At 38.4% G+C, this 72089-nt stretch overlaps 4 protein-coding genes across 11 annotated transcripts in view; 1 reads left to right on the top strand and 3 right to left on the bottom strand.

The window, feature by feature from the left end:
* Positions 1-7171: 7171 nt before the first annotated feature.
* On the bottom strand, positions 7172-9501 carry LOC128860478 (glycine cleavage system H protein, mitochondrial). Its single transcript, XM_054098039.1, has 3 exons — positions 9021-9501; positions 8562-8837; positions 7172-8502 (listed from the first exon to the last, which is right to left on the bottom strand). Exons 1-3 carry the CDS (start codon positions 9151-9153, stop codon positions 8405-8407), a joined length of 507 nt encoding a protein of 168 aa, XP_053954014.1. The 5' UTR covers positions 9154-9501; the 3' UTR covers positions 7172-8404.
* Positions 9502-12777: 3276 nt separating this feature from the next.
* Positions 12778-44392, bottom strand: LOC128861317 (uncharacterized). Of its 4 annotated transcripts, none has more exons than XM_054099363.1 (6): positions 44315-44392; positions 43749-44038; positions 21535-21817; positions 21131-21462; positions 16630-16709; positions 12778-13500 (listed from the first exon to the last, which is right to left on the bottom strand). In XM_054099363.1, the coding sequence occupies exons 2-6, from the start codon at positions 43842-43844 to the stop codon at positions 13149-13151; spliced, it is 1143 nt and encodes a 380-aa protein (XP_053955338.1). In that variant the 5' UTR covers positions 43845-44038; positions 44315-44392; the 3' UTR covers positions 12778-13148. The 4 variants fall into 4 exon arrangements, with proteins under 4 accessions (XP_053955338.1, XP_053955335.1, XP_053955337.1 ...); XM_054099360.1 differs by having other exon boundaries at positions 44213-44371; XM_054099362.1 differs by having other exon boundaries at positions 44260-44371.
* Positions 44393-57977: 13585 nt separating this feature from the next.
* On the bottom strand, positions 57978-61500 carry LOC128861127 (ribosome biogenesis protein SPATA5L1). 3 transcript variants are annotated; one of them, XM_054099041.1, is made up of 6 exons: positions 60793-61500; positions 59836-60743; positions 59297-59769; positions 59068-59236; positions 58744-58944; positions 57978-58677 (listed from the first exon to the last, which is right to left on the bottom strand). In XM_054099041.1, the coding sequence occupies exons 2-6, from the start codon at positions 60725-60727 to the stop codon at positions 58163-58165; spliced, it is 2250 nt and encodes a 749-aa protein (XP_053955016.1). In that variant the 5' UTR covers positions 60728-60743; positions 60793-61500; the 3' UTR covers positions 57978-58162. The 3 variants fall into 3 exon arrangements, with proteins under 3 accessions (XP_053955016.1, XP_053955017.1, XP_053955015.1); XM_054099042.1 differs by having other exon boundaries at positions 59836-60733; XM_054099040.1 differs by lacking the exon at positions 60793-61500 and having other exon boundaries at positions 59836-60786.
* Positions 61501-65148: 3648 nt separating this feature from the next.
* Positions 65149-72089, top strand: part of LOC128862058 (YTH domain-containing protein 1) — a 13676-nt gene continuing 6735 nt past the window's right edge. The window contains exons 1-4 of one of the 3 annotated variants that reach the window (XR_008454416.1): positions 65149-65328; positions 65423-66384; positions 66626-69477; positions 69751-72089. The exon at positions 69751-72089 is cut by the window's right edge and continues 6735 nt beyond it. Coding sequence is in view for 1 of the 3 variants with exons in the window: in XM_054100460.1 (XP_053956435.1) it covers positions 65472-66384; positions 66626-67944 (2232 nt within the window). In the remaining 2 variants the exon portion in view is untranslated. Of the gene's footprint in view, positions 65329-65422; positions 66385-66625 lie in introns of all 3 variants that reach the window. The other 2 variants (XR_008454417.1, XM_054100460.1) reach the window with 2 other exon arrangements.

Here is a 72089-nt window from a genome sequence, read left to right as displayed (position 1 = left end):
TTTTTATTTGTTACTCAAATGAATGTATGTATAAATTATAAAATAATTATTTCTTAACAAATTTACAATAATCTTGTAAGCTTAGCAAAGCTAGCAATCGTAGTCATCTCCAAGCTAAACACCTGCAACGGTTCACTCATTTGGCGTTCTAAGTCACTCGCATAAAACTCTGCTACTTGATCTACATAACGCTAACTCAACATCTGAACTAAAGAGCATGTTTACGAAGAGAGAGAGTGATCTCACTACACTGCAATAACGATAGATGTTTCATTTATTATTATTGTCCATTGTGTTCATAATTCGAAAAGCAATTGATTTGAGTGGCAAATGAATCGATTGGCAATATGGTCGACTTCAACAAATTACCGTTTGTAAATTAGTTTAAAAATATGTAAACATGTAATTGATTTTACTGTTGAGTACTTAGAATATATGTATACGAACATAAATGTAATTAGGTATGTATTAGAAAGAGGTGGAATTTTATGTACATACATATGTATCTAAAAGTTTTTTATTTCATATAACAAAAGTAAATTTAATTCATGAATAAGTTTAATAAATAACAGAAAATATTAGCGTACACTAATTTAATATATTCATATCCATATTATAATGTAAAAACATTATTTGATGCACAGAAAATGAATTGGAACCGATTGCACTTCGCTTCTCTGATATTAAGTTCCTTGCTTTTGAGAAAAGCCTTTCCGAAGCGGCACTACTGGCTGGAATCGCCAGCAGACTATTGGCTACTTTGAAAAGCAAAGGGAATTGTACTTGGTGTAAGCGTCACCATTGAAGGACGTCGAATTCGTCATAATATATGACGCTAGTTGATTCGTATCTGATAATCTCATTATTTATATTATCTTCTTCATTAGAACTTTCAGCTGGTTGTAAAAATGCTGTGAAAAGCTGCGTTTTCCGAGTGGTGGGCGGGTTTTCAGGTGTAGTTTGATGGTCTTGGATGGTCGTATCGTTAAAGTAGCTACACATTAGAGTCTTGCATTCATCTCTTATGAGAGTCTTATCATTTTCGTTGAAAAATATTAACTTGTTTGTTGGCGGGAACAGAAATACGGCAAGTTTGTGATATACTGTAAGATTTTCAAAAACAATGGTGTCCAACAAATTATTTAACTTTTCTTTAAAGTGATTTATGAAAGCTAAGTCACTTTCACGAACTGAACAAGTACTTTTTAGTCTGTTTATGTGGGGTAGTACCAAATGCAGCGTTGGATACTTTTCGCCTTCTAGTTCCTTTGATGCTTCTTCGAAAATCTCTAATACTTTTAATATTTCCTCTATATAGCTTAAGCTAATACTATTCAACTTAGACAGTTGTTGTTTGGCTTGTAAAATATCAGTAATTTCTGCCCAGTTTTTTTTTACTGAGCTCAGCAAATAAAATATTGAGTTCCACCTGGAGGATGAAAAGCTTTTTAAGGTCGTTTGTAAACCGGAATTCTCTCCAGATTTCTTAAAAAATTTAACAAGCTTGGTAGCTGCATCACATAGCTCATTGAGCTCAGGAATACTTGTTATTGCTTGTTCCAACACGTTATTCATTAAATGGTTTATGCATGAAATTCTTTTAAAAGGCTCAAAAGCCTTCTTCATATTGCTACCTCTATCAGTCACAAAAACGGATTTATCAATAAGTAGGTCATGAAATTTCAAAATGTTCAACACCTTTCGTTGGATATTTTCCCCTAAAGACAAAATCATAACATAACCGACTGACTATTAAAATAAACTTTACCTGTACATCTTTGTCCTTCAAAGGCGGACAATCCTAATAGCCGATTTATAAGTTCACCATCCTTTGTATAATGTATAGTCAGGGAAACATACGATGTTCTAATATAGTTATCTGTCCAAATATCGGATGTTAAGCCAAAACCTATCTTATTTCCAGTTACAAACTGTAAGTCATTTTTAACTTTTGCCAGAGTTTTGTCATATAAAGTAGATACATTTCTTGATATTGTTGTTGGGTGAGGTAGTAAGGCTTCAACATTGACGTGGAGTCCGTATTTTGCGCCGATTGATACAAGAAACTCTGAGAATTTCAGTAAACCCGAATCCTTTACTATTTGAAAGGGACGGCAATTTGCAATTACCCATTCTGTTAAAATATTTATTCCGACATGCTTCAAATCAGCACTAATTTCTATCTTCGATACAGAAACACTGTCTTTAAAATTTTTATAGCACTTATGTCTTACTAAATTAGAAGTGCTATTTTGATTGAACTTATATACGTTCCAACAGGTTCTGCACGCAACTAATATATATTATTTAGTTCGTCACCAGTGCTAGTCTTCACCTTGCCAAAAATCTGCCAAACAGTGCTACGCCCTTTTTTATTGCATATTTCGTACTCTTTATTTAAAATTTTCAATTTTATTTCCGAAAAATTTACTTCTTCACTGTTTTCCACATTGCTTGATAATGTGAGGCTATTAGACGGTAACTATAACACATAATTTTAAATACTTAATACTAATATTTTACCAAAATTTGTTTTTTCATCAATAAAATATATGTATATACTTACATCTTCTTCCATTGTAGCGTCGTTATACTTTTTGTTTGAAAAGCAAACGCCAAAGGCATAACAATAGCAACTGTGCAATCGAATAATTCGCGAAGTTTATGATATTCTCTTCTGTTGCAGATGCTACCTCTGTCGTAACTCGAAAGGCAATGAAATTCAGTATAAGACTAAATGCTCACATTTAAAAGAGAAGAGCGCGCTACATTGCATAGCAACTCTTGCTAACACTTGTTGCTGAGTGAATACAGATCGCTGGCTAAACTAACTCAAACCTCACTTCGGCAATGACAACGAATCACAATGTGTTAAAAAAATACGAATTCGCTTATGCAGGAGTTTACTCCAAGCTGATCCTTTTGAAAAAAACTCCCATCATTCTAATCGGATGAAGGTGAACTTCACACTTAATTGCTCTTTACTGTTAACTGCTCCGTTCGCTCTCACAGCAGTCGACTCCCACTTGCATAGCAACTGCGAGCGATGCGTATGATGTTCGCTGTTAACTGCACTCGCTCTCACGCCCTCGATTCTGACCATCCCGATTAACTGAGGTATGCCCAAATTTTTATTTCTGCAATTTAATTAAGAAAATTGTAACGTGCTGTAAATTTTTTTAAATTGACTATTTTTGTGGTTGGTTACAAATTAAAAACAGCTATTCCCAATGTTCCACTGCTCACTGCACAGAGAAAGTTAACTAACATTAACATTAACGTTCTCTGTACTGCACTCACATCATTGAAGTTTTGAAGCCGCTGTTTAGTGTAAGCACTCGTATGTGTGATGCCGGTGTTTAGAGAGCAGTGATTTTAGTTACTATTAGTGAGTATTACGCACTGACGCAAATGTGTGTTAATAGCATTTTTAAACTAAACGACTTTTTTAAATACAACGGGTGTCGGTGTGAATACCAAAGTATCTTAACTCTAATGTAGATAATAGTTGTGTTCCTTATATACAAAAAATAATCAGAAACAGTCAGAAGTAGACAGGTTTAGTCCCTAATGAGTTCCTTTGCTTGAAAATTAGAAAGACAATGAGAGAGTAACTGTGACTCTCATGTGTTAAAAGTCACAAAATTTAGTTAGAAGTTTTGCTGGCGAAATCTTGAAAAGTGTCAAACTCAACTAACTAATAATAACTAACAAAACTTAAAACTAAATTGAAATAGAAGGGACGACAAAGTTGCTGTCATTTCCGAATGTATTATTATTATGGATTATGGACTATTCTGATAGCGATAGTTATGTTTTATTTGAGGAACTATTCTGAGATAGGGAGAGAGAGGAAAGGGATAGTATTAAGAATTATGATAGATACCAGGCTTGCTCGTTAGGTATGGTGAGAAAAAAAAAATTGTTGAGGGGAACTTTGGAATCTGCGTCATTCGTTTTGTGTTTCACAATATTTAGATTTAGTTTTGTGAAACACGAAACGAATGACGTCGGCATATATGTCAAATTCGCTCAGAGCCAGATAACGGTCCTCTAAAAATCTCTTCACCACCTATGCGGAGGCAGAATTCGCATATCGAAGAAATTGTACTAAATTCTGTCTGCAAATTTTGGCAAGAGCGAAATCTATAAGAGTCGTACGCGAATAGGCACTTACCAAGGAAGACACACGTGGCGATTTTGATGCCATGAGGCATGTACATATGTAGCTTTCGTGACTTACCTGACCACTTCAATACATCACTGACGAGTGTTTCTCGCATTCTTAATAGATCAAAAATGTTCACACACAGATTGAGTCAAGATGTCGTACGATCGCCCACTGGTGTGAAAAACGAGAATCGGCACTTTGGATAGGTAAGTTCCAAAAACCATAATTTATAATAAAATTCCATATTGTTTTGCCAAATATTGACTGCATTGATGTGATGCATATTGCCAGCGGTCCTCCAGCCGATGAAAATATTTTTAATTATTTTTAGATTTCCAGAATTTAGTCACGATAGTAGAGTTCTTCAGAACTGGCTCATATACAAAAAATTTATATCAATTTAAAATAATTAAATTTTTGATTAGCATAAAAGGTTATAGACCCTTTGGATTTTAATCTTACATACTATTACTTATTATGAGACGCTACCCACGCGTGCACTCAATATGTTATGCGAAAAAATTAAATATTAAAATATGTTGTTGTTGTTGTAACAGCATAAACATTTCACATACATATGTATAGGGGGAATGCTGCTGGAGTGACAGTCATTGGCCTGATGTAAATCCGAGTCGTTCCGATTACGTAGAACTGACTGTCGTGGGAACGTCATATTATATTAAACTATAGCCGAATGTGTTGGTGCGTGACTACCATTCGGAATTCGAGAGAACGTAGATTCGAATTTCGATGAAAGACCAAAATGAAGAAAACGTTTTTTTAATAGCGGTCAGTAACACTCTAACTATTCTCAACTGCTTCAAAAAAAGATCACGACAATTCGCAAATAATTATGGATGATGAAGTACCATCAATGGTACCAGTAGTTGACATCAACGGTATGAGTTTTTCTGACTATGTTCAAGTAGATGAAGATGTTGCTGTCTCAGGATCACTAACCGATGGCGAAATTTTATCTGCGAGAGATACGAAAGAAAAGAGCAACGATGAAGATGAAGGCGATACATCAGAACCTTTGGCAGAGGTGTCAGTTAAGTTAACAAGAGCCTCATACGATAACTTGCAAAGCTTTTGTCTACAAAACGAAACTGATGAAAGAGCATATCAGGCACTTTTTTGTTGAAAAGTCTGAGCAGCAGCAATGTGCTTCGAAGCAAACCCGTATAAATGAGTTCTTTGCAAGGATTAATTAATTCACATTATGAATATGAAAAACATTAGCAGTCAAATAAAAACACTTGATAATTTAAAGTTGTATTTATTTTCTCTCAAAAATTTCGAACCATTTAATATTTCAAAAACTCGATAATTCGTAATATTTTAAGGTCGCTCGAATTTCGAATTAACGAGAGTCGACTGTAAAAGCTTTGTGCATACATTTGGAATTCTGAAGTCGCAATTTAGGAATTTTTGTGTACTTTAAAAAAGTGTGTTTTGTTTTGCAGAGTCTGACTAACGAGCACGATTTGGAATTTTGACCAGAAATTTATATTTAAGAACGAATTTCTGTATGTAACATTTAGAGGAAATTCTATGCGGGAATTATTGAATGTAAAAATTGTTACAGAAGCAACAATTAGGAAATATTCCGTAACTAATTTAAAATAAATTTATTTTTTAGAACAAAAACTGCACTGACGAAATATTTTATAAAAATAAGTGAATAAAAAGTGTAAAAAACTAAAAAAATGGCAATAGTTTCCTGTTTATGAAACTTTATCGATACTGTAGCAATACTATCCGTAGATGCATCCACATCAGAACTGCTTTCTGCGTTTCGCGAAGCTCCCACACGTTCTTCGTTGTCCAGCATGAAATCTAGACTTGACCCTTTTTAGTATCCAAACCCTTTTTTCAAAAACATTTCTCTGCAATACATTTAAAATAATAAAAGTTTACCTGAAGAAACAGTTAATTTACAATTGCTTTCCTCTGATAGGGAGACGTCTGCCTATTTCTGTACGTTTGCTTGTTGTACAAATTCGCCTTCTTGAAATGGCGCACCATTTTCCTGATGCTTCAACCCAAGTCTGCTACTCCGTCGAATCGTAGTTTCCTTCTGATGGGAGTGTTTCACGTTTCGCAGTGGGCTTTGCATTTACAGTGCACCTCCTGGGTTTTGAACTTCGCCTACTTGTTGTATTGAGGGGTTATATATGTACAGTTAGAATTTTCAATAAAATCGATTTTTTTATTTTTATTTAAGAATACACACAGAAAATTTAATATCGTTCCGGTGAATATTTTCGAAGTTACACGCAAATTTGAAAAGACGTTTCGGAGTAAAGTAAAGTGCTTGTCAAACTTTAAACGAGTTTTTCTCAAAGTGGTGTTTTCAAATTCGGTGACCAACATTACTCGAAAACGGCTAAACCGATTAGTCTAAAATTTTAACACGAGCTTCTTAAATATATTTTTTAGTAATTAATCGAAGATTTTTTCGCACCGATAAATATTTTTTTTTATAAACAATTAAGGGGTTACATGGGTTTCGTAGGTTCAAACATCGATTTTTTTTTGGGCTTATTCATTTCTACAACATCTCAGGAATGTTATCCTAAATTTTCAAGTCGATTTGGATAATAGTTTCGGAGATACAGCCTTTGGAAGGTGTGCGCTTCAAGCCACTTTTATTGTTGCTCAAAACTTTAAACGCCTTTTTTTCGGAAGCGTGTTTTCAAAGTCGGTTGTCAAATGTTCTCGAAAACTACTCAACCAATCTTGATGAAATTTAACACAGGTGTTCGAGATACAATTTACTAGTGCTTGAACGCTATTTGCTATTTAAAAAAAAAAAAAAAAAAATAACAAGCAAATTTGACCGAAATTTTCATTTTTTTGGAAAAATGTCTGCCAAAATTCCAATTTTTACTTTTTTTACTTTCCTTTTTTTACGCACGAGCTTATGGTCTTAACTAAAACACTTATTTTTGTTTTTTCATTTTTGATGATCCTGTCAGGAGTTATGCTGACAACGCGGACGCACCGTTTTTTCGAGGGGCACCGGAAATGACGTCTCAATGAAGGAGTTTTAATTTTTTTTTTTTTTTAATTTCAGAAATTTTTCTTTAAATATGTACATATCTATCTATAAGACAGAAAAAATTTTGAATTAAATAAATAATTTTTTACATAGATAAAAAAATATTGAAAATAGGACTTTTTTTACCCGACGAAACCTATGTAACCCTTTAAGGCCAAAATTTTGATCAAAACTCAATTTTTTTTTTTAAGAAACCGCCATTGTGGCCAAACGTCTTTTTTGAGAGGAGCTCCCGGAGATCAACTGTAGCTCCTTTCCAAATACATATATTTACTAATAGTAATTCTTAAAATACAGTTACAAAAGATAACATAATATGTGTACGAGTACAAATTTTTAGATCAATAAATTTAAAACTTTTCGCAGAAAAAAATTCTGGAAAATTCGCTTTGTTCGGCCTTCTAACTGTATATAACCTCTTAAAGAGAAGATTATTTCACTGCAACTTTCCTGTTTCTCTAACACTTGGTTTCCATCCGAAAAAAGCGCATGTAAAGTAATAAACTGCATTGCTTTATATAAACTATCTACCACTTTGAATGTGCAAGCAAGTTCCTGGTGAAATTAATTATTTTGCTGCGAATTATGATTATTATTAATTTTTAATGCTAAATTTGATTTATTACTCTTCCACACAAAACAACGTGGTAGTTTTATTTGTCAATTGCTTTGTTGTTGCCATTCCTCGCACTAAATATATAATTTTTTGCAGAATACAACTATTAAGGTTACTATTTTCTTGTACATAGTCACTTTTCCGAAATAAAACTAATATAAGTTTACAAATGGCTGAAACACAAAAGATCTGTTCCAATACATTCAATATAAGTTTCATTTTTTTGTTTTTCATTTATATTTTATTGACTTCCACGCGCCAAAAACACATAAATGCGTTCTCTTCTGGTTTATAACAAAAATGTGTGTTTAGATGCATGGCAACAAATATACGAACTAAGCCTAGAACTATGGTACAAAATGATTACCACATAAAATATATACATTTTGTCAATATTTATAATCTTACATACATAAGTATATAGAATAAACCCCAATTATCTTGTAAAGCAACAACGTAAAGCAAGCGAAAGATTCTTTTTAATATTTAAACATATTTTTGTTTTTGCGATAAGACGATCATACCGATAAATAAAGCAACCATTATTCTCCAATTAATGTTCTGCAGCCTTGAGGAACTCTTTATATTGAGTCTCGCTCATCAACTTTTCAAGTTCAGTTGTATTGCTCACAGTCAACTTAAACAGCCAACCTAATCACAAATTTGTTAAATATCCTGGCAGAAATATAACGTAACGTATTGGGACATACCTTTGTCGTAGCAGCTGCTGTTAACTAAACCGGGCGTCTCCTCAACGGTGTCATTCTTCTCAGTCACTTTACCGCTAAGTGGTGAGTACAGCTCACTAGCCGCTTTCACGCTCTCCAATGCACCACATTCATCGTGCTGTTGTAATGCTGTGCCCGGGTCCGGTAGCTGTGCAAAAACTACATCCCCAAGCGCATCTTGTGCATACTCGGAAATGCCCACCGTTGCTGTTGTGCCTTCCACCGACACCCATTCGTGCTTTTCCGTGTAGCGACGCTCTAAAAGGAAAGTTAAGTTTGAAATTTAAACGAAATTTCAATCTAATTGGCAGCACTAAAATCAATTCGCATTCAAACAGTACAGTTTGAAGTTCACTGGATTATCAGCTGTTCGCTGTATTATCATTACTATGAGCGCTGCAGCTATTGCATAAATCTATAAAAACAAATATTTATTTTCACCTGCCAGCAATAAACTGCTCACATTGAAGGAGCGCCACTGTTGATTAAACGGTGAGGCTGTAGCACGCAAAGACTTTTTAGCCGCATTGCTCAGCTGTAAGCCGAAACGTGCGAATGTTGTAATCGAAGCCATTGGTCTAGCGTTATGCTCAATGATTTTCCACCAAGTTGAATAGCCGATGCCACCGCTTTTGCCGACCGGTACGTTTCACGTTCACTGTTTGAATGGTTTGTGATACCAATGACAAGACGGCTTATCACCGAATTATTGATTCAAATATTTTGCGGCAACCTCGTGGACGTCTCGACAATAGCAAAGGTTATCAATTCACACAGCATTAGTATTATTAACAAAAGAAACAAAGCACCCCAAAACTGAGTATTTGTGTTTATGTGACATATGCCACCAATGGAGAAATTTGATAAAGCTTACACACAGAAAACTGTCAAATCTAAAAATACTCAACTGGGATGGAATCGTGGAGAATACAATCTCTTCTATCTTGCTTTGATCCTTCTATCATTCTTGACATTTTTTTACTTCTATACACCGTGAAAAATACTTATATTAAGATAGAGTTGCCAGTGGTAAATTCCAGTAATTATTTCAATGGGAGCGAGTCATGTGGTTACCATAACTAAAAGCATAGATAATACTAAAAGTACGTTCACATATGCAGTAATTAGCAATAAATCCATAAAATTTGTCTACCCGCTCACATATGGCAGATTACCTCCAAAATTAAAAATACGCTGTTAATACAGCTTTGAAAGGTTTTTCTTCATAGAAATTGGTTTGGTGCAATATTTTGGAGTTTTCGGTTTGTTTCATTATTATTAACGACATGAAGAAAGACAAGGAGAAGGAATAGCTAATTTAATTGCGCAATTGACTACTAGTGATAAGCAGTTGAAGGAAAATTGTATTAGAATTATGTCTATAAACCTGCCAGCATCCATTTTATTTAGTTTCTACTTTGACGTTTTTCTTTACATACGCCAAAATATTGATCTATTACACGGAAACACAGGGTTGTATGTCAAAAAGTATGGTTATTATCTAGGAATATTTTATAATCTCAGATTTGCGGAGAGAAATTTTGTATGGGTAATCTCGCTTTTTAATTACGGATTGCAAGCTAAGCACGAAATAGTAAATAATCTAATTATATGTGAACGTATTATAAAACGAAATTTTGTTGAGAACTTTTAAGAAAGGGTAAAAAGATAAAGAAGTCGTACAATAAATTCGCTGGCGAATAACAATAAAAATGCAAAATAATACACTAATAAAATTAAAAAAAAATTCCAATTATTACGTCCGCAAAGCAGCTGATTCTGTCCAATTTATTGAGAAAACGGGATGACGGTTTGCGAATGTCGCCACTTTCTGTATTCTCTCCATGGTGTAGAGTACCACAATAAAAGCGTTGCCATATTCAAATAATACAGCAATTCTGCATTGCCGGTTAGTCTTGAAGTTATTTCTGTAGCGTTAATCTGTAAATAAAATATAAGTAAAGTGCGGAAATAAAAGAAGTAATTTTAGTTGTGGCGAATCTGCTGGAAGCCAGAGAGGCTATCAGGGCATATTATTCCACGTCTTTTCTGGACCAGTTTTTTGCTGTGTGGAATGCTACTCTTGACAAATAAACAGATGTGAATTTCCATATTCAAAATTATTTTGATTTAATTTGTTTAAACTTATTTCAAGGCGAATCTATTAGAGATGGAGTTGGTAAATCAGCTGGTTTGATTTTTTTCTTTCGCTGTGTCCATGTGGCTGTCATCACAGAATGAAACAAGGCGATTTCATTCTTTGTTTTCTGCTTTGCCGATACTTTGCTTTGACAATCAAACGTACAAAACATTGTTGTTGGTCTAGTGGCACCACATTTAATGAATGCGCCTTGGTTTAAATCCATTAAAAAGGCACAAATATAATTTGCATAGAAAATCAAAACAAAAAAAAACGGGAAGTAAAAAATAGATGAAACAAATGACATTTTCGCTGGTATAGAAGTACGAAAAAGTTCAGATTTGTACAACCTTGATCCATTGGGCCAACATATGTACATACATACATCTATGTATGTACATACATGTGTATATGCGCTTCTCAGGCAAACACACTCAGTTTGTCAGTCCATTACTTTTGCCGGAACGGATTCAACGTATTTATTCTGACGAGACTATAAGTGATTTTAGAATGGTCCAAAAAAAAAATATAAGATTATAAATGTGACTATCTCAGCTCAGCAGGGGGCCAGCATCTTATCAGCTGCTCTATTTACGTGCATACATATGTATGTTTATGAAAAATCAGCGCTTGATTACATGAGTGTGCTGAAATGCATTTTATCTGCATTCGCAAAGTATTGTTAATTAAAATATTTAAAATTTGTATTCTGAATACCATATCGAATGTGGGGGATTCACTTGGTCTTACTTTTATTGAATTATGTATTGCATTGGAATTTTTGTTTGAGGATTCAGGGATGACTGTGACCTTACCGCGAAAAGGAGCGCTTGCTCGGCAGATTTCCAGTAAAACTACTGACTGCCAAGCTCGTCTTGCCGAGCAGGCGGCCGTACGAACAAGATGAATGTACCAAAAACAAAAAAAAAAACATTAAGAGTAACAAGAAGGACAGCAGTAAGAAGCTGAGAAGGACCGAAGACAATTTCGGCAAACACCTCCAGCCGGGAAGTACATCAAGAACCGGCAATTAACGCTGACAAGTCCAGTCAAGGCCAAACCGTCAGGCTAGCAACCGATCGATGGTCAGGGCACGTATAAAGATCGCGATTACTATCGCTACCAGGCAGAAGATACACATTGCCGAGGAGCACAATATTTGATACACGTCGAGCTAGTCAACAATCGGACAGATTCAGCTCTTTGCAGGCTGATAGAAATGCTGAAGGGATTCTCGTACTGATAGAGACTGACTGATTTGAGTTAACAGATACCATAACGGCTTCCCCACTTATTACTTAACGACGAGGTTGCGGGAGGAGCAACCGTTCCGACTGGAGGGGGTTTTAGTTCGGGTTAAAGTCCCACATTGGTGGTCACAAAGGCTAACCCTGGTAAAGTGATAACTCCGTTATCTCGAATTGGGAAAAACACCTGAAGCAATTCGCTTGCTTGCGGGACAACGGCGACTGTGCGAGTTTACAACCGGTACAGGTCTCTCATTAAAATTCGCTCCACCCACTGAGCGAGAAAGTGGGAACCAAAGCCTGAAACCACGCCTGCCGCAAACTAGAGAGGCGGGCGAATTACTCCGTAGGCTCCCAGCCCCAACAGGCAACGAGAACAACCATCGCGTTCTACAGCATGACCCAAGGATCAATAGAGTATCCCCGCCCTGACGGCACTACAGGGCAAGAGTGTACAGCGTCCTAGCTACTCGGATACCCTCAAAGGCATTCATTTCGCGTTGCTATGCATAATTATGCCGCAGAGGGTATAGGACCGCAAGTGCTCATTACAATCCAGGAAGCTTTTATGAATTAGATTTTCAAAAGTTGGACGTACCCGCTAGCCTTCTGCACAGTCTAGTTTAGGCTAAGTCTTCAGCTACGAGCTTCAAAACTTGCAGGGTGAATATATCCGCAGCTGAGCACCAAGAGAAGGGAGATAATACCGCCGACCGGATTTTTCAAGCTTAAAACTTATATTCATATTCATTCACACACACATCCATGCCTGCATACATACAAATGCACGACTGTTTAAATATTTTTTCATACGATTTTTTTACAATGGCGCATATTTATTATTTACAATTGAATAAATAAAAATATACAATTAACTACATTCTAAAAATAGGCTCATTTTTGTATACATATGTACGTATTAATGAATTGCTGAAGAAAACACCGAATGTAGAACAGAAGTATTTGTAGAAGTTGCTGCGGGTTGATGAAAGAGGCAAAGACTGTTTTAGAGAGCGAGATGCAATGGCGGCGTTCAACTGTAATTGAACGATCGGCAGCACGCGAGCTTGATATGTAAGTGTGTGTATGTACTTTTGTATAATATTGATGGCACTTAAATTATGTAAATTTAGTTGGTAAAATTAAAATGAAGTCGCACGGCATGAATAGTCACCCACACATTTACTGGTAACGTGAATTGCGCACCGCAACGTTATTTGAACGCGACATCGGTGGGGTGTAGTCAGGTGCTGGGAACGGTGATATCACACCAGGAGAATGTAATGTAATGCCATTCTCCTTTATCGACACTTGCTTGGTGAAGTTATTATTATTTGAAGCGTTGTTGTTGTTATTATATCGCGGCGGTGGGTACTGCTGGAAGGCGTCCACATTGCGGAAGCGACTTCCCATCTCAGATATATCGGAAGACATGCGAGCCGCTCGAGCCAGAGCATCTTGGTTCAATTCAACGGTTACTACAGAACGATTGTCAGGCACAAAGGCGTCATTGGTGTACACTTTTGTTGTGATGCTGCAAGAGAGTTTTTAAAGAAAATAGGAAAATTTAAGGAAAATCAAATAAAGTTTTTTACAAACTAAAAGTATAACGATTGTGCTCCAAATGAAAATGGAGCGCATACATAAGTAAAACATAAGAAAATTATATGCCTTGGTAGCAATAACCATTTAAGTAGAATAACAGTTTTATTATTATTTTTTACCAGTATTAAGTAAATAATAAAGTGATAACGTCTTATAATTCGATGTAGCCGGCTGCACGCACCAAAAAATGCGTCGTTATCTTGCTCATGCGGCGTTACCTTGCTAGAACTGCATGTTATGTTATGTTATGTTACGCTCTGTTATGTTATGTTATGTTATGTTACGCTATGTTATGTTATGTTATGTTATGTTATGTTATGTTATGCTATGCTATGTTATGTTATGTTTATTTATTTAAATAGTACATAGTAAGACTAAGGTCTTTTTGTTATTGTAAATTTTCCAATCAAAGGCATCATTTTGCTTTTTTTTCTATTATTTTTAATGTTACCATACAAATTCTAATTTGGCATAGCAACCTCACCAAGCAAAAAGACCAAGCACTCACACTATCACACACTTGGATGCATGTCTAACTTAACCAAGGGTTCCTATTCAAAAATAGGAAGAAGAAGAGTGTTTGTACCTTTATTTTTGTACAATGGAAGTTGCTCACACAATTACAACAAGCTTATCCTTGCATTACGACAGAGACCTGCATGGCTCACTGTTTTCTTGATTTGTTCATACGCTAAATTTCTTGCTCACATTCAGTCAATTGGTCAAGTGCAGTCAGCTCATGCAGGCGAACGCGTAGTTCAGCTCAGTCAACACGTATGATCTAATGTCTTCGGCTCAAATCTAATCATTGAACAAAAAGCAGCATTGAATGAAATTAGCATCGGCCTTTGCGTTCAAACGATCAAACTTGTTCAAAGAAGTAATTGTCATTATTGTAAATAGCACATGTTCGAGCAAACGAGCGTTGGCGTACAATGTACGCTGTAAATTTCGTTTCGTATTTGAAAGGATTAGTTGGTTTCAGCAATGTTTCCTTATTTACATTATTTTCTTTCGTGTTTTATTATAAGTTTTAAGAAAAAAAAAAATGAAAATATAGTGTTTTTGCTTTAAAATTTTGCTTTTACTTTGCTATCGTTACATGCAAAAACTCATGCGGGATCATACGTGTTCAAACCGGCTCATTTGGCTCTATAGCCCTTTTATTCTTGCTCAAAAAAATGAATGTATAGCCGAACGAGCAAATACCCGAAACGGCTGCTATGAAGACGATTGGTGATAACATCGGAGAGCTAAAACGCAGCACATAATTTGATTGAGCTGAAATAAACAATGACAATAACTTATTTGAACAAGTTCGATCGTTTGAACGCAAAGGCCTGTTTTTTTGTTCAAGCGAAGCGTATGAATGTTTTACACTGAGCCGGTGCAGTTCTCTGCATTACGAACATATTTTTCTCTCACTCAGTTCGCATAATTATCGCATGAGACATTCTGGTGTTATACATATGTGTTATGGTGCATGAAACAGAAAACTTTGAGCACGGAGCTGATAGATAATTTCAAGGCATTTATTTTTCATTTCTGGAATATGACATCCGCCGCGGCTACGAGTTACATTGGTCCATTCGGAAAGTCCAATTTTGGACTACTTTTTGTAATAAATCTAATTGAGCCCAATCAGCAAAAAAAAAGCGGTGTAAAAGATGCCCATTTGGCAAAAGATGGCCCATGTCGATAGTTCTAATGCAGCTTAAAAATGCTCGTTATATAGGTGTCTTACAAGTAAAGTTTGGATTGAGGTTTAAAGAGTTGTGAAGATAGCCTCGGCTAGTTGAGCTTATATCTCGCCAAGTCCTGTCACCTGAACAGCAATTTTCGGATAATGTTTTATGCTGTTATAACAGCAGTAAGATCTTGGCTTCAAGCGACCACAACTTCATTCGAGGTGTGGTTATTAATTAGCCAGACTGATTCCTCTACGAGTATAATGAAAGTACGCATGTGCCAAACAACAGAGAACGCTTATTTAGTGTAAAGTCATCCTTTTAATGCGCAGTGCCTCTCACTTGGAAGAGGCAATGGAAGATTAATAGTAGGGTTTGATGTGAGTTGTATATTAAGGGTGATAATAAATAAATATATATAAAATCCAAATAAAATGTTTTCACACATCATTAACGGTGCTAAATAACGGTAAACTTTTGCACGCGGTTGGGAATAGTCCAGAAAGCAGGTAACTGGGTGCCACATCAATTCAAGGAGATGGATATCGAGAGACGTTTGGTGACGTGTGAGATGCTTCTTGAACGGCAGAAAAGAAAAGGTTTTCTGCAACGCATCGTCACTGGCGATGAAAAATGAATCTGTTATGATAACCCTAGGCGTCGAAAATGTTGGAGCCTGCCAGGTGAACCAGGTCCATCGACAGCGAAAAAAATATTATTGCTTCCAAGGTTATTTTGTGCATCTGGTGGGATCAGAAGGGTGTCGTCTATTATGAATACCTTAAACCATCTGAAACCATCACTGGCGATCGTTACCGACTGCAGTTAATGCGTTTGAATCGAGCTCTCCAAGAAAAACGGCCGGAATGGGACGGTAGACATGACAAACTGATTTTGCTAAATAACATCGCCAGGCCACACGTTGTTAAATCGGGCCAAAAGTATTTAGAGGAACTGAATTGGTAAATCTTGCCCCATGCACCGTATTCCCCAGACATTGCTCCTTCGGATTACCATCTGCTCCGATCAATACAGCCAGCCAGCCCCCTATTGAAGAGCAATTCACTTCTTACGAGAATATCGCAAGCTGGCTCAATGAATGTATCAAGTCAAAAGAGCTCGAATTTGTCGTCAGAGTAATCCGTCTGCTGCCTGAGAGGTGGAGTAAAGTTGTAGCTTCCAATGGCTCATACTTCACATAATATCAGGCATTATTTAATTGTTTAAATAATTCGTAACGTTGGCTAAGAAAGGACGGACATTTATTCCCATACCCCATATAAGCATGTACATACATAGGTATATATAAGCAGATATTAGATGTGCAGCTGTTGTTTTCAATACTTATACAATAACAACAAAAAACTTACGTTTGTTCTTCATATGCATTGATGGGTGGACGATCGATTGGAGTGTCATCTGAATCCTTGCGTGGCATGAATAATGTGTCCTAAAGTGTAAAATTAAAAAAAAAAATTAAAATTAATAATTAATTAAAAAACGCATATATACATATAATTTTCTTACTGAATTGAAGTGCATGGGTTACAAATACAAATAAATGTAATTCCTACATCGTCTAAAATATAAATTATAATGTACAGGTAGCCCTCCTTTAACATGGCATGCTATAGTTTCTCTCTAACACGATAAGAAAATTTCAAAAACGGTGTGTTAATGAATACGTTTTTAACATTAAGTTTCCGTCTCAAGCCATGTCCGAGAATGACAAAAAAACCAACGTTCAAGAGGAAATTTATAATTATATTATTAATTATATCAATAATTTTAATGAAAATCAGGGAAAATATGGCCGTTTACAGGTATCTGTCCCCTTAAGCTGGAATTGATAATAAAGAAAACCCAACAAAGTATATACCTATGAAATGAGACCTCCAGCTATTAGTTCATAGATGTCGCTAGGAGTATTTTTAAACCTTCCCAAATTTCTTGTTTTTTTCGTCTGTCATCTGTCAACCATATTCAGTTCATTGTTTGTTACGTTTCATACAACAATGCAGTTTTGTCGCTCTTAAAAATGTCGAATTTCGTGCCTTCAAACTACGATTTGCGGAAATCGTTGAGAACCGAAAAACCACTTGTGAATTGCTGCTCTCCCGGTTCAAAAGGAAGTCTTTTTTGCATCGAATCGTTACGGGTGATGAAAAATGGACGTATTTCTCCAATCCCAAGCGTAAACGATCGTATGGTCCGCCCGGCCACAAGCCAAAAACAACGGCCAAACCAAATCGATTCGGCCGCAAGGCAATGCCGTGTGTTTTCTGGGATCAGCGTGGTATGATTTGGTACGAGCTATTAAAACCTGGCGAAACAGTTGACGGTGCACGCTACCAACGAAAATTGGCCGATTTGAACAGCGCTATACACCGAAAACGCCCAGAATATGCCGATCGGCGTCACAAGGTAATTTTTCTTGATGGCAATGCACCGCCACATCGAACAAGAGCGACCCGCGAATTGGTGGAGACGTACGATTGGGAACCGCTGGTGCATGCGGCTTACTCACCAGACTTGGCGCCTTCCGATTATCATTTGTTTGCATCGATGGGCCACGCACTTTCCGAGCAGCGCTTCAATTCTCACGAAGAAGCCAAAAAATGGCTCGATGATTGGTTTGCGGCCAAAGACGGCCAATTTTTTTGGCGCGGCATCCACAAATTGCCTGAGAGATGGGAGAAATGTGTCGCTAGCGATGGCTTTTATTTTGAAGATTAAATTTGTAACCATTTTTTGTTAATAAACGTTTCAAATTGAAAAAGTCTCATTTCATAGGTATATACCTTAGTAAGTAAATAGTTTCTCTTTTCTAACAAATTTTAACTGCAGCGTGAATTCTCTGTATAGGTTTTTTTTGGCATCATATTGAAATGAGTGGACATTTTTTTTGTATTTTATGTTGAGAAAAGAAATAAGCCATTTATGGAACAACATCAAGATGCACACCACAAATAGGAGGAGGCACAAATAAGCTTGGCCAAACACCCAAAAAGTGTGTAAGCGCCGATTATATGTTTATTAGGGCGGGTCGATTTAAAAATCGCTCATTGCTCTGTAAAAATCGTATTCTAAGGATCAAAATAAGAAACTTTGCCGAAGGAACCATACCTCTAAAACGAATTCTAATGTCCCCCAATTTGGGTCGAACGAAAAATCCCACTTTGACCCATTTAGAGTACTCCAATCGAGTCCAAATGTATGACCGACCCCCACCAACTTTGGACGGCCGATCCACCCATGCCAAAGGCACACCCCCTGGAACTCCCCTTGGGGGTTCCCCATACAATCATTTCAAAATATCACCCTTTTTGGCCTTTTCATGAGAAAAGAAACTAAAAAGTTCGACCCAAATTGAGGGACATCAGGATTCGTTTTAGAAGTATGGTTCCTTCGGCAAAGTTTCTTATTTTGATCCCTAGAATATGATTTTCACAGAGCAATGGGCGATTTTTTTGCCTCCCCACAAATCGACCCTTCCTAATGTATATACATATACATATACAGGTATATGAAATAAGCCAAAATAAACAAAATATCTGCGTACTCTGTTTTTCCATTTTCGGAAAAAATTATGAAATATAGAACATTTTATAAAAAAATCGTATCTGTATCAAATAAACTGTGAGTGACTGTATGTACATATACAAAGTTTAAATGTCTGCATACAAATACATACTTATGTACATTCATATTTGTTATAGAAACAAATGAGAAAAACAAAGTCTATTATTTTCATTGTTATCAATTCGGTGTAGCAAATTCGTAGATAACAAGAATTTATCGGTAATTATTGTTATGAGTTGGAAATTTAAGACCCTAATCTTTGGCGGGTAGCGGACCCATGACATTCTTATGTACATACCTACATATGTATATTTGCTCAATTAGACAAAAACATGCAAATATTTACAATAAAGCGAAATATTTTATCGGCATATTTTAGCTCCAGCTTGTAAGGCATATTTATTTTTGTATGGCTTATTTTTTATTAATATAATTATCAGACGTAGCCGTTAGCACAGAGTAGGTGAAGCGTAATTAAGTAATATCTATTTTTAAAAGCAAGAGCAGAAATTCTAATCTGCTAAACGTAAAAATATGAAATGCCAAGAAATCTTAGTATAGTCTTCTAAAAGGTCATTTAAGATCAAGCCCCTCTTTTAAAAATAAAATATGATAGATTTTACAAATGTCAGTATTAGTTATTAGTTATTTTTATTGCATTAATATTTTTTTGGAAAAGTTCGCTATTTTGATATTTTCTACACCTTCATCTAAAATATGTCACGACATAATTACCCAACTACCGGGATAACCGCATATTCTATAATTTTGGCCACAAATGTCGTCATTGTGAAATCGCCGTACCTCTATAAGTATAAGGTGGGTGGCATATAATTAATCACCACATCGGAGGATTTATAATTTTGGCAAATGGTGTCGTACTTCAACAATCACCTCAAAAATAGTACATGACTACCTGAGCCTTCTTAATTTGATAGGGAACTTCAACACATTATTACTGGGTTGGTTTACTGGACACAAAGGGCACGAAGGAAATGAAATAGCGGACCATCTAGCAAAAGATTGGGTAAACTTGCTCCTAATTTGTCCTGAGCCTTTCTGTGGACTTATAAAGGGCCATATCAACGAGCGTCTCAGGAGGTGGGAGGTAAAGAAGTCCGTTGAACACCCTATAGGTCAGCGACAAGCGATGATAAGCTGTTTTTACTCAGCTGAGTAAACTTAAGACTTTTAACTGGTTACTTTAGAGGTATCTGTATCCTGAGATTTCACTTAAACAAAGTTGGCCTCTTTGAGACCGTCATCTGCCGATTCTGTGAAATGAACACTGAAAAGCAAAACACATTCTTTGCAAATGTAAACGGCTGCAGCACGTACGCTCTCTTCGGCGCTCTCTGTAGAATGTCGAGGACCATAAGTAAAACACTAACTAGCGATTATCACAATGGTTGTTCTCCAATAGTCAATGAACGGGATACGGATAAAATTTTTGCACGCAAATGCAACAACAACAACAAATGGTCCACTGTGCTCATTTTGTTTTTCGACGCAAGCGGCGAATCTTGATCGATAACTTTGTTGTTGCTTTCACATAAACATTTTTCGTCAAGTGAGCAGAGAAGTGTCGAATCGAAGGCGCCTACTATTACTACCAAACCAGAAGTTTTATAAAAGTGCTGCCAAAACCATGAAAACTATCAGGATCGTTGCCGTGCGAATCGAACGTGATACTAACTATTTTTACCCAAACTTGCGTGTGGCCTTAATTTCATATGCAACTTATTCTTAATAAGTTCCCAGCATGTGGAGAGGAAGATGAGACGGCGGACCACTTTCTGTGTGTCTGCCCGGCCTTCGCTCTAATCTGGCTTGAGGTCTTTGGCACTGATGTGTTAAGAAGCAACCACCTCGGCTCTTAGGCTCCCAAAGATCTACTCAGATTTCTTCGGAGGTCGGGTAGACTTAAAGAAAATTAAAAAGGAATCCGAGTACAGTGCAATGGACTTAATTGTGTCTGAGTGCTGTACTTGCTAGTCTGTCCGGACAAAAACAAAAAATATTTCCAAGCGCATAAAATCTGTATGTGTCTAAACATCGTTTGATCCAAATAAACTTGTATTTGGACCACCCTATATACATATGTATGTATGGAAACGTTAACATTGATTCAAAGATGACGTGTTGGTTCTGAGTCAGAGCATCTGGTAGTACTAGTAGGTATGGTATGTACGACACAATTTTTGGATGGCAAAGATAAAGATACTGACTCTGACACTAAAGGCGTTATGAATATTTACGATTTATTTGTCAATTATTAGTCAAACTCACATTACTGTCCTTATCGAGGGCAATCCGGTGTACAAGTGCCAGCAGATAACACATCAAACCGACGTTGATAAGCCATAATATGAATCCTTTTAAGGAGATAATCATCAATGAAATGGCTGCCACTCCTCCAGCTACCAGCTGGACTGCTTGTGCCTCAATTGTGCCCGAATTTATAGAGGACAAATTGTAATTGTAAGCGGCGCGATTGAATTTACCATAGTCTAGGCCAAATATTATGCCCAACCCCAGATCCATCAGATTGATACACAAAATCGTTATGACCCACGCGCAAATGACGTAGTTCGTATATTTGATGTTGTCCTTCCTCACAACTGAATCAAATAGAAACATTAGAAGTAATATCATTATTTACATACTTTTCAGCAACGAATGGAAGTACTTACAAACCAACAGCAACACCGATGCAACGAACCAACACACCGCCACACCCAAGTACACACAATCCCAAATCAAAATGTCCTCCGGCGACAATACGGTATCCACTGACTTCATCATTGTATTATCGAATTGCTGATAGTCCGACGGAATGCAGGATCCTTTGAAATATATCGTGTAAAAGGCGTATTCCATTACCGAGCCATAGGTGAATTGTGAATTAATCGGCATATTGCAAGTGTACGATAAAATACCGACAATGGTTAGGCCAATCCATATTAGTGACTGAAACTTTAAAGAAATTTATGTGAAAATTGTGAATTAGGAAAAGAAGTGTTCATCTAAAAGTAAAGCTAAATAAAGCAGTCATTTATGTCACCCACGAGGTGTGGCTAATAAATAATGGAACTAAGGCTGTAACTTGTTATCATCTTCAATGTACTTCTTCTTATTAATTGGCGCGATAACCGCTTACGCGATTTTGGCAGAGTTTCACAAAGCGCGCCAGTCGTTTCTTTGTCGTGCTAACCGGCGCCAATTGGACACACCAAGTGAAGCCAAGTCCCTTTCCACCTGATCTTTCCAACGCAGAGGAGGCCTTCCTTTTCCTCTACTACCACCAGCTGGTACCGCATCGAATACTTTCAGAGCCGGAACATTTGTATCCATTCGGACGACATGACCCAGCCAACGTAGCCGCTGGATCTTTATTCGCTGCGCTATGTCTATGTCGTCGTAAAGCTCATACAGCTCATCGTTCCATCGCCTGCGATATTCGTCGTTGCCAACGTGCAAAGGTCCAAAAATCTTGCGCAGAATCTTTCTCTCAAACACTCCAAGCGTCGCTTCATCGGATGTTGTCATCGTCCACGCTTCTGCGCCATACGTTCGGACGGGCATGATGAGAGTCTTGTAGAGTGTTAGTTTTGTTCGTCGAGAGAGGACTTTACTACTCAATTGCCTACTTAGTCCAAAGTAGCACTTGTTGTCAAGAGAGTACAATGAGAGAGTTCAATGTACACTCTTACGATATCACACTCTTCAACGAGCCGTGCGAATATTCGATTTTTGAAATTATGTCTGGAAGTTTGCTGCTGCTCGCTGCTGCAGGATTTGTGCCTCTTTCACAGCTTCAATGGATTAACATGGTACAAAATCTGGCGAGTAAGGTGGATGGTCTAGCAATTTACGTTTTTTTTTTTGTGGGTGAGGTAGGGTTCGAAATGCATCCTTCGCTCTTACATTGACCGTCGTCTACGGCGTCGTGTGGTGTGACCACTAAAGCTATCCGTCCTCCTCTTCCGAGGAGACTCCCTTCCCGGAACTACTTTCTGCATTACTTCGGGAGAGCACAGAACGACGTTCATAAAATGGACCAATTCTATTCACCCACATCTGGGTTCACCGTATTTGTAGCCAGCTTCATGCTATAGACTCGTCTGCTTATGTTTCCGTCTGTGAGGCTACGCTTTGAGTACTGCGCCGAGGTCTACCTTTTTTCTACATAATACGCCTTCAACGTATCTTATAATTGCATTAAAGTAGGCCACTTCCCCGAAGCTTCTTTGAACCCATTTACCTATTGTAGGAATGAGCTTCGCCCTCCATCTGCCACTTGATTCAGTGTCCCATCGGCATTGCCATCGCTCTGCATGGTTCGGCATCTCTGTTCCGCGGCATTAGTGGCGGCGTGTTTTTTCCCAGAGTCCCATGCATGCACTCGTTTTCGGGCCATGAGGTCGATAGATAACTCCCCGCTGATCACAAAACTGCTGCGCCTGAGACAGTGCGGTAGGCTGAAGCTGAGCGCTGCAGTTCGTTGTACAGCCTCCAGTGCTTTCTCCCCACATTTCGCTGTCGTACAGGGGGATTGCATTTGTGGTGGCCATGATCAACCTTGTTATACTCTGGGTTTGTCCACCGATGTTCCGCGTTAGTCTGCTCACAAAGAAAACTTTTGTTTAAGTTTTTAATAACTGGCAATTACGTACGCCGGGTATTACTTAGCTATCTCGCTGTGTAGATAAAAACTCGTATAAAGTAAGAATCTAATTTAGTTCCGTTTGATAATAAGGCATACATTAAATGTGTAAGCAAAAGTTAAATAAATAATAACAAAGGTAGTACATATAACTTATGACGGCCGACTTCTGTAAAATTCGCAGCGTCTGAAAAAGATAAAAAGTATTGGCGGAAACAATTACTCACTCAACTGAGCCAGTGATTCATAAAGAATGAGTATGTGGAGTCAAGTAGTTCTTATTTCAATAAGTACTGAAATTCAAAATTCTTAGTACATATTTCTAATTTGGTCGCTGATATACTTCAACAAATTTATAGAGAAACGAAAAGAAACGATATTTCAAACATTAAAATTAAGATCCTTTACACAACTGCCGCTCAACAGAAGCTTTACTCTTCTGTTGAATATCGGAAACGAATAAAAATGCTATAATGAAGGTATCCATAAACCGTCTACGAAAAACCTATTACCACAGAGTGAGTGATAGAGCTTTGATAGCTCAGGTGGGTTCTTGCTCGCAGTGCACTTTCTGGGGGCTGATTAAATCCAGAGATTAGTACCAAGTCTATCACTTTTGTATGGTTGGGAGACATAGCCCAAGATCATAGACAAGCCGACATGGCTTGTTAGGGTTAGGTTAGGTGTTTGTGGTAGTCGGCTTAGAGTTGTCAAACTCACTTAGACCAGTGGAACCGCTGTGGTACCACTGTGTAACACGGGAACCTTACTGTTTCATTGAGCCAATTGGACTCTCTTATGAAGCGGAGGATAGGTGTTATCCAAACACCGGATAGTTCTGTAAGAGACTCAAACAAGTGTTTTCTTAACAACCTTTCGATACTCCTTGCTAAAGCTGGACAGTTACAGCGGAAGTGTTCCACTGTTTCTTTCTCTTCCTCGTCTCTACAACTTCTGCAGTATTCATGCCAAATATTCCTAGCGTAGAAGAGTGCCTACCTAACAGTCAGTGGCCGGTGAAGCAAGCCACGATCTTCGTGATGTTCCCTCTTGAGAGGTTAAGCAACTCCCCGGATCTTCTCTTATCTATTTGTGGCCAAATTAGCCCGGTTGTAACACACGTATTTTCTTCTCTCCATGAAAGTTTGCATTTCCGAGCATGAAACAGCAAAATGATAAAAAAAGTTGTTGTTTCGCCCCTCGGCAGGCAATGACAAACTTCCGAGTGTATTTCTGTCATGAAAAAGCTCCTCAAAAAAAATTATTTGCCTTCGGAGTCGGCTTAGAACTGTAGGTCATTTGCCAAAAATAAGAGGAGGAGCTCGGCCAAATTTGAATTTATCGTTGGAGTCGTTTAGAAAGCACAGGATCTCTCCTTGACAATAGGCTGCATATAGGTAGTACAGATAGGAATCCCATGGAAAACTTGAATAGGCATTATATTTAATTCGCAAAATTTACGATCAAAAGCATCGAAATCACACTTTTCGTACGGTGATGGAGCTCAGATTGAAGATTAAGAAAGTTTGCGCTGATATTTTTCCGAAAATACTGTAAAACTAAGCAAATTCAATACCAAAAAAGAATGTTTGGAAAAATCAATAAATTACAAGGTGGTACAAAATTAATCATCCAGTTTAGTTTTGGAATAACTTTGTTACTAAATAAAAAAAAATGATTTTGAGTGATAAAACAAAATTTTTACCCTTACGCGCTGCATCGCTTGTCTGTTTGTACACTGCAGCTGAATAGTTCATTTTTTGTTTTTTGTTTTCCTTGTTCACTCCTCTCGGGAGCACAGGACCTCGACTAGACTCAGTTAATCTATTTGATTTCTGACAGGGTAGGTGATTAGCCTGCCGCTGCCAGTGCTAAGTGGTGGAAATGTCCACCTGTCGTTGCTTAGATGCCGCAACGCCCTCTTACTGCTTGGAGCGCCATCTGTGTGTCAGATTTTTCTGCCAGAAGGATCGCACAGACGGTTGAGGACTTCGCTAAATTTGGTGTGTCTGCGCTATTACCGCAATTGCCCGCTTCATCTTGCTGGCGCCACTGATGATGTGACTGTGTTTTTTGCTTGTTTTAGCTGCCACAATGCAAATAATGCGCTGACTACCACCATATTGTGCGTGAGTAAGGATGGAAAGGATACGTTTTTGGGTTTGAGGAATGAGATTTTGTTTGTTTTTTGGAAACGGGAAAAGTGGGTATATTTGGAAAAGTGCGAGGACTTCGAATCCACAACCTCTGGCATGGCAGGCTAGCCTACCGAGACCGCATAGTTCATAAGTGTCTAATATAATTAAAAGAAAATTATAAATCTTCCAATAGGGTGATTGGTTTTACTTATTATTACTTATTTTTCGTACTTTTCCTAAGTTCGTTTAAATAACTTTTTTCCCGTCGAAACGCCTCCCCTTCAGCTTTCTTTTCAGGCGCGGGAACAAGAAGAAGTCCGGAGGGAACAGGCTGAGCTGTAGGGAGGGTTGGGAAGCACCGGAACCCCCCTCTTGGCCAATGCAGAGGTCTTCGTCTGTTTGCGTCGTCGAAGGCCTTCCAGATCGCTGTTCGTTTTCGACATCCTCCCGGCCTTCCTTGAACGACTTGTGCCACCGTTTTACCTGGGCACTGGACAGAGATTGGTTCCCGTAAGCCTCCTTGAGTAGTAACGTTGCTCCAACGATCGCTGCCTTTTCGCCTTTGCAAAATCCTAACACACTTTTAAAACAGCTTTCACGCGCGGAGCGATGTTGACTGCACCGCTGTTGCCAGCGAACTGGGACTGGTTTCTAGTGGAAGGGGAAGATCCAACGATAATTTTCTCCCACCAGCCGATTCGGTTGATCGCTTGACAGACGCTCCGCGCGGGAAGGCTCATTACTACATGTTCGTCAAATCATACGACTTGAAATCATTGCAATTGCAAAACTTATTTCAGAAACTTCTTAACAAAACGGCGAACATTTGTTACGAATTGTCGTTGGATTTGGCGTAAATGAGGTGTTTCTAGCAGTTTCCTTTTGGAAAATTTATTACTCTCATTACAAATATCCAAATATAATTTGTATGTAGATAACTAATACATTGAACCGTGACATATTATAATGCCCGTGAAATATAGGGCATTTAACTTTTTATTTATGAGTTTTCGTTTCTCCACTTGAAAGCAGCTATGCGCTTAAACCGTACACGCAGAAGCCTATGTAATACTTGTATATGGTTGATATATTTGTATTAGTATTTTATTTAATTATTATTTAATTTCTATTAATAACTTGTTAAATAACATTTTTCGTAAGCAGACTTAGACGGTTATTGCTTGCGACCACATACAAAACACATGGGCTGAAAAGTCCCGGGTCTACCAAAGAAAACACGTTTTTGTTTTTTCAAAATTAGCTTTATTTATTAACGTAATTTTTATCAAGCACAACGCAATCATTCCAGCGCCACTCCATCATTGCAATACCACTTTTCTAGAACGATGTATCTTCTGCCTCAAAAAAGGCCTCAGTTTCAGCGATAACCTCTTCATTCGAGCGAAATTTCTTACCAGCGAGAGAACAACCAGTAGTCGCTGAGAGCCGAGTCTGGCGAATACGGATGTGGGAGCAATACGAGGTTCAATTCATGTAGCTTTGCCATTGTTTTGATTGACTTGTGGCACGGTGCGCTTTCTTGTTGAGCAAACACGGCACCCACTTTCTCATAGTCAAATGTTTATGATAAAGCCAAGGCGTTCTTTTGATAACTTCACGACGTCAGCTAACTAATGCAACTTCACTTTTCGATCATTCAAAACGATTTTGTAGATTTTTTAGATGTTTTCTGGTGTTACCGTCTCATTATGGGCGTCCACTGCTTTGTACATCATCGGTGTCTCTATGACCGCGTGACCACGTTTGAAGCCAGCAAACCATCGTTTTATTGCTGTTTCTGATGCAGCTGAGTTTCCATAACACATTTCGAGCCATTACTTCGCTGGCACGATATTCTTTCCATCAAGAAGCAGTGCAAAATAAAAACATGAAATGCTTTTTGAAAATAACAAAAGTGGCGTCACTCTTAGCGCAATAAGTCACGAACTAATAGTGAATATCAGGAAATTTGAGCAGCTGCCTTTCTAAGGTTAGTACTAATTGAAAAAGAGGTGAATGCAATAAAACTAGCGCCATCTATGAGTTAAACCCGGGACTTTTCAGCCCACGTGTTAAGCGTATGTCTCCTTATATGTATATAATGCAAAATAGAAATTAAATATTAACCACCTCAATAAAATCACCAACAATAAAAATAATCTAACTAAATTCATTTAGCTCAAGTGGAAATATTCTTAGCCATCTTTCTTGAGTACCCCCATACCGCTCGCGAAAGCCATTTAGCGAATGAATTGCTTTCATACAAATGCAAAATTTCATACAAATGTTGACTGTTTTCTTCGATTGCCAAGGCGTAGTGCACCATGAGTACCTTTCATCGGGCCAGACAGTCAATAAAGTTATTAGTTATCCGTTCTGAAGCGTTTGAGAGATGCTGTACGTCACAAACGGCCGAAAATGTGGGCAAACAATTCTTGGAATTTGCATGATGATAACGCACCATCGCACCGAGCCAAATTGCGCTGGATTACTTGACCAAACACCAAGTAAATACCATCGTGCAAGCACCGTATTCACCTGATCTTCCCAAGTTGAAGTTACCACTTTGTGGAAGGAGATTTCAGTCGATAGAGGGGATCATAGGGAATGTGACGAAGGAGGGGGTGCATGTAGGACTGGGTTAAACATTGGCACATGTGTTTGGTTTTATTTAAACATTCCCGGTACTTTCTGATCACAGGTAATATACTTATAACGCGTCAAGGTCATCAGACATTTTATTCTTTTTATTTTCTAAAAGAATGCTTAAACGAGAATGCAAAATATTAACCTATTTCACAGTTAAAATACAGAAAAAAAATTACAAAAATTATGAAATGTTTAGGAGCTTTTTCATTCAGATGAAATGTTGTCGTCGTCAATCTCCGTTGTTGCTGATTGATTGGACGTAAAATAGCGTCCAACTTTGTCTATGGTACTTAGTCCTTCTTTCTCCTGCCTTTTGCAATGTTTTCCAGCAGCTAAGCGCTGCGCCAACTTTTTAACTCCAACGCAAAATCAGCATTACTATATAGCCTGTGGCCGTTGCATCAGCAAAAAATCATGAGACCTTCATAAGTCGCATCATCCTACGCATATGGTGTCCCGATAACTGGGTGTCAAATGACGAGCTACTCACCCAAAGTAGGTAGCTTTATGGAACCCCATGTACAATGGCGTGCTGAGAATCAATCTTCCTACGAGAGCAAGACTCGTTGGTTATGCAGACGATATCGCGTTGGTGGTCGTTGACAGAGGTCGCGACTCTCTGAGAATAAAATGCATTGATGCAATTTCGCGCATGCGGAAATGGCTGGTATCAGTAAAGTTAGAGCTTGCAGTGCAGAAGACCGAAGTAGTCCTGCTTAGCACGATGAAGGCACACGACGAGTTGATCATCACCGTGGGCGAGTGCCACATAAAATCGCACCCGTATTTGGGAATTGCTCTTGACTCCCGAATGCCTTTAAAGAATCACCTTGCAGCAGTTAGCAAAAAGGCGCAACGAGTACTTAGTGCCCTATCAAGACTTGTGCCAAATATGGGAGGGCCACGCGCCCAGTCAATCTGCTCATTAAGGAGCGGAAGAGGTTGCACAAGCCAACAGGGAAGAAGACGTCCTACAGCGTTAAACAAGAGGAGCGACAGCGTATGGCAAACAGCGACAGCGAGAATGACAACAGCTCTGGGAGCATTCAACAAAGGGTCGGTGGATCTATAATCAGATACCGGATATTACGAAATGGCTTGGTAGAAAGCACGGAGAGGTGGACTTTTATGGAACACAATTGCTGAGCGGCCATGGATCTTTCAAAAAATATTTGCACACGCTTTCATTTGGAAGACGACCCTTTTTGTCCTGTCTGCCATTACACACTAGAAAGTGTCCCATTTATGTATTTGACCACGTTTTAACAACGAAAAAAAAAAGCTCTTTAAGGCCTTCGGTGAATTTCCAACAGAAGGGAGGAGGTATGGGACCAAAAAGCGACTCTTAGACAACAGCAACTGGCACAGCAGGCTGCTGAAAACGGCGAAAAGATGTCGCAGCGTGAACACCGGACAGTTGCGAGCACTGACATAGACTGATGATTTCAGTTAACATGCTCCATAACGGCCTCCCGACGTATTACTTTGCGGCCAGATTCGGGTTAAAGTCCCACACTGACTGCCACAATGGCCATTTCGAGGTTTTCCTTCTATTAAAAAAAATCAAAAAACGAAAGGTAGGCATAGGCCAGTTGAAATTCGCGAACGTAAATGGAGATGGATTGATCATACTTTGCAAAAATTCACGACTGGCATCAGCAGAATTATCTTAGCCTGGCATTTACAAGACCAAAGGACCTTGAATACGAAGCCTGTATGATGTCAGCTGACCACTCGCTAATATGACCGTGAGTCCATGATGGTCCGACTGTCATGTCCGACCGACTATCGCAAATCCTCCTGTCACTAAGCAGAAGGGACTGCAGGTAGCTGGTTGGACTGATGACGGGCGAAGAACATGGAAAAGATAGACATCTCAGACAGTGTAATCTGCCCAGCTTGTGCAGAGGAGGATGAGACGTTCCCACGACAGTCGGTTCTACGTAACCGGAACGACCCGGATTTATATTCGACCAAGGACTGTCATTTCAACAACATTCCTCGTATATGCACGAGAATGTGTATGCTGCTACAACAACAACAACAGCGGCAAAACACTTTTTCTGTGCGTCTGCTCCACCTTCGCTCGAATCAGGCTTGACGCCTTTGGCACTGATGTGTTAAGAAGCTACCACTTTTGGTCCTTGGCACCACAATATCTATTCAGATTTCTTCGGAGGTCGGGTAGATTTCAAGAAAATTAAACACGCTTTGGGTGTTTGGCCGAGCTCCTAGTACTATTGTGCGTCTTGATGTTGTTCCACAAATGGAGGGACCTACAGTTTCAAGCCAACTCCGAACGACAGATATTTTTATGAGGAGCTTTTTCTCGGCAGAAATGCACTCGGAGGTTTGCCATTGTCTGCCGCGGGTCGAGCACTATTAGAAAAATGTTTTTCTTAATTTTGGTGTTTCACCGAGTTTCGAACCTACGTTCTTTCTGTGAATTCCGAATGGTAGTCACCCACCAACCCATTCAGCTACGACGGCCATTTATACTCTTTTCGTAATAAGAAAGCGCATCTCCCAACATTTTTATTGTTTGCTCCCTGGATAAAGAAGACTCTGGCTACTCACCAAGTATTCGTTCGTCCGTAAATCGGAAAGGTGTGGTAATTGAAAAAGGCAGTTATACCGAAATGCTGTAGAGAGAACGGCCGTACAGAGAGCGAAAGTTGCCCATAGTGTAGGTGTGTAGGTGTGCATTTATCATAGAATATTTCTTTAGATTTACCAGCAGAGCTAATTTAATAACCATACAATTATTTGAATATGATTCATACCATTTGCGATTAATTTGGTAGGGAACGTAGATGTATTAGATACCAGTGTCACACACACATACATGCATACATACGAGTACTAGTTAGAACTAGAAGTCAATGCTATCTCATTATCAGCGTACGAATGCAAAGTATCATACATACATTTGTATATATGTACATGTATTGGTAAGCATTAAATTGGCGTTGTTCTATTTGAAAGAAAAAGTGCTTCAACAAAATATCGAGTTATCAACAAAATATCTAAAGAATTCTCTATCAGTTAGTAATGTATTTGACCAAAGTTCTTTCGGAAAACTAATAGATTTGTACGAATAGAGGTGAATATAAGAATTCACAAGAAATTTTCTGATTTTGGAGGTAATATGTACCTATGTGTTAGCTGTGTGATTTTGCATCTCTCTCTAACATTACTAACTAAAATTACTCGAACTTTTTACTCAAACAAGTCACGATATAAATATAGATCAGACCTAATCAAGGAGACCCAAAGGCAATTTTTGCAAGTTTTTTATCTTTGGCGGCCTCTTTGAATGCCAATAAAAACGTGTACAGTATTTAATAAATATCTACAATTGTAGCAGACGCCAGGCATCCAACGCCTCGACACACATGATAATTCTTATCTCTTATAATTCTTATATCTTATAACTCTTCAAAATAAGTCCCTGCTGCTGAACACTTAAGGTACAGGTACTGAGGTGTTTGTGATGTCAACAACGAGCAGTTTATTAGTCAGCAGTATGAGCAAGTCAATCCAATGAAATGCAACTCCGCATTAAATCATATCGTTTGCGAGTACGTAGTATTAAGATTTAGTAATATTAATTTATTCATATAGAAGATTTAAAAAAATAACATTTAAAAATAATTTAAAAAAAATAAATACACAAAGATTTTTCCAACTATACAATAAATTCTCGACATGGGCTTACGCCGTCTGTCGGTGTATCACAGTTAAATTACGCAGAGTATCAATAATCATTCTTCAATAATTAAATTCTACAATCCTCTATATTTATAAGCATATTTAAGGGGTCCCAGTGGTCTAGAGCTCGAAAATGTAGGGTATTTTTAGGATTTTTTTACAATAAAAAACTGTTACTTATAATAATAAACTTTAATTTTTTTTTCAATCCAAAATTAAAACAAAAAAATTTTTTTTTAATATTTTTAAATTTTTTATAATTTTAAATTAAAACAAAAATGTTTGTTTAAAATTTTTTTTTTAATTTTTTTTTTTAATTTTAATAATTAATTAAAAAATGGCGCTGAAGTTGACCCTCGGAGTTGTCCATTTTGGCTCTTCTATTTATCTGAAACACAAAAATCAAAAAAATTATTAACCAGTATGGATTTAGCTATGTCCCATACTAGAATAAAAAAAAAACAATTTGGCAAAATGGCGCGGTTTTGAATAATCGGCGTTTTTTTTCAGTTTTTTAATCAAAAAATACGAAATAATTCAAATAATAATATGACTCTAGTATGGGCGATAGCCATTCATGTTGTGAACAACATGTTAAAATTTCAGAAGATTCAGTTGAATAGTTTTTTATTTTTTTTTGACAACACCAGACCGAAAAAAGTAGTTTCGAGATAAATGAGGTTAGAATTTTGAGAGTGGATGTTTTCCATTGAGGACGCCGCATGACGAATCTGACTCTACCTGCTAAAACGGCTGTAGAAACGAAACTACTGGGAACATCCTTCCAAAAATTTGACGATATATGCTTTAAAGCCTATACTTTCGAAATATAAAAAAAATCGATTTTTTGAAAATCCTTAATATACAGCACGCGCGACATATCGCAAAGTTCCTTGTTGATTCCTCTCGGGAGCATAGGGCCGCGACAAACACAGTCTTGCGTTGGTCGCGCTGAGCGACACACAGCAAGAAATAGTCGGTATTTCGCTTTTACTAATTTCGCCCCCTTTTTTAAAAAAAACAAACAGACCACGTTTCATTTATAGCATTTTTAGAGGCTATTGTCCCTTTTTCTACATGGTTTCTAAAATTGAGCTGTGGCATTACTTCAACGCCTAAATAAGAAAATCGTAACACAATCTGTATTTCTTGACTACCCCAATACCACTTCTCAGATTTACTAACCTTCCCTCCTCTTCTAAAAACCATTAATTGGGACCTAGCGCGGTTAGCCTCAAGATTCTACAATTTACAATACTATTCAAGTTTATTTATCAATTCCTGTAACTTGATAGAGCTAACCGCCAGCAAGATAATTTCATCCGCGTACGTAAAAAGTCTGATATTTTCTCCGTCCGCCACCTTCGAGGCAGTCATGATAGTCGTTTAAATATAACGTAAATAATGTCGGCGATGGAAAACATCCCTGTTTAACTCCTAAATAAGTCTTAAACTATAAAATTATACTCCGGCCAAACTCACACTACCCACTAATCTTTTAATACTCCCTCAACTCCTCTCTCCCATCCTCTTGTATAGTTACTTACCTATATTGTTACTCTAATTAAGATACCATAAGCCGAAGGCCCAGGCAGCCAGTGCTTATTTCGTAAGTGGAATAGTTATTAATAACTGTTACTCTTTTAAATAAATAAAAAATAAATAAAAATAAAGTCTTAAACACTTCCGAAATTACACTCCCATTCCATACGCCTTCGTAGTATAACGTAACTCTATGCTATAATAATATTATATTATATTTCCTAAATTAGTAACCTAACTAAAGAAAGTTTAAGTTGGCTTTACGGGCTAGTCCACATTTTTTTCTTTTAAACAACCAATGGCCCATGCTGTTATTGCTGCTGCCTCCTTATATTTTTATAATTTTTTATTATAATATACAAATTTAATTATAATAATAATTTTTTTTTCAATAATTTTTTCCGACAAATATACTTTTTATACTTTTACTTATAATTACAATATAAGCATGAAAAAGATCAATGGTTTAGATTTTTGGTAATTATTTTGATTTTTTCTTAATTTCTTTTCACTTATATGAAATTATTATAAGAGTAAAATAGTTATAACATCACAATGTCAAGAGGAAAGTTCGCAGTTTTTTCCCGGGGCTACAACAAAAATTAGTAGTTTGTTAAGCACTTCTGTAGTGAATGATAATACAGCACACGCTCGAGAACGTGAACGCTCTAAAGCGTGAAGACCATAGACATTTCTGTGCATTGACTTCTCTAAAATGTGAACAAACCCAAAAAACTCTATAATATGAACAATAAACGTTACAATTATTTGAATGTAGTTTACATTGATCTCAAGTAATTCTGAAATTGGGGAATCCCCTAATTATAAAATAGGCATTTTACTCGTAATTGCATGTAAGGAGTAAAATATTTCAGGCGCGGTTTTGGTTTTGCAAAGAGTGTTTTGTCTTATGTTTTCTGGTGAAAATGAGTTCTAAAAATCCCGTGTGCTTGACATTAAAAGAAAAGGCTATAATTCTCGGCTTTTTAAAAAAAAGCTCATCTGTGACGATTTTGGCAAAGAAATATTATGTTGCTAAATCAAGAATTTGTAACATTAAAGCGAAAAAGCAAGTGGTTTTAAAGTGCGTAAACAACACGTATTGTGGACCTGGAAATAGAAAAACACTGCGCTCTTCAGAGTTGCCCAAAACGGAGAGAGCTCTTTATCGTTGGTTTATCCGAATGCGAGATAAAAACTGGCCAGTAAGTGCTCTAATGTTGAAAGAAAATGCAAAAACACTGCATGCAACATTTTTAGAAAATGAAGCAAACTTCTTCGCTAGTATCCATCACTAGGCTCCAAGGACTCAAGAAGAGGTACGCTATTCGTCTTCTTAAAATATCAGGCGAAAAACTGTCTTCGCAACCTCAGCTAGTGGATCCGTTTAAAGAAAAACTTAAAGCTAAAATGGTCGAATTGGAGTTGTGCAACGATCAGTTATATAATGCTGATGAGTCGGGGTTATTCTGGAGGCGTTTGCCAGAGAAAACGTACGCGTCAAGTTTGGAGAAGAGAACCCCAGGGGTAAAGTCCGAGAAGCAGCGAATCACGTTTTTATGCTGTTCAAGCGCCACTGGATCCCACAAGTTAAGCTTTTGGTAATTGGAAATGCAGAGAATCCACGCTGCTTTAAAAACTTTCAGTGTCCCACCGACTATAAGAGCTCGAAATCCGCCTGGATGACGTCGGCTATTTTCAAGCAATGGTTTCATGAGTCATTTTAAGTTTTGTCCGATTTTTAAGGTTAACTGGTTGTTTTTTAAGGTTACATCGAATTTTGGCAATGTTTATGCCACCAAACGTTACTCATTGAACCGATGGATCAGACTGCAATAAAAATCACTAAGTTGCATTACAGAAACAGCCTTCTAGCTTCAATATCAGCGACAAAGTCTGATTTGCTCGAGTCGTTGAAAAAAATTAACATAAAAAAACATATAAATCTTTTGGATGCGGCTGGGTTTCGTGTTGGTGAAGCAACATTAGCTAAGTGCTGGAACAGTATTTTAAATTTTGCGGTGAACAATGATGATCCCGAAGATAATGTTCCGTTGGCGGTTTTAAAGGAAAAATGGGAAGCTGAACTTCGCACCTTGATGAGCAACACCGTTGATCTCCTTAGTAGTTTAAATCCTGAGATTCGTTCGTGTTCGCAGATATGCATGTGGGTTATTGAAAAAACTTTTTTTTATTAAAAATTTCAGATTCAATTCACGTTACCAACCATTCATGAATGGAACGAAGATATCGAGGAGGGCAATGCAGATGACGATCATCAACAAGCGGACGAATCTGATGATGACAGCGTATCAGAGCAACTGGTGAAAATTAAGCCGACTGAAGCAGTTGAAATTTTCAACAAGGCGTTAATATGGTCACGAAGACGTCGATCTAAATGATATGAATGTGCTAAGACGGTTAAGAGAGAAAGCTGTGCTTCAAGTTTTAGAAAAACAGAAGATTCAAAAAAAGATGACTGATTTTTTTAAATAAAACCATTGTATGACTTAATTTTCAATTAATATGTAACAAAAACAAGAATAAAATCTGAAAAAATATATTTACTTAGTCTTTTTGAGCATTCCAAAACGTGAACCCTTTTGTTAAGGTGAACTGCCTTGGTTTGAATTAGTTCACGTTATCGAGCGTTCACTGTATAAGCATTTGTTTGATACTCAGCTGTTTTCCAGGTAGTGTTTTCGCATTATCCAGAAACTTTAACACTAATACAAGCAGAACCTATGTTACATAATGTCAATTTTGCATAATTTTATTTTGGCTTGAATTTCAATCGTGGAATCTGGCACTTAATCTTTAGGATTACGACCAAAGTTTACACGAATAAGTCGGCTACTATTTAGGCCTTGGAGGCGAGTATTACTCGAGTTAATCGCTAAATGTCACACAATATGCCACACATCGAAAATTAGTACTTCAGAATGGTCGATTCTCTCAACCGCATTTAGAGTCAACTTTTGAAAGAAATTGTCTTTAAAAAATTATTGTAAAGATTCACTCTTTGGTATGGTAATAAAGATTATCAAATAAGCTTAACTTGTTCCATTGTTTTTTTTTTGTACAAAACTAACTTTAAATGAATCACCCATTATATAGAAATTTACGAGTTTACGTGATCATGTAGCGACCTTTGTTGTTTTTTTTTTTTCAATTTTGTACACAATTTGAAACTTTGAGTTTTATGCTAGTTGACATAAACATGAACCATATTTTTGTAAAAAAATAAAAAAAAAATAAAAACAATAAATAATCAAAACTTTGCAATACGCCGTGCTGCTACTATTATGAACACAGGTGTTTACGCATATATCTAAGTGTACATACATTTATATTCATAAATTCACTTGAAATTCAAAATGAATGCCAAGTGAAATAAGTGTACCACAAAACAGACTCTAAAAATCCTTTAATCATAAAAGGCAGGCTTATGCTCACTCATGAGCCTTTTGGCTGTGATTTTATCTAAAATAGTAAAAATAATTTTTTTAGTTTGAAATGTCTCTTTGACAACGATCGATAAATTGTATGATCGATACTTTACGAGATATCGATCGCTTCAGCCATCTACCGAGAAATTAATGGATTGCTTTTTCCCCAAACTAATATAATTAAATTGCTGAAGCACCACCAAGAAAATCGATAAAGAAAATGGAGGGTATTTCAAAAGACGCGCCTAGATGTTGTTTTAAAATAAAACATGTAAAATACGGCTCGGAATAATTATATGTGAAAAATAACATCTTTTAAATGTCCACCCAGAACACATCTACAGGCTACGAGAACTAAAATGTTCAAGGACTCGCTCGCAATTTATCGCATTGAGTTCAAGAATCTCGATCCGAATGTTGTGTTTCAGCTCTGGAATTGTTGTTGGTTTATAACGTAGACTTTAGATTAGATTAGATTGGATTAGATTAGATTAAATTAGATCAAATTAGATTAGATTAGATTTGAGGGGATTTGGACAAGTCCAAGCACACAATCAGGAGACCATTGTACTAACCCGGATAGATTTCAGTAGAAAGAATAGAGATATAGGAAAGATAAAATGTGGGTGGTCAAACGAAAAATTAGTTTGAGGTCACTCTTCCACAAATTTCTTGGATTCATAGATGAATCTTAAGAGATACGCCAGTGGAAATTTATGAACTTTACCCATATTTAGTACATCGCAACCCAATATCCTAAGTCTGATTCTGGAAAACGCCGGACAGCTACAGTTCAAATGCTCTGCAGTGTCGTCATCCTCAAGACAGGATAGCCATATCGGGCTATCGACGATCCCCATGACAGTCATATGCTGATCACAGGCGTTGTGCTCAGTGATTACACCCACCAGTACTCTCAGGTCTTTCATACTAAGTTTTAACAGAAATGTCACTAGTTTCCTGTTTGGTTCTTGGTCACAATACACTTAGCTACTCTGCAGACGCACAACTCAGACCAACGACCTCTATGGGTAGACCTCATGAAGCCGTCAATTGACACCTAGGAAGGGTTCAGGGCCTAGTGGCATACTTGCAGACCCTTCATTCGCCAATTTATCAGCCAACTCGTTTATTGTTATACCACAAGGTCCAGGCACCCAAACAAGACTAACTTTGTTGTGCTTTGCAACACTGTTCAGTTTATTTTTACATTCATCGACTAACTTCGAAGAGCAGCGTGGATTAGCAAGGGCTTTCAGTGCAGCTTGACTGTCACACATAGACTTTACTTAAAAAAACAAAAACCCAATCTGGTCTGTCAGTCCTTTATCTATCCTCGGCAGAACCAGTTTCATAATCCTTTGAATTGTTCTATCGCGTAAAATTATGCGACTGCCTACATGACAAATGTCAAAGATGTCATTAAAACTGGTACCGCATAGGTACTGGCATCTGAATATCTTTCACTTTTGATATATTATTTATTTGTGAATATTTGGCCACTGAGTAGTTGAGGAAGACATTTCTGAACTTATAAAAATTTTTTCTAATAAGTATATATGTAAGTATGTGAACGAACTTCTAAAGTAAACATAATTAGAAATCATTTATTTAGCTGCAAAATGTCGTTTTTACATGTTTATCCTCATTTCAACACTTCTAAATAGTGTTGCCGCACCGTTGTAAAAGAATGTAGCCCCAACGAAAACAAAATTTTGTTTAAATATTTTTTTTAAGTGTCATCGAAATTGAATAAAATATTGGGTATTGGAATAAGTTTCCGTCCTTTCTTAGCCAAAGTTACGAATTATTTAAACAATTAAATAATACCTGATATTATGTGAAGTATGTGCCATTGGAAGCTACAACTTTACTCCACCTCTCAGGCAGCAGACGGATTACTCTGACGAAAAATCCGAAATATTTTGACTTCATTCATTCATTGAGCCAGCTTGCGATGTTCTCGTAAGAAGTGAATTGCTCTTCAATAGGGGGCTGGCTGGCTGTATTGATCGGAGCAGATGGTAATCCGAAGGTGCAATGTCTGGGGAATACGGTGCATGGGGCAAGATTTACCAATTCAGTCCCTCTAAATATTTCTGGCCCGATTTACCAACATGTGACCTCGCGTTGTCATTCAGCAAAATCAGTTTGTCATGTCCACCGTCCCGTTCCGGCCGCTTTTCTTTGAGAGCTCGATTCAAACGCATTAACTGCAGTCGGTAACGATCGCCAGTGATGGTTTCAGATAGTTTAAGGAGCTTATAATAGATGACACCCGTCTGATCCCACCAGATGCACAGCAAAACCTTTAAAACACGAATATTTGTTTCGCTGTCGATTGACCTGGTTCTCTTGGCAGGCTACAACATTTTCGACGCTTAGGGTTATCATAATACATTCAATTTTCATCGCCAGTGACGATACGTTGCAGAAAACCTTTTCTTTTCTGCCGTTCAAGAAGCATCTCACACGTCACCAAACGTCTCTTGATATCCCTTTTCTTCAAATGATGTGGCACCCAGTTACCTGCTTCCAGGACCATTACCATCGCGTGCAAACGTTTATCGATGGTTGGTCTGCCAACATCCAATCCTTTAGACATATCATCAAGCGTTCGACATGCGTCTTCATCCAATAATTGTTGTAGTTAAGTATCTTCGCATTTTTTTGGTGCCACTTCGCGATCTTTATCACTCACGTCGAAATTGCCACTTTGGAAGCATCGAAATCACTATTTACAAGTTGTGTTTGAAGGAGCCTAATTACCGTAAATATTGATCAATATACGACAAGTTTCAGCTGCATTACAATAACAACAATAACAAGTGGTAATAATGAAGCATGACTTTCCGCAAATGTTGTTTTTTCGGGACATAGACATTTTTGCCGTCAGATAAAAAAGGATCTTGACGCTTCAAGCGAATGTCAACTACTGCGGTTGAGACCTCAAATATACACCTTCAAATCACCTGTATATTACTAGAGCGAACACAAAAATATTATCAGCAGCGACACCTCTTTTACGAGGGCGGAAACTTATTCCCATACCAATAAAATACTATTTTGCGTTATATGCACGGTTTTTAAGAAAATATCAAAATGTATAGCAAACCAAAAAAGAAAAAATAACTATCCTTCAAAAATTTGCTCTAATATTTTGCTAATGAATATTTTTGAATCCGTTCGGTTCCAAACGACGACATCCCTGGTTCAGACGGTGTACAGAATATTTTTTTATCTCAGAATATCTATATATATAAAAATTAACCGAAAAAAGTGTGCATTTGTCTCCGGTAATCTCAGCAACGCGTGTAAGGAAAACAATGAAAGTTTTACACATTGTTGGTGTTTCTTTGGCCAATAACGCGTGTGGGTGCGGTGCGTCGGTTAAGTGAGTGTGTTTTTGCTATTTGCCGCACGTATTTTTTGTACCGCACATAGCATTCATTAGAATTGAATACATTTTGGTCGTGTGTGTCTGGGCCGATTATTATGAAATTTAGTATATATATATATTTTTCCACGGTAAAGGTTAGTCTAATATGCTTAGTGATTCCACTCGCCACCAGGTGGCGCTGCCGAAGGCCAAAACGAGGACCCGGGTAACCCTAGGATGTGTTTTTACATTGTGGGTATCAAATCAAAACTACTGATGAGTGCTTTAATACAGGGTATTTTTTAGATCTCTGAGTGACCAGGGTTTCGAGATATAGCCGAAAAGGTGGACCAAGGTACCCTTGGATATGGGTATCAGATGGAAGCTGTTGATGAAAGCTTTTAAGTGAGAAAGGAGATGGAGCTGGAGATGGAAGAGGAAAAGGAATAGCTACAAGAAGAGGAAGAGGAAGAGAAAGAGGATGATTGGTGATCGTTTTCTTAATTTTTTGCAGAAAGGTTATGCTAATATGAGATAGGTATTACCTATATCATCCATATATTTACGTATTACCTGTGTACTCACAAATATACGGTTGAAGCAAATAGGTATATGTCAGTTTTTTTACTTCGCCTGGAAAAGTTTATATAAATTTAAGAAGAGTAAATAGAACTTCTTTTATATCAGACTTCACGCAAAAAAGTAATTTGCACCTGAACACATAGCTGAGTTAAAGCGGGGGGGAATAGAACAGTTCTCTTCTCCTTCTCCGCTTTTTCGCACACGCAATTGTATGGGATGAGTGCACGATGGCACATAAAAAGTCACTGGAAGCGCTTGATAGGACATTACGAGATTTACGTAGTAAAAATGAAATGTTTGGTCGTGCCTTAGTGCTGCTGGCAGGTGATTTTAGACAAACACTGCCTGTTATTCCTCGAGCAACTGTAGCAGATGAATTGGCTGCATGTTTGACATCATCATATTTGTGGAGACATGTTCAAACACTCAAACTAACTACAAATGTACGTGTTCTAATGCAAAATGATCCATCAGCTGCTGAGTTTTCACAGCAATTATTTGATATTGGAAATGGCAAAGTTCCTGTCGATAATTTAACTGGTTTATTAACTTTACAACCAAACTTTTGTCAAATAAGTCAAACGAAAGAACAGTTAATTCAAAGTATTTTCCCAAATTTGCCTCAAAATTACCAAAATCATGATTGGCTTAGTGAACGAGCCATCATGGCTGGCAAAAATAAAGATGTGAATGAAGTGAATGCGGCTATTTTGGCTAACATACCAAGTCCAGAACAAACATATCGATCCGTTGACACTGTTACAAATCAATATGATATTGGAAATTATCCCACTGAATTTTTGAATTCCCTTGATTCACCACACATGCTAAACTTGAAAATAGGAGCACCGATTATTATGTTGAGAAACATAAATCAACCACGACTATGTAATGATTTTTTAAAGACGACCAGCGGAACGGGCGGGTTTTCGCTAGTTTTTTATATTTCAGACATATCTTTTATTTCAAAAATTTGTAATTATTTCGGAATATTTTTTTATTTCAAAATTTTTTTATTTCAGAGTATTTCAAAATATTTTTCTTTACTTTTTTAGGGTAGTTACTTTATTTTTCGCTTTTTTGGCAAGTTTGACGTCAGGCTCCTTTCCAACGCAAAACAAGCAAAAACAATAAAAATTAAATGTTTGTGAAAATTCAGTGAATGGCTTGGTAATATTGTGATTTGTGAGATTAAAACTAAACAAACTAATACAAACGAGGTGCCGCGTGCTAAATTGTTAAAGCAAAAATGAATATAAACCTTCCAAGCTCAGTTTTTTTCGTTTTTATGCGGCAGACGCCGTGGCAAGAAAGTATGTGTGTATGCGTACAATTTCTTGTGTTGGTTAGTTTGTATTGCTTTCGCCGCCTGCTCTGCCTCTTCACAAACAAGTAATTCCCCTTACTTTTGTTTGCTTATTCATGGGCCCTTACGGCGCTTCGAATTCGTAAGGCGCTACCTTGTATTCTTACATCCTTGAGTAGAGCGCACACAGTCTGAGTGCTTTAATCGTTTAAATCCTAAAGTTCCGACAATATTAAACGTTTAAGCTGCTTTGAGTCGAATTTGGTGTGTTAGAAAGTAACTTAAAGTCAAAGTCAGGTAGATGAAATTTTTTTAAAATAGTCAACAGCGATGCGACTCCCGTACAGCGATTTTTGGAGTGTTATCACTAAAAAAAATTTTCCATGCAGTGTTGGACCTCCTTGCCCCAGATTTAACGAATATTTTTAAGAACCATATCCTTGAGAATTTTTTTAATGTAATTTTTGTAAATACAGTAGGTTCTGTTTTTATGCGGTAGATACGTTCCGCAAGAAACAGCATAAAAAAAACAGCATAAAAAAAGCTACTAGTTCTATAGTTAAACTATAGATACGTTTTAGAAGTGCTAAAACCGCATAAATCTGAAATAATGTAATAAAATCGCATAAAAAAGGGCACTAGTCCCATATTATAACTATAGATACGTTCCATAGACCGCATGAATCTGAAATAATTAAATAAAATCGCATAAACAAAATATTGTATTTTTGAAAATTATATCTTTATTTAAGAAACGTCAGAATCGAAAAATAAATTTAAGTCAGAAATAGAATCAGACAATACCCACATGTTGCGCGTTCGTTTAGGATTTGGCGTAAAATCTCTTTCGTCACTTTAGGAAATGTACACGTCTGATCTAGATAGTTATGCAGGCGGTTCCATACTTGTAGGGTTAGCATTTCTGATGTAATCTGTGATGAGTTTTTGCTTAGCTGGTTTAGAATCTTGTTTATATGTACAATTCCCGATAGGTCGACATGCACTTTGTAATTTTAAAAAAAACCGCACTATTTCAAAACCGCATAAAAAAAAGCCGCATAAAAACAGAACCTACTGTATAGTCCACAGCGACGCGACTCCCGTACAGCGATTTTTGGAGTGCCATCGTCCAATTTTTTTTTAATGTAGTGTAGGAAGCCGTAGATTTAACGAATATTTTTATTATATTTGGAGCTTTATCACTAAAAAAATGTCCCATGCAGTGTTGGATCTCGAAGCCCTAGATTTAGCGAATATTTTTAAGAACTATATCCTTAAATTTTTTTTTAATGAACTTTTTGTAAATATAGTCCACAGCGATGCGACTCCCGTACAGCGATTTTTGGAGCTTTATCACTAAAAAAATTTTTCAATGCAGTGTTGGAAGCCGTAGATTTAACGAATATTTTTAGGACCCATTACCATTGAGCAATTTTTCTAAGGAGTACCGTATTCAGTGCTTTTACGTGTGCTTTGCTTACTTACCAAGCTGAGTATTCCAGCCCACAGTGCGGCCGTTTGTAATGACGAAAAATTGTTGACGTGATGTCTGTTGCCGTAACCACCGTAGCCTCCTGCCATATTTCTTGCCACCTCTTGCACTTAGACCACGTTTATGAATGTATGTACGTATGTACCGAAATTAAATGCACAATCAACGACGATAATTAGGCGCAAAATTCAAACTATCGTCCACCGAGCCGAAAAAGTGTAGCACTTTGAATATTTTCCACTCTATTAATATTATTACCCGAGATTTTGTTTAATCGTTGGTGCTAGAAAATCATATAAAATACAAAAAAATAGAAATTAGAAAAAAACGGGCATATTAAGAATGGATATTTTATGCGTTCGCTTCGATTACGCGTAGATTATTTAATAGTGTAAATATGTACTATAGTGTAATTGAGTAACTTCAACGGTGCACGGTTTGGCAATATTTGTCGTACCGCTTTTGCCACCCGCCAGCTTCCTGTATTCCGTTCTATACAATTACCGTCGCATAACAACAGCAACGGGAAGTTATTTATTGAAAAATCGCGTTTTTCTACCTTTTCGTAATGCGTTCGTTTTTGGACTGTTACGCGTGTGGCGTTTTTCTCCAGCCCACTGCCAATGCTACAGGTAAATTACTGTGCGCCAGCTGCCAATGAGCCAAAAGATATGTAATTTGCTAGAACCTACAATAACATTTATTGAGCAGCTACATACATAGACGTATGTATATAATAATGTATGGGAGAGGCTCTCCAATAAGTTTAAAGGCATTGCAAAATATGGGTTGGTGGGTAGAGTTACTATACAGCCATACATCGTAGGTGTGTGCGAATATAAAGGGTGATCTAAATACAAATTTATTTCAAAATCAAAATTCAACTCTCTCCATAAAATACTTTCAGGATATTATGGCATTCATTTTTTTGGGGCCTCGACAAGACTCTTCCATCGTACACGGTTCTATGCTGTTGTTTTTGAACCGTCCCATCAGATGTCGGCATCTGCTAGTTCGCGCAGTATCGCCCTTCTCCAAGTGTTTTTTGATCGGTCGCGACCTCTGCTACCTTGCGGGTTCCAGTCCAGTGCCATTTTCGTGATGCTATCTGGTGGTTTTCTCAATGTTTGAGCTATCCATCCGCACTTTCTCCGTCTGATTTGCCTAAGGATGGGTTTCTTGTTCGTTAGTATCCACAGTGCGTCGTTACTGATGGTGTTTGGTCAGAATATTCTGCAGATGATGCGGAGGCATTTGTTGATGAAGGATTGTAGCCTCTGTGTGATGGTGTTAGAGACCAGCCATGTTTTGCTTCCGTACGACAATGCTGCCTTTACGCATGATCCAAATATTCGTAGTTTAGTGCGCCTGGAGATTTGCGAACTCCTTCATACTGTGTGCATTCGCCCGAATGCCGCCCTTACTTTGTTTAGCCTGCAGTTGACATCTTCATCTGCTCCAAAATTTAATGTGATGATGCAACCGAGGTAGCAGAAGCTTTCAACGAATTCCACCGGGCATCCATCAACCAATATCTGCCTTGCGTTATTATGGTTAACACTCATGGCCTTGGACTTGGCTATGTGGACCTCCAGTCCGACAGTCTGACAGTGCGTGCCAGCGCGACTAGTTTGTCCGTCTTCGCTTGCATGTCAGTGGGTTTGTGAAAGAGGAGGCAGATGTCATCGGCGAAGTCCAGATCCTCAAGAAGTCTGGTAAAACTCCTTTTGTGTAGGGTCAATTGGCTTATAACGTCATCAAAGACGATGGCAAAGAGAAGTGGCGACAGGGGACAACCTTGCGTTGGTGGTGATTAGATCGGTGATATCGCATTTGTGAAGAACTGCTAGTTCGGAGTTCTCGTAGAGGGCTTTGATGAGGCCGATTACCTTGGCGGAAACAGCCTTTCTACTCAGTGCCAGCGTCTCGCTTGATAGTGTCGAACGCCTTCTTAAAGTCTACGAACAGCATGTAGAGCGGGGAGCGCCACTCAACTGATTGTTCTATTTACTATAATCCGAAGTGTGTTGGCTTGGCATTCATAGGAAGAGCATAAATGCTTATTATTTATTGAAAACAATATTATTCATGTCGGCTGCCTTGGTTGATGTTGCAGTAGGACATCCTGTATGTCCCGTTTTCCCGCACCTTTGGTGTTTTTTTGGTTGTTCTCATAACGTCGTTCTTTCAGTTCACTGCACAAAAAGTCGAACGAGGTGAATTCGCATCTCTAAGATGGCATCACTAAGTTTACTGTTAACAGAATTTCTAATTTAACTCATAAAATATCGATTTTTTGTTGAGAATTTGTACATCACATTTCCATTGAAGTGAAATATTAGTCGCCGTCTATGTCCTGATTAGGTTAGGTTATGGTGGTAGTCGGCCCATACGACCAACTCACTTAGAGCTTACAGGTTGATACCATTGTACGACACGAGAACCCTGTTTATTTATCTTCATGAAACCATTTTGTGGTTCCTATGAAGCGCAGGACTGGTCTAATTCCCACGCCAGACAGTTCTGTAAGAGGATCGAAAAAGTGTTTCGTCTATACACTGATTTTTCATCCAAATAGCAGAGACTATGTAGCTCGGCGCTAAATCCAGCTGAAACCAACAAAGTTCGTCCAAACCCAAATCTTCAATTTCTGCCCACAACAAGAAGTTGATAATATCTCATTTCCGCTGTCGTTTTCGAAATAATGAGTCAATAATACCACCAACCCCAAAATCCGCATTAAAATGCCAGTCTTTGCGTATGCCTTGGCTTCTCATCAAAGATTGAAAATTGAACTTGAAATGTTTGAGCCACCAAGAGATTTGGTGGCTCCTAAAACACTCGGGCTAAAAAGCCTATTGTATTTAGAGCTCTGGAAAGAGGGTAGATAGTCAAGGAGGGAAAGAGAAAAGTATCAGAGAAAGAGATCGGAAGGAATAGAGACAGAGACAGATCAAAAGATTGGTTTTCAATATTTTATGTATCCCAGCACGCCATGTTGCTCAAATCACAGTTCATCCAAGCCCATGTCTTCAATTTGGGGCCACTAAAAGTCGATGAGCATAGCTAGGACAGTTTCAAGGGCATTAAACCGACACTGCAAAATTCGCACCAAAATGTCACTCCTCGCCATTGGGTTCTCAGCAATTAGGTGCAGGGGACAAATATGTCATACCCAGATATGACAATTTCACTTTGCCAATGAAACGATTTTTGGCACATTTTAGCGTTTAATTCGAGAGACTAAAAGTTCCAAGCTGAAAGGTAATTTTAAAATGGATCGTATTTTGCCTTCAATTACTGAATAAATGAGTTTTTGTAGACAAAGAATTCCGAAAATTGTACAACATTTTCAAAATACTGGCTCGTAACTCCAACTAAAGCTTCTTTTCAATAAAGGCACTGCTACTATAAATGGCTAATACATCCTTTGTTAAGTGCTAATTCTCCTTTTTTTGTTCAGTGAGTTGATGTTGCTCTACAAAAGATGAGTCCTCCAAAAAGTTGTACAAAGGATCTTCAATTGTCAATCGATCTTCATTGATCAGGCTTGCATTGCAGCCTGAAGGAATAATCAAGCCTTCAAAAATAAACGTATTTTTGTCGCACCCTGTGTTTGCAATTCCGCAGTATAGGTATTGTCATTTGATTTTCACTCATTACCACCTTTTTCCTTCGCCAACCAAATAAATTGTGTGATTGGTAGCTGTGTACTGCGCTGATGACGCTTATAGAAATTAATTTCTCAAGCCGTTATCAGTTAAACGATGTTATCAGCTGCTATCAGTGCCATTCTGTGGTACCACAATGGTTGACTTTATTGATAAATAAATAAATTTTTAGCTCGCACATGCCTATACATTTACTAAGAAGAAAAGAAAAACTATATATTATATTAGCATAAAATTGAAGTAAACAAGTGAAGAAAAGCCAAATGCGACCCTGGCCGAACTTTATATGTCCGCGCACATTTTAGTAAAATATAATTGGGGCTGACTGTTCATTTTTGTAATCAAACCAACGTTTAGGCAATAGAGTTATAGCGTACAGAAATTTAGTATTTATATATAAAAAATTGGTTGTGCTTTTTAGCCGATCTCTTTCCGGCGCACTGAAAAAAATCGCTAAAAAGATTTTTTTATTTCATTTATTCGAGACATTTAATGAAGAAAATGTAAAAAAAAATGTTTATCCTTGCAGGATTTTGTACAATTATGTGGTACGATTTTTATACCATCGCGTATAGAGTGCGAGGATTATTTATGAAACTCATTGAAACAAGTTTTTGTTTTGCTGAGGCAAAGTGGCACATTGCAGGTTGAGCACATCCACTGAGTCCTTCTTTGGTGGCTTGTCGTGCTGCAGTACGCACATCTACGTAAGGTTGTTCTGACTGGTTCGTGAGATGACGAGGATCGTAGGCTTGGATCTTCATACGGTTTGTTTTTCTTTATGCGGACACTAGCTTGCATTTTATTTTTGGTTCCAAGAGTAGGTGGTGAGTTGAGCAAAGTTGATTCCAATAAATCCACATATTTCTGACACACTTGTAGGAATGTATGACTTACCAGATTCCTGGGCATACAAATTAGTTTGGAATACTACATATATGCTCAACCACAACTGGAGTTATTGAACTGAAAATTGAAAAATTGTCGTGAGATAACATGCTTTCGATAACATCAGTAGGCCCCTGCATCTCGCCAGCTAATACTACTAATGGTTCGATAGAATTTTGCTTACTCCACTTGGGTGGCCCAAGCAGTTCACGGTTTCTTCTTAAATCAGCTAGAGGAACTTCATCATAGCTATCATAAACTTCTCGTGAATTATGGGCTCTGCTAAACCCCAGTTCTTCGCTCTTAACAATTCCCACATCCTCATTGTTATCTTCAACGATGGCATCAAAGAGTTCCTGCTAGTTGCCTTCATCGAATACTTCAACTTCATCAACAATTGAATCGGTATCCGAAGGAATCTCTCTCTCAATTTCATCATCGAAAGCTTCCAATATTTTACATATATCACCCTGCTTCAGTTTTTTAGCCATTGTCATTTACCTACCGTTATACCGCGCGGTGGTATACATTTTGTACCAGGAACTATAAACACTTTCCACACTAAGTCTTTTCCTTATTTTTATTCCACTGGCTGAGTAATAAAATTAAGTGGTAAAAGAATTATACCAATGCGCATAAAATGCACGAGTTTAATTAAGTCGTTATAGAAATGCACGCTTCTGCACTTTTCAAAATTTTACTTGCGTCACATTTTTTTCCCAACGGACATGGCCAAATCGACTTCTCTCATTCTGAATTTACGTACCCTGTGATCAAAAAGTGCGGGGAAGGTGATGTTGACTGTTTGCTTCCACTGAGCCAGACAATCAATAGAGAATATTATTTATCCATTTTGAAGCGTTTGAGAGATGCTGTGGGTCACAAACGGGCGAAAATGTGGGCAAACAATTCTTGGATTTTGCATGATGTTAACGCGCCATCGCACCGAGCCCAAATTGTGCTGGATTATGTGGCCAAACACCAAGTAAATACCATCGTGCAAGCACCGTATTCACCTGATATGACCCCGTGCGACTTCTTTTTGTTTTCCAAGTTGAAGTTACCTCTTCGTGGAAGGAGATTTCAGTCGATAGAGGAGATCACAGAGAATGCAATGAAGAAGCTGAAGGTCATCTCTTCGTCGGCCATCAGCGGGGCATGGAGAACTGGGTTAAACATTGGCACATGTGTGTTGCTTCTGACGGATCATATTTTGAAGGAGATAAAATAAATTTGTATGAAATTTAATTTTGTTCCGTTTTATTTAAACAGTCCCGGTACTTTCTGATCATAGTGTATGTATGCCCATCTCGATTCCTTTATGCTGTAACATGCAACCGTTATGTGAACCAAAGTCCACTCGAATATACTTATAAATAGACATACAATGGCATAGACATATGTATGTTATCGGTTGATTCTCGCTTTTCTTCGGCTACTAAAAACTATTGGCCATTTCATACACATAAATTAGGATCAAAAAGTGGAACCCCTATCTTATCATCGTTCATGTCGATATGCGAGTACCTTAATTTTAAAAACTTACCGGCTGTAAAAGTATTGCATAGAATTGCTCGGGTAGACATTTAAAAAGACTTACCTCACCTCCTTACATAGGCTAACTGTTGCAAGCCAAACATGATGTTCTGCTAGACGGTGTGTGTGTGTCAGTGCGAATATTTATTTCGATATTGTGCCAGCCATAAATAATTGAGATATCCACAAAAATTACCCATACAAGCACATTTTATTATTTTAAGTGAGTCTATGCGTGCATTAATTTAGTGGATCAATATGTGGCCGAATATTTATTTGAAGTCTCGCCATGAAGTATGAGAATTGTTAGCACTCTTCCATTGCGGACTTCTTTAAGAGTGGCAATAAAAATGATGTTAAAAATTGTAGGCCTATTTCAAAGCTATCAAAGCTGGCTATGATAAGACCTATTATCACCTTTGCATCACTGGTCTGAATGAGTAGACTCTCTCTCGTGGGAGTCAGGAGGAGCTTATCGAGACTACAACGCGTTGTGACCATCTGTTGCACCGGGGCTTTTCCGACTACTTCAGGCCCGGCATTAGATGCTCTGATTGGTTTGCCACCACTTGATGTTTTCATCCAAGGAGAGGCCGTGAATGCCATCTGCAGGATGAAACACAATGGAAACTAGTACGGCCCCTTTCCGGCATTGGAAAACAGACAAGGCATGGACTTCAATCCAACGATTTTCTACATGCCCCTTGACTCCATGCCATCAAAAGACGTACTTGAAAAGAGATACAGTGTAGTGCTGCCAGAGGCTCAGTTGTGGAAAACAGGGAGATCTATATTATATGTGTCTACAGCGACAGCCAAGCTGCGCTCATGGCCTTAAGCAGCCCCCCAACCACATCAGGGGTAGTCGAGTCCTGTAAATCCAGGCTGAACTATGACGGTAGGCATAATAGCCTGATGCTAACATGGTTCTGGGTACACGTGGGTAACGAGACCTCTGACTCTTTAGCCAGAATGGGCTCTGAGGCCAACTTTCTGCCACTGCCACTCCCTTCCGCAGCCATCAATGCCACGGTTAGCAAACGGGTTACTCTAACACACAAGACAGTGTACTCTGCCCTGCTTGTGAAGAGAAGGATGAGACGGCGGACCACTTCCTGTGCGTCTGCCCTGCCTTCGTTCGAATCAGGTTTGAGGTCTTCGAAACTGTAACACATCAGCGACCACCTTGGCTCCTTGTCACCACAAAATCTACTCAGATTTCTTCGGAGATCGGGTAGATTTAAAGAAAATGAAAAGGGAATCCAAGTGTTGTTGTTGTTGTTGAAGAGGTTGAGTATTCCCCTGAAATAATCCTAATTAGTGACCAGCACCGTTTTATTACCACCGACCTCGTATAATGATGCTTTTTTTTTTGTTTTTGTTGTTCTAAGTCAGATCCATTTAGTGAGGTCCAAGTATCGCACCAAATTCTTTATCTCGATGCCTGAGATCTCATTCATTTGCTGCAAGAAAGGCTTACCAAAGGAGCGGAGTCTTGCCCTAGCTGGCCCTGGACATTCACATAAGTAGTGAAAAAGACTTTCCTTCACTCCTTCCGCTTGACAGCTTCTGCAGATAGGATTTAAGGGCAGGTTGAGTCTAGCTGCATAATCCCCTACTTTCCAGTTGCCTGTAAGAGTTGCAGTGATGTGTGAGATGTTTGGCCGAGAGCATCCTAACAGATCATTTGTCCTTTGGATTTTGTATGACGGCCATGTTCTTTTTGTTGCAATGCATGTTGTTAGTTTCTTCCATCTTCTTTGGGCTAAAGCATGATAGTGTGAAACAACGGATGCCTTTATTGTGCTCAGTGGGGTGGGGGCTGCCACCGCCTCTGTTTAGTCTAGTGTCGAACCTTTTCTTGCTAGCTCATCCGCTATCTCATTACCCCGTATATTCCTGTGACCGGGAACTCATATCAAGGTGATTTCAAGCCAATGACTAAGCGTTTCCAGCTCCTCTCTACACTGTAAGACTAGTTTGGATGAAATGGAGTTGGAGTCCAAGGCCTTTATAGCTGCTTGACAGTCTGAGAAGATAGCACCAACTTCCTTGTAGAGTTTTAGTGATTTGCATGCTTCTCTGATCGCCAACAGTTCAATCTGGAACACGCTGGCATGGTCAGGAAGACGAATTGACTGAGATAGGTTCAGCGGCTCCGAATGGAAGCCAGCTCCCACACCAAAGTTCATCTTAGAACCATCGGTATAGATTTCGATATCGTATCTTCCAATCACCTTCCATTAGCTCCATTCGGCTCTCGGTGGAAAAGGCACCGTAGGCATCTTAAAGTTAAGCTCGGGGACAGTGCAGTCTGATCTGTTATTGAGCAGCGAGGGTCCTTATAGGAGGATTCTACTGTGACCGTACGACCTTGTTGTCCAGCTTCCTATGTCTCTGAGTCTCACCGCGCTGCAAGTAGCTATTGTTTTAATGTGTAGATCTAATGGTAGCAGATGAGTGAGTACATTCAGCGCTTCAGTAGGACTGGTGCTAAGAGATCCTGTAGTTAAGATACACGCTGCTCTTTGTATCTTGTTCAGCTTAGTTTTGTTGTATTTCTTTTCTGTTCCGGGCCACCAAACTAGTGCCGCATATGTTAGTATTGGCCTTACAATGGCTGTATGGATGGATAGTTTTGGTTGGAGACCCCATTTTTTAATTAACATTCTCTTACACGTGTAAAGTGCTATATTCGCTTTCTTTACCCTGTACTCTACGTTGGACTTCCAGCTGAGTTTGGGGTCTAGGATAACACCTTGGTATTTTGCCTGTTGGGTTAGCGTCAGGCTAACGCCTTTAGTTTTGGGAGATTAAAGTTTGGTACCTTGGTTTTCTTTTAGTGAATAGCATCAGTTCAGTTTTTCACGGGTTTACACTTAAACCACAGTCCGTGGCCCAATTGCTGAGTAATACCAGAGCTCCTTCCATAATCTCACTGATGAATCCAAGTGTAGTACAATGAACTTAATTGTGCCTGAGTGCTAGTTGTCCCAACACAAAAAAACAAAACAAAAAAAACCTGGCTGTTTTTAGTGAATACCGCATTGATTCGTTCTAGGCGGATTTTCAGGTCGACTGTATTCACACTGACTTTTCGAAAACTTAATTAAGAAATTAGCTTATTTTGGCGTTGATTCTGATTTCCTGCAATGGATAAACTCTTATTTATGCATTTTGTAAAAATTTATGGTATTTCATATACTCCCTTTGCTGCCACCACTGGTGTGCCATCCATCTTGAAGCCCATATGGATGGGCTTTACTTGTGGTGTCAGTATTCATGTCTTTCGCTGTACTTGTCCAAGCGCTTTCAAATGCCTTACTCGAAAGCATCTAACATTAGGTCTGCCTATGTAACTAAATATCCGAGAATTCGCTCTTAAAGAGAAAATAATCCCAAAAAGTACATAAACGCAAAACCAGTTCCTATTTAAAAATTACTTCAAATAACCTTATAAATTTCGTCTAAAAATTGTAGGTAAGGAAATAAGTTCGTAGCATTTTTAACGAAGACTTTTATTTAAACAAAAAAAAAATAATTATATCAATAAGTAAACCGTTGCTGTTGTGAAACCTCTTCCCACCTCTGGACCAATTTGTTGATGCCGTTCCGCCAATTTCGCCTGGTCTGGTGTAAAAGAAGTTGTTGAGCCAGTTTTTAAGGACCTCTTTGTTATCCCTTTGAATACTTTATATGGTTTGATAGGTAGCGGAAAAGAGGGTAATCGGTCGGCACAACGTCCGGCGAATACGGCGGATGCTGAAGAACCTCTCACTCGAGCTTTTGAAGTGCGGCTCTGACGACTTGTGCAACATGGGGTCTGGTGCTGTCGTGCAGGAGTATGGTTTGACCATGTCGATCAGGTCTTTTTACTCGAATAACCTCATTCACACGGTGTGAGAAATGGTGCCTATACTTCAACAGGAAGCAAAAAAACGGAGTGGGTGGCTCCAGTAGATACGCCAAAGCCGAGAGCCAAGCCGGGCCTCCATCGAAAGAAGATCATAATATGTGTTTAGTGGAACTGGGAGGGCATGGTGCACTGGGAAACGCTTCAAAAGAATGCCACGGTCAACAAGGGGCTTTACATTGACTTCTAAGCCTCAAAATTAATAAAAAGTTAAATAACTCAAAAATGCAATTAACATAGTTTTGTAGAGCAGAAAGAGTTCTATCGAATGAATACTTACCCTTTGCCAAACAGCAAACAAATCGTTGTAAAATAAAATATAAAAACTATGTGAAATTATTCCCCAACCGAATATTTACATTCTCCCGAAATATATGCAGAGACAGAGGCGAATTTGGAGAGTTCGACAAATTCCATTTTTTTTTGAGACTTAATAAAATGACGGCCACCATAGCTGAATGAGTTGGTGCGTGACTACAATTCGGAATTCAGAGAGAACGTGGGTTCGAATCTCGGTGAAACACAAAAAGGAAGAAAATTTTGTTTCTAATAGCGGTCGCCCCTCGGCAGTCAATGGCAAACCTCCAAGTGTATTTCTGCCATGAAAAAGCTCCTCATAAAAAAATATCTGCCATTCGGAGTCGGCTTAGAGTTTGGAAAAAATCGTCTTCATTTCTAGCACGGGTACTTATTGAACCCCCCTCGTTAAGGGTTAAGTCATTGATATTCGTTGGTCCGTTCTATTGGTTTCGTTAAGAAAGCGCATATTCTTTCCTTATCAAAATGTTACAAGTGGGCGGTTTATTAAATGTGGTCACTATTGGTAAATTTGCAAAAGAATAAATAAATTGAGCTTTATAATTCGAAGAGTCCCATTATTGAGATGCAGGTCATCGTTCCCGTACCTCTCGGATGGTAAGCGAGCGTTGTACCATCTGAGCTACATCTGCAAAGTCTGGTGTTTTTTTTTATTTCTTGTTTTACCCCAGTACTAAAGTTAACCAACAAGTCAGCACTGGCATAAACTATTAGGAAACATTAATAAACAAATTTGAATAACGGACAGCTGCTTTATATCTTCTTTCTGGCAATTACATTGAGATTCACTCAGAGGTGAATTACAGAACCAACCTGCCCATCAAGTCACATAGAGACACAAGAAGACGAGTCTATAACATGAAAGCTGCCTACAAATACGATGGACCCAGACGTGGGTGAATAGAATTGGTAATTTATGGTTGCCGTTCTGGGCCCTCCAGGAAGTAAAGTAAGTGTTGTTCCGAGAAGAGTGTCTCCCAAGAAGGAGAGGAGGGATTGGATGACCAAGGAAAAGACTGGATCAAATCCAGGGGGCTGTGTGTCGACCTGGATAAAGCAAGTGACAAGGATACAGCCCTGGAGTTTGCCATGTTAAACCCAGTCAAGACCGTTGCCTTGTATTGCTAAATCCCATACATCCCTATGCCATCGACATTAAAAAGCATCACTCCAGTCAGGCAGTATTGCATTTTCAACAAATTTTGAAACGTCGCTAAAAACAAACGATCCTAGACAGCTTTTTGTTATAGAAAAACTTGGTATGCTTGCGTACGATCAATCGTATTTCCCAAACGTCTGAAGTGACAGACAGAAAAAGAACCTGTGCAGCCATAAAAGCCGTTCGAGAGAGAATTCGCAGAAATTCCCTTAGAGAATCAAGTCCAGGGAAATTAATGCATCAAGCAGATCCTTGGCACGACTAATTAGAGATGATCTCCACATGAAAGCCTTCCTTCGCTGAACGGGTCATCTTTTGACGACGCGCTTGAAGAAAATTAGACTCGACAGACTCAATCAGTTTCTTCGGTGGCGCGTGGTAAACGGCATGAAAATATTCTTTCTACAGATGAGAAAATTTTGACTGTTGAAGAAGTAATACTAAATAATAATAGTTTTAACAAACAAAACGACAAAATCTATGCAAAAACTGCTAAAGACGCAAAAAATGTTGTTCCAAGGGTTCAGCGTGGCCACCGTCCAGCCTCCGCAATGGCTGGGTGGGGAGTGTCTTGTAAAAGCGTTACATCTCTTCGCACCTTCTGCGAAAAAGAGGTTAAGACCGGTGCAAACGTGGGTCAAGAGAATGTCTTAGAAGACGGGGTGGAGCATTACTCTCTTCAGTGGAGAGCGTTAGATCTGCCAGCCAGACCCCGATCCAGCCCATAAGGCAAAAACCCACCCAGCAGCGGCGAAAAAAAAATCCTGTGTTCATAGACGCAGAAGTTTGGCCGTCTGGAAGTCCAGATAGGGAACCATTGGACTACAGTTTGTGGTCAGGAGAATATGGATTGAAGAAGGCCTCACAGAAATTTGAGGAGTCTCAAACAATCTCTGGTACGGGCAGCGACGAAACCCTGCGTGCTGCAAAGCTGAATCGCCTAATCGGTTGAAGAGTGTAAAAGGAAATGGTGATCATTTCGAATGAAAATTAAAAATTATTTTTTTTAAATTTACATGTTTAACTAAAGCTAACTTCATTAAAAAAAGTATTATAATCTCATATCTATAACGGACTTAACTTGTGACAGAACTTATGGCAGAACTAAGTACTTTATATATCTTTTTTTTTTATTACAGATTGTCTTATTTCGTCCTATTTCCAGTTTCTTAAAAACATAAAAAAGAAAAAAAAACATAATTGGCGCGTACCCCTCTATCAGGGGTTTAGCCGAGCTCCTCCTCCTATTTTTGGTTTGCCTCTTGATGTTGTTCCACATACTACATAACTTTCAATAAAATTTGATAATGAAATATTTTAGAGGACACTTTTTTCAACCTGGAACGCATTATTTTACTTTGCACCAATTTATGTTGTTTTTGTTGTTGTAGCAGTAATACAAGCCCTGTCAGTGTAGTGTACATCACCGGGTCATTTAAAGGTAGGCCCAGGAAACTTGCTGTTTCGCCAGGTTGGGTCCAGAGGGATAGGGGCGTTAGATGAGTGAGTTTGATGGGAAATGTGAAAAGATGGTTAGTACCGCGCGGGGTGCCTTCACATGCCGAACATATGTTAAGTATGTCGGGGTCAATTCTGGATAGTTAGGAGTTTAACCTGCTACAGTATCCAGAACGTAATTGTGCCAGTATTACGCGAGTCTCACAGGGAAGCTGGAGATCTTCATCTGCTGTAGGTGGTAGTTGGACTCCGATTACGGCATTCGGTGGTCGGAAGCTTAGGAAAGTGCTGACGGTCTCCCGACGAATGTCGTTTATTGCCAGTCTAAACACTGTCTGGTCCAGTAAATGTCTGTTAGTCTTATCCTGGATCTCGTCAGCGTCTCTGGCTATCAAAGAAGAGCTAGCGTGCAGCTTGGTTTCTTGGAGCGCAGCTATTGGGATTCCGTGCCGGCTCATAAAGTCAACTATCTCGTCCACCTTGCTCGTTAGTCCGTTAAAGTTAAATTGTAGAAGCTTGAAGCTTCTCGGCAAGGCTGTTGTAACTCGGGGGGTGAAGGACGCGTGGGGTATGCCCGCTGTGCGTTACACTGTTGTTGTTGCGGCCTGATGGTGGTAGGCAGTCATGCCACGGGCGGCGGTTGCGGTGCAGAGCTCTGCAGCAGGTGGCAACGTAGTAGGTTGTCCACTCACTGGTGATGCGCAGGCCGGAACATTTCCGAAAGTGGCACCCGCCATTGCAAAAATTGCATTTGACTGATGCCAGGTTCCGAGGTCTGGCACACGGAACAGACTGTGCGGAGAACCAAGAGCTGCTGGTTTGTTCCCGCACTGGGGTTGGAGCAGGGGGGAAGGGGATGGGCTGTGTTGGGGGGGTTGTGTTGCGCTGATAAGCTCCCTACCGTGGCGGTATGGGTTGTGGTGACACGTGACCACATACAGTGTGGACTACTCTCTATGTGACTTAAGGCCTGAACAGGCTTTAAGGCGGCTCCACCCGTTGCACTTGTTGCACCTAACAGAGGTGGAGTTCGGGTGGAGCCGTTTATGGCATACACAGCAACAGAATACTTCTGGCCCAGTGTTGTATTCGATACCAGCCCTGAGGAGAAGTATTTGGCGAGGCATCGCTCCTGTAACGTTAGAGCGGGGTGATAAACGGATCACTAGACAGGGCTAGTTTACTGGCTAGCAGTACATCATTTTGAAATCTTTATAATTCACAATTCACTCGAAGTCGTTGTTTACCATTTCTATTGAAAAACAAAATCATAAAGGCCTTTATTTTAAAACATCCTCGTGATATGTGTAGAATATTTATAGTTTTCTTTATTTATAAAAAAAAAGGACCGCTACGTACATGCATTTGTGCATGTAAAGATATTTTTTTAAAAGTCAATAATCAACAATCAAGCAACGAACTTTATATTTCATTTACAATTACTCTTAAATTGATCAACAATATTTAATTTGTTTCCATTTTTCTTTGAAACCTCGAGTATAGACTCATATGACTTCTCGACAACGAAGATTTTGTATTTTTCAAAGCAGTAATGAAATCATTGGCTGTAATTTTACAATCAGCTTTGGTCTCTTCAATGCGTTGAAAAGCCAACAATGCAGCTTCATTAGACAAATTGCACATGTCAGCACCTGTGTAATCGTCAGCAGCTTCAGCTATTTGTACCAAATTCACATCTTCGGCAAAAGGCATACGTTTGGAGTGTAGCTCTAGAATGGAAATGCGCGACTGCAAATCGGGTGGTGGAACAAATATATGTTTACTTAAACGCCCGGGCCGCAACAAAGCATCATCAATCATATCCGGCCGATTGCTGGCTGCAACAACAAGTATTTCTTGGTTACTGTCATCCGCACCATCAATAATACCATCCATTTCCGTCAACAAGGTTGAAAGTACACGAACTTGTACATCATTCGAACTATTTGAGCTAATGGGGCGTCGACCGGCTAGCGCGTCTGGGGATAAAGATATGATTAACGTATGAAAATTTAAATATTTTTGAATTATTTGAGTTTGCTAACCGATTTCATCGAAAAATAGCAGACATGGCGCATTTTTTCGTGCCGTATCAAAAATTCTCGATATAAATTTTTCTGCAAAACCAACGTAGGGTGAATAAACCTCAGCACCAGATATAGAAATGAATGTCATATCGGCCTCCTTAGACAGGCACTTTGCAAAAGTTGTTTTAGCACAACCAGGTGGACCATAAAGCAGCAAACCTGACAAGAGATTATTAAGGGTAATTATCGAAAATCTCCAATTTTCTTAAGTCGTGTTTTGCTGAAGCGGCATCCATTATGTTGTGTATGTAAGTAACGAAGTATTATATAAATTATGATTACCTTTTGGCAATTTTAGCCCAAAATGTTTAAATGTTTCCCGTCTTCGCAATCCAGTTAAAACGCTTACTTCCAAAGTACGTTTTAGGTTATCCATACCACCGATAAATTCAAAACCTTCTTTTATTTTGCTTACAGTAACATCGGCACTGTGAGCCGCAGCAGGTTTTATCTACAAATATGTAAATATGAAATAAGTACTTGGATTAAGTAGGTAAAAATTATAAATTACCAAATTCAATGCTGATTTCACCACATCCACCACATCAAGTACTCTTTTTTGCCTCATTTGATTTTGCTCAATATTTTGCACAAGTAGTGCCAAATCTCCAGCTACAAAACCTTGTGTTCTTTTCGCAACCAAATCAAGAAGCTCCGTATTTAGTTTCATTTTATTCAAGAATGGTTTTGATTGACTATATTCAAACATAGCTTGGAATAATTTTCTACGCGCTTGCTCGTTCGGCGCATCGATGGCAATTTCATGTTGAAAGCGACCTGGCCGGCGCGCACTATCATTTATTCCACAGGAATCAGATGTGGTCGCAATGCAAAGAATTCTTGCATTCGCATTATGAAAATCGTCTAGTAACTTAAGCAGTTGTTCGCAAATTCTATTAGAATTTGTAGCATCTGCTGTGGATGATCCTCTACTTTGAGCAGGGCACAACAGCTCCAAACTCTCCAAAATAATTACCGTAGGATCTGAAAATATAATATTATGAGCCCCGTAACATATTTATCGTTTATGAATTATATTTCAGTCCATACATTTAGATTTAAGCACATTATGCAAATGTAATGCGTTATTGAAAACATTACGCAGTTCAGCTTCGGTCTCCCCAGCATATTGTTGCAAGTCTGTGGCAATATGAAAACAATTAAACTTATATTCGGCCAAAAATGCGCGCAGCATTGATGTTTTCCCACAACCAGGGGAACCGGAGAGTAGAACGTTTAGTTGAGGTCGCAAGCCCTTAGTTTTGTTTTGAATTTTTTGCAGCTTTAAGAGAGACAATAAATCTTCCATTTCACTCCATGCAAACTCATATCCGTATTTGAAAAAGGGCATTGTGCAATTTGCATTAGAGTTTTGGCCGATATGAATATTCTTAATATGAACGGCAGTGTTGCTATCTATCTGGAAAATTGTGTTTTCGTCCGCATTGGAACATGAATCGATGTAGATAGCAGATATTCCCAAACCAACAGCATCTGCAGTACGAACGGCACATCCCACTGACAAATGCAATGATGCTAAAGTCCCTTTTATAGTTATTTCCAATGCATTAGCTGCCAATTTGCGAAGTCGGCGGTTGAAAAAATGCTCAGTTACTTCAAGTGTAACCTCAACATTTTCAATAGACTCTGTGTGACATGCAATTGTTTCCAAACTATTTAGACTGTATTCCACATCTGCGCTGGTAAGAGTCCCGACACAAGTATCCATGTAGCAACATTTTGGATCAATATCACGCGGATAAATTTGGCATAAAACAAAACCGTTGAGCTCTCCTTTAGCAACCATGCATTTCATCCAATCGCCTGGGTGAATTCGACAGGTCTTAAATACATTTTTGGGCAGTAAACACTTCTGGTAAACATTTTCCTGAATAAACTCAAGCGGCAAAGTGCATAATCCTAGATCCGAATCATGTTTCATTTTAATCTGATATAAACTTATTAAACAGTTATATTTTTGTTTACATTTTATTAAATCACATCTACCTGTGTTTACAGCGTTGTTATTTCCCTCGATAAATGTGCTAAGCCAAGGCGATTTCATAAGAGGTGACTTCGCTAGAGCAACATCAATATTTAAAAAAATAATGGAATCAAAGCATATTTATATGCATATATTTTTTATTTTAGGCTGGAGTTTAGAACAGTGCCGATCTTGGAATTTCTGGCAAACTATAATGTTTTTTTTAATGAAACTTGGTGGAGATGTTAGTGAGGTGTTAAGGAACACTCTTTATAACTTTAAATTAATCGGGAAATAATAATTTTTTAATTATTTACATTCAAAATGCCCTTGGGAACATCAGTATAATTTGCCACATTACACTCTATATTTTTTAACATTTCACTATAAATCACCAAATATACACTCACACGCGTGTTTGTACCGATTTTTATGCTAATATTCTAATTATATCTATTAAAATTAAATGCAAATTCATTTGCCTATGCAATCACATTCCAATTTTAAGCGCGAACAAGAAGAAGATTGGAATTACAACAGTATGGTGTTGCCGGATGCCTGCAAATGAAAACAAAAATTAAGTACTTGAGTTTAGTGTTAATGATGGGAATGGGGGTTATTGTGCCTGCTTACTACATACACGCATATGACGTTTTAATTTTGGGTTCAATGGTTTTAACACGGAAAGGAGTTTTACGCAAAAATACTGTGCATTGCGTAGCCGGAGTTGGACTGATGAGGGTTATTTTTTTGAAGTGCGGCCGAAGGCCGCCCACGCGAAAAGGAGTTCTACGCAAAAATACTGTGGATTGCGTAGCCGGAGTTGGACTGATGAGGGTTATTTCTTTGAAGCGCGGCCGAAGGCCGCCCACGCGAAAAGGAGTTCTACGCAAAAATACTGTGGATTGCGTAGCCGGAGTTGGACTGATGAGGGTTATTTTTTTGAAGTGCGCCCGAAGGCCGCCCACGCGAAAAGGAGTTCTACGCAAAAATACTGTGGATTGCGTAGCCGGAGTTGGACTGATGAGGGTTATTTTTTTGAAGTGCGGCCGAAGGCCGCCCACGCGAAAAGGAGTTCTACGCAAAAATACTGTGGATTGCGTAGCCGGAGTTGGACTGATGAGGGTTATTTTTTTGAAGCGCGGCCGAAGGCCGCCCACGCGAAAAGGAGTTCTACGCAAAAATACTGTGGATTGCGTAGCCGGAGTAGGACTGATGAGGGTTATTTTTATGAAGCGCGGCCGAAGGCCGCCTACGCGATAAAGAGTTCCACGCAAAAATACTGTGTTAATTAATTTAATTTAATTTTAATTACTTTATTATTTTTTGTGATACGCTTAATATCATTGTTTTTAAGTTTAAATGAGTTGTATGTTTTTATTTTCAAATTCATTTCTCAACTTTAAATTACAGCAAAAAATACTGCAGTTTTACAATGAACCTTCCACTGAACATCCCTGCGTGCGAACTTCGTTTTCATTTCAGGTGTATGGCAACACCAACTTTTCGCTAAATTATAGAACTTTAACATTAAATTACTTAAAAACTATAAGCCTCCGGCAGGTTCTGTTTTCAGTTTTAAGATGAGGATACACCCCTCTATCACCCCCTTTTTACCGTTTTTTCCAAAGCGATCGGCACTATACTAAATTCTAGCCTTATTTTATAATAGTCAACATAACAATACGATTCTTATACTATAAACAAGCTAACACAGCACTAGATCAGAGGCTTTCGGCTGGTTTATAAATATAATAGATCCACCTTATAATACGTTCACATATAAGTAGATGAACTACTTTTTCGCTCAAAATCCGTAATTAAAAAGCGCGATTTCCCATACAAAATTTCTCTCCCAAAATCTGAGTTTATAAAATAATCCTAGATTATAACCATACTTTTTTACATACAACCCTGTGTTTTCTGTGTTATCGATAATTATTATTACGAATGTAAGGAGACACATCAAAATAAAAACTAAATGAAATAGATGCCGGCAAAGAAAACAGGTCTGGAAACATAATTCTAATTTGTGTTAAATACTATTAATTATGGATTCATTTTTTTACGTTTTAAACGTTTTGTCCTCTTGTTACTTATTATAAAATGTAATATAGAATATCCCATGCGCATTGCTGCCATAACTCTTTGCAACCTCAGTAAACGGCGCATACGGATTTCCTCCAACTGTTTATTATTAGCAGACAATTGCGCAATTAATTTAGCTATTCCTCCTCATTGTATTTTCTTCGTATCGTTAATAATATTTAAAAAAAACAAAAGCACCGAAATATTCCACCAAAATAATTTCTATGAAGAAAAACCTTTCAAAGCAGTATTGACAGCTGATTGTCAATTTTGCAGGAAATCTGTCATTTATAGGTGATTAATGGATATGTGAACGTACTTTTAGATGGAATAGAAGCAAGGCGAATTGAATATCTAAGGTGGCGCCATTAAAGCAAAGCTTGAAATACAGGGCGAATTTATTACAGGTGATGGCAACCACATATAAGTAAAAACATACATGTATTTGTTGTTGCCTCTGGTGTAGGCATCACGTCAAAATCAGCTGTTTTTTTAGGGTCATTCGCTTGTAAAACGTAAATAAAGTAATTCAAGCTTCGCGTTTAAATTTCTTAGTACTTCCGATTAATTTATTAAATTGTGGGCCTGAGCAAATTGTTTTCAAGATGCTAGCATTTCCGATGCGGTGATGTGTATGCAGGTAAGCAAAGAGAGCGCAGCGCCGGCTAGAAGGATTCGATACAATTACAATGGGCGTTAGAAACGGTCGCTAAAACTAAGCAACGATTATTTTCCATACTTAAAGTGAATAGCAGAGGAAAAATAGGATAAATGGTTAGCTAATTTACTACCTGAAGAAAGGTTAGCTGAAAAACTACGCTGGAAATAGTCAGAAAATAAAAAGTCGCCACATTTCCCACAGTTCATTGAAGATTTAGTACGTAGCATATGTCTGAATTGTAAGTTATTGTAGATACGAAAAAAATCATCTACGTTTGCGGTATTTTAATTATTAACACAAATTTAAGAATCAGCCATGGGCATTAATAAGGTGAAAATGAATGTAGAGAATGAAGTTTGCACACGGAAAAGTTTAAAACAGAGAAAAACAACGCAAAAAACACTTCTCACTGCGTACAGAAAGTAATGTGTGTACTATTGAGCTCAATTGTATTTGAATCACATTTTTAATTTGCAATTTTTACATGTTTAATTCTCTATCCTCATAGGATATTGATGGCTATCAGAAATCCACCTTGTTGGAAGAGAAGCAAGGATGATAGGCTACATGTCGCTGTGTCGTAAGAGCCCATGAATAAACAAGCAAAAGGAAGGGAAAAACTTGTTTATGAAGAAGCAGAGTAAGCGAGAGTAATGGAAATTACCAAACACAAAAAATTATACGCACACACACTTTCGTACCACGACGTCCTCCGAACAAAAAGCGCAAACAAACTGCATTTGAAGACTTTATATTAATTTGCGCTTTCACAATTTAACACATGGCACTTCGTTTTCGTTAGTTTGTTTAGCTTAAGTCTCACAAATCACAATACTACCAAGCCATTCACTGAATTTTCACAAACATGTAATTTCTCGTACTTTTGTTCGTTTTCGTTGTATTGCGAAGAGAGCTGACGCCAGACTTGTCAAAACCACGAACAATTAAACAACTGTTTGAGAAGGCGCCACCTATGGTGACACGGTCCGGAAACCGCTACTTTATTATTCGTGATTTTAACAACCGACTGACGTCATCAGTTGGAATAATGCAAAACAAACAAAGGGAAGAGAATTTCCATGTTTGTAAATATTCTGTGAATGGCTTGTTAATATTGTAATATCAAGATTTTTAACATTTTAATTAAACAAAGTATTTAAAAAAGAAATGCCGCGTGTTAATTATGAAAGCACGAATTATAAAAATAACCTCCAAAAGTAGTTTGCTTGTTTTACATTGACTATGCTGGTGTGTATGGGTGTATAATTTCTTGTGTTTGACAGTTTTTATTGCCTTCGCTCTTAGAGATTTGGTAGGTGTTATTAAAATCTTTTTATAATCTACGCTTCACTCAAATGTAACCCAAACAAACCGCAGTCTGAGCAAGTAATTTGAACGAAATGACACTAACAGTGACTGCTTAAAAGTGAATTATCTTATAACTCTTTGGACGCTTACGTTACGCAAACAATTTTTCTCCATTTTGACAGCTATACGTCTAAAAATTCAATTAAGAAATTAAGGGTTAAATCTTCATATAAAGAACTAAGCCGGCCGTTGTTGTGAATATCGCAGCCGTTAATTTAAAGAGAGTGATGGCTAGTGTTGCGTCATGTTTCATTTCACTCGTCCACCATTGCTGAGTTTGTCAAAGAAAGAAGAATATTAACCACAGTTCTTTGAGGTATATGTATGCAAATTTCGTTCCACGTTGAATAGTGAAAATCGATAAAAAAAATATCAAATAATTGTAAAATAGTTTTGAAAAACAATAGCTAAACAATTTCTGCAGCACAGGAAAGAAGTTGGGGTAAGGAAATTCCAATAAGTCAATGAAACATTAATGAAAACGAAACCGTCTCTAATTTTCATTTTTCTTTTCTCCACTTTCGTATTGCGTATAGAAACAGAAATCAGCATAAGCGCAGGCAGCGCAACACCAACGAAAAACAGATGAAAATTATGGCCGATTTGGACGCAGTGCATCTAGGGTTGGACGAAAATGAAGCTGATATTGCTGAGGAACTGCAAGACTTTGACGACTCATTCGACACACGAAGCGAAGCATCTGAATCAGGTTCGGAGTCGTCGGACTCCCAGCCAAGTATCAGCTCAGTAAGCTCGGCTGCCTCGTCTGTCGGTGACAAGCGTAAGAACAAGACGACGATGAAGAAGAAAGTTAGTAAAGAGAGTGAGAAGAAACCTACTACGAAGCGCACGTCTTCGCCGGGAGGTGGAGCTATGAATGGCAAGAATATTTCTGTAGTAGGTAAGAAAAAGCGAAATAACGAAGATTCGTCACATAAAGGTGTCGATTCATCAAGTAAAGCTACAGAGAGTAAAGTTGGTAACAGTAAAGAAAAGAAGTTACGAAAGAAGGTCAATAGCAATGCTAGCAAAAACTCGTCTACTGCTTTGACATCCAGCAGCAATGGGCCTATGAACACAAGTAGCGGGTCAACATCAGCTCATGCTAATACCAGCGGCAACAAAAGTGAAGCTAGCGATGCGGAAGACAAGCCAGCAGCGAAAGCAACGTTTGATAGTGATTCAGAATCGGAAGATTCCGATTCGGCAGCAAATATAAGACGTAATGGGCGAAAGGCGATTTCTAAGAGCACTTCGCCTGAGAAGAAAACACAAGGCGGAACTACTTCGACTGGAAAATCTTATGATTATATGACTAAACTGAACTATTTGTTTCGTGGTACTCATTTCTTCCTTATTAAATCGAATAATGCAGATAATATAGCTATTGCCAAAACCAAAAATGTGTGGGCCACTCTACCACAAAATGAAGCAAATATTAACCAGGCGTTCAAGGAGTCCCGCAATGTTTTGCTAATATTTTCTGTCAACGAGAGTGGTAAGCCATCATGATATTTCATAATTCTATTGCTAATTCTTTTTTCTTGCATCTTTGTTGTGTGTATACCTATTTTGTTTTTGTGTGTGCTCGTTCATGTATGACAACTAACAATAAGAAGTGCTTGATTTAAAAACATGCCTTAAAATGTATGATCTTTCAGATTTAAGAAATAATAATATAGAAGTCCGCACCCTAGTAATATTATTTTTGGTTTTTTCGTTTTCTTTACACTTCTCAGGTAAATTTGCCGGTTTTGCTCGCATGAGTTCGCTTTCGCGTCGGGATATTTCTCATCCTGCTTGGGTTTTGCCACCTAGCATTTCACCTAAAGCTCTGGGTGGTATAATTGAGCTGGATTGGATTTGTCGCAAGGAACTTTCTTTCAACTGCACATCTCATCTTTACAATACGTGGAATGAGAGCAAACCAGTGAAAATTGGACGTGATGGTCAAGAAATTGAACCAAAAGTTGGCGCAGAACTCTGTCGCTTATTTCCCGAAGATGAAAAAATCGAAATGACACCCATATTACGTAAATCCAAAGAGACAGCAAAGATGATGCGTGAGAAGGGTATTCGTGTTTCATATCGCCCACCACGCAGTTTATCATCACGTGGTAGTCGAGGTGGTCCTGGTGGTAGCAGCGCTTTTTCGGGATATCGCCAGGGAGATCGTCGTACCGGTGGCGGTGGTCCAATCCGGCACAGACGTACTTTCAGTGGTGGCCCCCATCGCCCCTATAAGTTTCCACCGATTGGAATGCCCCCTGGAGGTGGTTTTAAACGATCATCTTCGCCATACCGAAGTGGTGGGAGCATTGGTCCAGGTAGTAGTGGAGGATCGCGGGCAGGTGGTGGCGATGCAGGTCTGCCATCGTGGGACCGTTACATGAATTCTGCCGAGGCATACATGGTAGACTATATGCGTTCCGTGCATGGGCAGCTTCCACCGTTACCATTCGTCCCACCGTTTGCACAGCTTCCTCTGTCTTCTTCCGGTTCAAGCGCTTTACCACCACCTGGACCTCCATCAATGTACGACCAGTTACCTCCACCGGTGCGATACTACGATGGACCTCCACTGCCAGATTACCCTCCGCCACAACCAATCAGGCCTCCGCCCCCAGGTTTCGACAAAGCACCATCCTATGAGGACTTTGCAGCTTGGAAGAATGCTGGCTTACCAACATTGCCCGATGGCATGCCGCCGGGCTTCCCCAGCTTTAGCAGCAGCACTGGAGTATCAGCATCCAATGGTGGGAGCAGTGGAATAGGTGGTTCTAGCTCAACTGGAGGAAGTGGTAGTTTTTCAAGTTCCAACAATGCTATTGGTGGAGGCTCTTCCGCAAGTGGTCCTAACAGTTTCCGCAGCAGCAGCCAACGCACCAATAACTCAAACATGATTCGACCACGTGAACGTGGCGGCGGCCGGGAATATCGTGGACCTAGTGGTATTAGTGGTAGCTCAGGTTCACGCAGCGCTGGCAATGATAGACATTTCCGCGCTGGTGGTGGCAGCAGCGGTGGCGCGCGAAATTATCGCGATGGCCGGCGCTAAGTCGGCGATATGACAATAAAAAGCGTATGCAACATAAGATGTATTGTGAAGTATAAGCGGACAGACGTCTGCAATACAAGCGTCCTCCCATTGTGAATGAGAAGCCAAGCAAAGAAAGCAAAGAATGAAGGTTTAAAGCCGAGTGAAAAAGATAAAAGTGCGTCAAGAAAACCGAAAATATGATAAATACCCCTATAAAACCCATAACATGCACGCTGTAACCTCTTCGTGTTCGAACTTTGTAATTGAAAATGTGTTAGAAAGCGCGTGAGTTATATGCAACAGTAATATTTTATTCGTAGAGTGACATCTAATTCTTAAATGGTATGTTCTTCAACTCACTCAATACCGGAAAAGTGTTGAAATTTTAGGCAAATAATTAACCATGCAAGGAGGGTATATAAATGTTTCGTAGTATAAAGTGTTACAATATATTAATCCTCAAAGACAAAATTATGAACGAATCAAGCAGATAGTGTATATGTTTACCCCAGTTTGGTTGTTTCACCAACGACTACCGACCTTCAACATTAAGTCAGCATTAAAATGAATTCATTTTTTTAATTGGGATTACAAGAAGCATACAAAAAAAATTTTTATTTATTCGCAAAATTTATTGCCGACACATCTCGAATGCTGAGCATACTAAAACAACTAAAAAATAAAAATGGAAAAATATATTTATATACTTAACGAAAGGAAAATCCTTTGTGCTTCATATATATATATGTTTTTGATATTTATTTTATATTTATCGTACTTGCAGTCCCAAATTATGAAAATGAAAAAATGTATTACATACTTCAGTTTTTGTTGGCACCGATTACACGTAAAACGATGATAAACTGAAATTAATTTTTTTAAGTAAATAATTAAATTTAATTGCACTGCGCCGTTAATCAACAAATTCATATGCAGCGATTTCATGGTAAAAGGAATGAAAAGTTGACTCTCTTTCAATTATAAATACATGCATATACATATATAATTTTAAATCATAGTTATAATTATACGTATCGTAAAATATAAACAACCAACACAAATGTGAACTTTATTTGCTAAACGAAGGCGGAGAGGTTGCAAGAATGCTTTCCACTTAAAGGAAAGCATACGAACTGTTTTGTGAAAATATGGACTGCTTTGACCGGTATAAAGAAAAGACGTTCACCCAACTCCCACTTCACTTGAAACTGTCTTAAATGCCAGCTTTCCAAAAAAAGGAATAATTAGTGCTAAATCAAGAAAAATCAGTTGCATCAAACTACATGAAAAAATCATTAAACAAAAAATCAGAAGCAAAAGTGTGTGCAGTGTTTCAAATGCAAGCAAATCAAACAAAGATATGAATATAACGGAAATTTCCATTATTCAGCAAGACAAATTTGAAAGTGGCAAAAGAAAAGAGTGTTAGTGTTGAGAAAATTATCAATATTGTTGCCATCCGCACCTTATTCTGCTGAGGCTATTTCCGCATTTTAAAAACCTGTTGCAATTGACTATTCAACAATTTCCTCCCATTCATAATTGATTGGAGTGAGTGAGTCAACCCCCTTATATTTACTTATAAGAACATTTTCGCTTGTGTTTAAACAACATGTAAAAATGAACTGTTCTAAATGAAAATTATGCGGAAAATTTCATACTCAGTTTTAACAGTAAAGTGCAAAAGTTTGTCTATTGGATTCGAGCTCAAGAGCTTTTGAGTCCTATGTAGTTCCCGCATTGCTTTCAGCACATACCGCACCATAAACCATTTGCCGAAAACTGTAACTATGATTTCTAATTAAATTAATTCTTGTCTTTCAGACCTTGCAGACTTCTTACGGAAATAGCTGTTTGACATTTGGCACTCCTGTGTCCTGCATTGTGCAGCAAATACTCGTACTCGAAATGAGCATCATCTATTTTAATGGGACGGAAGATTTCGTAGTTGAAAGCCTGAAGTATACTGTGTTTGTTCTAGTGTTGGTAAACTAATCTTAAGTAAATCTTTAAATCATAATAATATTTTGTATGTACATATGTACATATATACAGGCATTTGTAGTTCACTTCCGAGTGCATCACAATCTAATTTACTGTGAATCCGACATTAGGTGTTCTGTGTTTCAGTTTCATTGCTACATTTCCATTTTTTTTTTTTTTTAATAAATTCCGAGTGCATTTGCAAGTTTTGTGAAAAGAATTCACAAGAAAACTGTCGCTTATTATTCAATAAAATTCAATTTAAATTGTTTGTGCATACGTACCAGCTTGCTGTTTTGAACGAGTTTTTAATCTCGTACTCCGTCATGCTTAACTGTGTCCATCGGAAGTAAATATATTTGTCTAAAATAAATAGATGCATGCGATAACTTTCGCTACCGTAATACGGCCTATTGAAATGTATCTATCTTTCCCAAACCCTTTTGAAAGTGACTTTCCGTAAAAAAATCCAAATATGGCCACAAGTTGTGGTTGTGCAGTTATGGGTATTTTTTTTTAATGGGAAACAACACCATCTAATTAAATAAATAGCGTTGGCCGAAACTTTTTCGTTAAAATAATCGCCATCATTGCGAAAACGAATATATGAACTTACGCCAATTCAGATGCGTCCAAAGGATTAGATTGGCCTTGTAGAAACTTTCTGTTAAAGATTTGTTCTTCAAGATTATTATTTTCTATTGAAATGCCCGCAAACGTAGTTAATGTTCACATTTTTTTCACCCTTTTTTTATTCAAAGGTTTATTATTTGTTTTGATTAAATTGACAAGTCTCAACAGGTAAAACTCATTATTAGGATGAATCAAAAATCAATTAAATTCGTTTTCAGAATACCGTATTCACTCGTATTTAAGTTCATATTCACTTTCTCGCGGACACCAAAACCTGCCTGCTATAAATGTAGTAGGTATATGCTGTATGGCCTTGGCTGTATGTGATTGGCGCTTTCATCCAATATTGGGTGTGTGGCCCAGCTTCTCCTACAATTTTTGGTGTGCGTCTTCATGCTGTTCTATAAATAGAGGGGCCTACAGTTTAATGTCGTTGGCTTTTATGAACACCTTTTTCAGGCCAAAAATACATTTGGAGGTTTGCCGTTGCTTACAACGGCTAATAGAAATTGTCTGTTTCATGCCGACTATTAGGAAATCGATTCTGAAATAATCAATATCGAGAAAGCAATCACTTTTGTTAAGTGATATACTCCTGCCACAACTATGGCAGCAACATCATCAGTACCAACCTAAGGGCTATAATCAGTGTCTCATTTTACAGGCTATTAACAGCCTTCAAAACTCTAAAAGTCGGCAGAATAATATGGACCATAGAGGGGAGAAGATCGAGGATTTGTAAAAGTCAACTGAAGTCGTAACTAGCATCATCGAAAACATTGTTGAAAGTAACATCTAAATTCTGAATACTCGTAGTCTAACTCATCTAACGGTAGGTTCAGGAAACATGCTATTTCGACAGGTTGGATCCAGAGGGAGTAGATAGTATCGTGCGATTACCTTGCCGGGCATATATTGAGAGTGTCGGGAGGTTTAACCTGCTACAATATCTAGGCCGTATTTGAGTCACGAGGCAGCTGAAGCTCTTCGGGAGTTTAGGAAGGAGTTGAATGTTGTTTAATGTTTGTCTATTTGTTCCAGGATCTCCTGGGTGTAGTCGAAGAGACGTTGTTGTTGTTGTTGTAGCAGCATAAACATTCCCCATGCATATACGAGGAATGCTGCTGAAGCGACAGTCCTTGCCCGAATATAAATCCGGGTCGTTCCGGTTACGTAGAACCGCCTGTCGATGTGTCCCGACTCGCCTTAGAGGTGGCTCAGTCTCTAGCAAATGTCTGCAGGGGTGATTCATACGGTAGCACCCTAGCAGAAATACTTGCCTCCCAGTCAAGGAGCATGGAGGTATCGTTGTGAATGTGTTGTAGAGGAGACATCAAGAGGCATCCCTTGACTACCCTAATAGCAGTATTTTGAGGTGCACGACAAAACAGGCGCAGCGTTTGTTGCTGTTGTAGCGGCAGCATAAACATTTATACACGGGGAATGCTGCTGAAGTGACAGTCGTTTTCGTTACGTAGAACCGACTGTCGTGGAAACGTGCTTTATCCTCCTCTGTTTTGAGCTGTGCTCTCGAAAAATGACTTACG

Source organism: Anastrepha ludens, chromosome 4 (genome assembly GCF_028408465.1).
Source record: "Anastrepha ludens isolate Willacy chromosome 4, idAnaLude1.1, whole genome shotgun sequence".
NCBI lineage: Eukaryota > Metazoa > Arthropoda > Insecta > Diptera > Tephritidae > Anastrepha > Anastrepha ludens.
Note: the sequence above shows the minus strand (reverse complement) of the source record. Positions and strands in the feature narration are given on the sequence as shown.

Coding starts and splice junctions, on each gene's coding strand:
- LOC128860478 (XM_054098039.1), bottom strand. CDS start 9,153: ATGGCTTCGATTACAACATTCGCACGTTTCGGCTTACAGCTGAGCAAT. Junction 8,838..9,020: donor GAGCAGTTTATTGCTGGCAG/GTGAAAATAAAT, acceptor CTTTCCTTTTAG/AGCGTCGCTACACGGAAAAG. Junction 8,503..8,561: donor CAGCAGCTGCTACGACAAAG/GTATGTCCCAAT, acceptor ATTTGTGATTAG/GTTGGCTGTTTAAGTTGACT.
- LOC128861317 (XM_054099363.1), bottom strand. CDS start 43,844: ATGGCAGGAGGCTACGGTGGTTACGGCAACAGACATCACGTCAACAAT. Junction 21,463..21,534: donor ATCGGTGTTGCTGTTGGTTT/GTAAGTACTTCC, acceptor TATTTGATTCAG/TTGTGAGGAAGGACAACATC. Junction 13,501..16,629: donor AATGCATATGAAGAACAAAC/GTAAGTTTTTTG, acceptor ACTCTCTTGCAG/CATCACAACAAAAGTGTACA.
- LOC128861127 (XM_054099041.1), bottom strand. CDS start 60,727: ATGAAACATGATTCGGATCTAGGATTATGCACTTTGCCGCTTGAGTTT. Junction 59,237..59,296: donor TGAAATCAGCATTGAATTTG/GTAATTTATAAT, acceptor ACATATTTGTAG/ATAAAACCTGCTGCGGCTCA. Junction 58,945..59,067: donor TGGGCTAAAATTGCCAAAAG/GTAATCATAATT, acceptor ATCTCTTGTCAG/GTTTGCTGCTTTATGGTCCA.